The sequence below is a fragment of the Crocuta crocuta genome, unplaced genomic scaffold, assembly GCF_008692635.1.
Source record: "Crocuta crocuta isolate KB4526 unplaced genomic scaffold, BGI_CrCroc_1.0 scaffold364, whole genome shotgun sequence".
In the NCBI taxonomy this organism is placed as follows: Eukaryota; Metazoa; Chordata; class Mammalia; order Carnivora; family Hyaenidae; genus Crocuta; species Crocuta crocuta.
This window is the reverse complement of record NW_027532603.1, coordinates 182,542-254,630: the sequence shown is the minus strand read 5'-3', so window position 1 is coordinate 254,630 and position 72,089 is coordinate 182,542. Positions and strand designations below refer to the sequence as shown.

At 43.1% G+C, this 72,089-nt stretch overlaps 2 protein-coding genes across 2 annotated transcripts; both read right to left on the bottom strand.

The window, feature by feature from the left end:
• Positions 1-3,416: 3,416 nt before the first annotated feature.
• Positions 3,417-8,401, bottom strand: CIMAP3 (ciliary microtubule associated protein 3). The gene is made up of 6 exons (XM_077780152.1): positions 8,345-8,401; positions 7,980-8,122; positions 7,278-7,376; positions 6,389-6,519; positions 4,671-4,788; positions 3,417-3,652 (listed from the first exon to the last, which is right to left on the bottom strand). Exons 1-6 carry the CDS (start codon positions 8,361-8,363, stop codon positions 3,584-3,586), a joined length of 579 nt encoding a protein of 192 aa, XP_077636278.1. The 5' UTR covers positions 8,364-8,401; the 3' UTR covers positions 3,417-3,583.
• Positions 8,402-19,525: 11,124 nt separating this feature from the next.
• CHIA (chitinase acidic) lies at positions 19,526-30,131 on the bottom strand. The gene is given in 11 exon segments (XM_077780193.1): positions 19,526-19,812; positions 20,557-20,698; positions 20,786-20,905; positions 21,650-21,835; positions 22,118-22,241; positions 22,423-22,547; positions 25,273-25,438; positions 26,099-26,179; positions 28,154-28,355; positions 28,893-28,922; positions 30,107-30,131. Coding segments are annotated over 11 exon segments (1,488 nt in total).
• Positions 30,132-72,089: the final 41,958 nt, after the last annotated feature.

Below are 72,089 nucleotides of genomic sequence, written 5' to 3'. Positions count from 1 at the left end.
TCTTGAGTGTTAGGGAGGAAGAAACCTTAGTGAGCATTTCAAACTAATGTTGAATCAAGCAAATCTGATCAGACAACACAGTAGATTTTGTTGTTCTTGTTTTTGTTTGTAGGTTAGCAACACAGCTTTAATGCATGTTGACATTATCTGATTTTTTCACAAACCCCTACTCACTACTGGTGCTCTCAGGCTGCTCACATATGCACTTTACCTGCCTGGGCCTGACTGCTTTTGAGTTTAGAAGCCCAGTCTTATTGTATAGTGGAAGAAAGTGAGGTGTGGACAGGTTAGTGTTAAAATCAGATCCAGATTCAATGTATTAATTATTTAATGTATTTAATTATTTTTATTGTGCTGCCATGTGATAAAGTCTGAGGTGTGCCAGCCAGGGAGGCATGCAATTATAAATGAGGCATGGCGTCGGCTCCCTAGGAATTTTCTATCAAGTATAGTTTATGGATCTAGAGCAGTTTTCTGATTGAAGGAAGACCAGCAGCTGAACTTGCATTTTCCACAGTAGGTTAGGAGCCATCATCTGCAGGGGTGGGTTCTTCCAATGTGGTAATTAATGCTGCCTTTGGAGTTAAAAACTGGTATTGCTCTGGGACACAGAATTGTTTCAAGAAATGTAATTAGAAAGATATATCTGGAGAGAAGGCTGCAAAGGATTCTCAGACTGGATGTGCATGGGTGGTGGTGGTGGTGGATGTAGGTGTACCTTTTCCCACATCATTGCATCGATCCCCTCTACCAACACAGTGTGGTTGATCTTATGGAATTGAGTAATGTCTGGGCTTTGGTCAGTTCTTTTTCTTTCTTTTATGGGAGATACAGGCTTTTTTTTGGGGGGGGGCAATCCACAGATGCTTCCCACAGCTTGAGGTCTGGTTCACATTGTCTATCATTGTAGGATGGGGACAAGATTTATTAATATGTGTTTCCCACCTTCCAATATACCATCCTGTCCCCATCACACTAATAAAAATTTCGTCTATCTGATTCTTGTATCTTGGGTGATAGAGACTGGGGGACTGGGGAGATAAAAAAACAAAGAGCGAGAGAGTGTGTATGTGTGTGGAGAGAGGAGAGAATGCCCAGTGGGTCAAAAAAGGAAGAAGAAATGAGGTGTAATTGATATTTTTAAAAAGGGGAGAAGTTGGGGGGAAGAGAGAAGGGATAGAAGCTATGGGTGGGGGAGGTGAAAATAGAGACTTGGAATTTGGAGTTTCTTGGGAAGGTGTTTCACACATAGGATGAAGATTTTGAGAAATGTTGCCTGTGCTTACTACAAATTAGAGACTGTTTAATGTTCTGCAAGAGATAGGAAGAGTGGAATTCTTTAAATGTTTTCAGCAGCTATGTGCTTTTTAAATGTGAATCCATTCAGAAAGTGGCCACATGGGACTCCAGCCTATATTTGGGTTATAATTGTAAAACAGGCTCTAGAGTTTTCCTTCCATTTAACTATTTCTCATGGCATCATCACTGGTGAAGTATCATTAATTTATTCATAAAATATTAATCAAAATCTCAATTTGTGTAAGTAAGATCTTCCCTGATCCCTGACATCTTTCTGCTTGTCCACTGCCTACCAGCTGGGCCCTACTCCAATGGAGGTAATTACTCCCCCTCCCTCCTGCCATGGCATTCTGTCCCTCTGACAGTGCATTACCGAGTGCACTGTATTTTATCCATTGCATACCTGCCTCCCAAACTCGATTATGATCTAGAGGGAAGAGACTATTTTTCTCTTTAAATCCCCAGATCTGACACGTGTTGTGGTAACAAGTGCTTAGCAAATGCCTGTTATGCAACCAGATTCATGATAATACAAGTGAGAGAGCAAGGCTGTTACAGTGAATGGTGCCTGAGGGTGGCAGGAAAGGGGAAGGGATCTCAAAGGAAATCGTGTTAGATTTCTCCTTGAAGTGTGAGCAGGAACTCACTGGGTGGAGAGAGTGAGAAAAGGCATCTGGTGCAGAAGCTGGCATAAGGAGGGCACGGAGACTGGAGACAGCTTGTGGAGTTGTTAGCGTGGCAGGAAATGTGAACCGGCCGGACGCAGGTACCTGGTGAGGAGAGCAGGAAGTGAGGCTGCCGAGGCCGGTGGTGGTCGCCAGGCAGGGCCTTGCTAAAAGTCTGGAGCTGATTCTCTAGTCAAGGGGACCCGTACTGGGTTTTGGTGGAGGAGAGACCTAGGACGAGATATTTGAGGACCGGGCTCTGCTGGCAGAACCGCTGGCACCTCCACAGTCCCCAGCTGGGGCTCCCAGGTGCCACACCTGTAGAGGCTCAACCCCAGATAGATGCATAATCTTCGTTCCCGCTAGAGCTTCTGCTCTAGAACTCTGGCCATTTTCCTAGGCTCATAATCACGGCTGAAATATCTAAACAGAAATGGAAGACCTCATTATATCTGACTGGCTAACCCAGAATTAGCACCAGCCTACAGTAGTGAGCTCTTGGCTTCCTCCCTTCCTTAGTTTCACTCTGATCCTGTGCTTACAAGGCAAACCTCACCAGAAATGCCATAACTGCTCTCTGCACCATCCTAATGGAAGTTTTGATCGACGCCTCCTTCTTGGCACCATTCACCATCAAAGACGTGTTCAGAAGAATATTATCTTTTTGAGAAGATTTGATGCATAATGACTTCACTGAACTTGGCTGCAGCAGCTGGAGGCTCTGACAACACAATAGGCTGCCTGGGGGCCTTGGGAATGGGCAAATGCAGACCCAGAAGCAGGCCTTAGGTTGGATTTCTGCTACTCGCCTGTGCAGCTGCACCAGTTTCACAGACATAGGGAGGCCCCTGTAGGCTCAGATCTTATGTAGAGAGCTGGGAGGTGGGGGAAGGGGGGAGCCCGAGGCCTTTGAGCTGGACTGCAGCAGAGATGGGACAGTCACTGAGCTGTTCAGTCACAGAGACCCTGGCCCTTGCCCCTCTTCTCTGTATCTGGGGGTCCTCTCCAGCCAGGAGCAGGGAGCAAAGATCCAGTCCCCAGCTTCAACACGCCAAGGTTTGGTTTTGTAAAGGGAAGTGGGGAATTTTTGATTCAGTGAGTCTAATATCAGTCTGGGAAAGGCCACAAATCTGGACCTATCCACTCCATGGTAGGAACTCAGAAATTTGGAAGAGGTTCTAAATTATAAATGTTTTACCCTGCCTGTATACTTCCTCTGTATGTAGCATGGCCAAGTACAATCCCAAGGAAGGCATCTATTCCTTGATGTGTGGAGGCCAACAGCCCCTGTTCCCAGGGCTAGTAGTAGAATACAGAAGACTGGAATCTGGGAATGAGCATGATGACAGGGACCCATGAGTATGTCGGTAAGGTGGAGGCACCCCACTGAACACTCAGCGAAGACCCCAGGCCTGCATATGTACTCACAGGACAAACCAGCACACAGAGACGGAGCCTTGCAGTGGTCTTTCTGGTCTCACGTGGTACTTAGGAGCCCTCTCCCTCCCCAGACCCCATGCTGGCAGAGGAGAGGGCACAGCAGTGAGGGGGGAAAGGTAACTCTGTCCTGAGTCCTGGGTCTGTGGCCGAGAGGACCCCCTGAAGGCCGTCACAGCTCCTCAGTTGTAAAACAGGCTAAGGTAGGCCACGCGGTTCCGGTGCTTTCTGAACTCCTTGTCGGTGGACAGCTGCAAGGAAGGAGTATTGTCTATGTCAACTTTCGAATGAGAGCCCTCCGCCTCCGGTCTTCCCGGCTCGTCACCGCTGGTGGGGCCTGGCTGCAGCCCACCCCAGAGGAAACTCGTCTCAGGGGTGCTGTCAATGTCCGCATGTGCGGCTGCTCTCTTCCTCTGCTGTCGTCATCCTAGCAAATGTGTTCTACTCGGCAAATCTCTGAGTAGAGCTGGCAAACTTCTCCAAAACAAAGATGATATGTTTGATTCCTCAATGTTACTCATAGGTCTAGCTGCCATGATGTGGATACATTAGGCATTTAATACATTGTTGTAGAATTAATCCAAGGTTCCTCTAAAAAAACCCAAGCACCTCCTGAATCATGATAGCTCACATGGATTGAGAGTTTATTATGTTATAGATGCTGTGTTAGATGCTTTTCTACCTTGTCTAGATCTTTTCGACGGTCTATTATTATACCCATTTTATTTATTTTTGTTTTTAATTGCTTTATGATCCACTTGAAAGATATGAAAATGGAGGCTTAGAAAAATTGGCCGAGATCACACTGTCAGTAAATATGGGAGCTAGAATTTGAACCTAAGCAGTCTGTCCCCTGAATCCATGTTCTTACCAGACGCTCCACAGCCCCCCAATGATCTAATACTCCAGTGCTGTGATGGAAAGAGCCCTGGTTTAGGAGTTACATCTAGATTCAAGATGTCAACCTGAACAAGTCACTTAATCCATCAGAGCCTGGTTTTGCTCCTTGATCATCTAGGGATCCTTCTCCGGTCCCTACATCTGAAGAGTACTTGAAGATTAAGGAATAAAATGTGACTTTTGTTCAGTCATACACACCTTTAAAAATCTATTGAAACTGTGTAACTCTCCAAAATATAATATAATATGTGCATCTACTGTCCCGGGAGCAAGGACTTCCTATAGCTCATTCAGACACTTCTGGATAAGAACCCCTGATCCATAAGGAAGAACCAGAGAGAGGACTCCACACCAGTCCAGTCTAATTACCTCAGCTTTTAGGGTTCTTTTCTGTAAGCATGGAACCTGAGCCCAGTCTGGAGATCCGAATTTCATTGGCCAGGTGATTTTCTTGGGGGGCTTCCTCTCTGGGTTGTATGTGCCAGGTCTAGAAATAAAAATACAAGGCATCACAGAAAACGACTTCATGACCATATACAAACTCCATCATTACCACAGCCATCCCTGAATTGGCCTAACTCCTTGAGAAAAGGCAACAGCCCAATTAGCTTTTTTTTTCTTTTATAGTTTATTGTCAAGTTGGTTTCCATATAATACCCAGTGCTCATCCCAACAAGTGTCCTCCTCCATGCCAATCACCCCCTTCTCCTCTCCCCCACCCCCATCAGCCCTCAGTTCCAATTAGCTTTTTTAATGTGGGGCAAATGTGGGGTTTGCTTGCCTATTAATGTATTTCTGATTAGGTGTGAGTGTTAAAGGTATCTAGTCTTGACATCCAGTTGGGATTAACATTGACTCTAGTTTGAAAAATATTTCAACTATCCAGTTGAAAGCAACTCAGTATCCTTGGCTGAGAGATCAAAAGATCCCAGGGGTGGTGGGTGAGAAAAAGAGACTTACCACAGTCATGAATAAGTACTGCTCGTGATTTGAAACTGGTAGAAAAAGTGTAATGATAATTTAAACAGCAATCTCAGGATGAGAAGGCAGATTCAGTTATATTTTGATAGACATGGCATTATTTTTATCATTGCTTTTGACTTTGGTGTAGACTCTATGCTGTGTTAGAAATGGCATTTAGGATGGACATAGGGGCCAATAGTCAACATTTTCACTTCCTTCATGCAACCTTGAGGAAGTTCCACCCACTCGCTGATCCTTGGATTTCTCATGAGCCAGACAAAGACCTTGACCCTTTGCCCCACAGCTGCACACATGCCAAATGGCTTCCTGAAACACTTGGTCTACAAGGGCCCCATGCTCAGCCCTGGCTTTCCTCCTGCGTTCAATTCCTCCTTGCTCAGCACACCCTCACCACACCAGCCTCTCTCTTCATTCCGCCCACCAGTCCCTCCCCAGCTTACAGCCTTCCCGCTTGCTGCTCCTGCTGCCTGGGAAGCCTTGGGCCCAGATCTTCACAGGGCTGGCACCATCTTGTCACTTGGACTTGAGACCATGGCTCCTCTCCCCTAAAGACCTTTCTGGACATCCTTGCCAAAGCAGCACCATCCATCCAATCACCACCACCCTGGTTACTGTCTTCACAGCATATCACCAGGTCACCATGCTGCCTGGTGTGCCTGTGACAGTCCTAGCTGATGGCTACTATTTTGGTGCAATTAACACTTTCACTCTCAGAAGGGTCACTGTCTGACTACTCAATTGTATAGTAATCGTCCTAATTACCACTGATGTTTTCACTTTTATTTATTTCTCATCTGGCTGGACTGTAGAGGGTAGGGTCCAAGGAATGAGGAGCCTTGTGTGATGGGTTTAACGCAAAATCTCTGGAACCCTTAAAATTGCCTGGCACATTCATAAATACTGACTGAATGAACCACTGTGAATCAGAATTCCATATGCCAGATATCTGGAAGGTAAGGGGTTGGCTCCTTAAAGATGGATGGGTGTTTTCTTATATTCTTATTTCTTTCTTATTTAGCTGGCGTGGTTTGGATGGAGCCTCTCCTGTGTAGGTCCTTTCCTACTGCTGTTTGTTGAAGTGCTCTAGGAAAGAGGAGACATACCCAGGATAATAAGTGTCCTTTGAGTATGTCCTGAATCGAGGCAACAAGGTATTAAATGGAGCAAAATTTTGTTTGTGTCTATGCTCCTGAAGATCTGTAGACTGGTACATGCCAGGGTAAAGCATCACATCCTGTTTTTAGAAAAAGATAAACATGTTAGAGTGATGTGTGTGTGTGTGTGTGTGTGTGTGTGTATATACACACACACACACACATAAAGCCTCCAATTAAAGAAAACATACACATCATCTTTCTGTTAATGTATCACTATAGTTTCACTACCACACCTGTAGATTTAAGCCTACAGTAGGGAGAAAATCAAGATAGGGTTTCAGCTACCTAAAGACACATATGCTGAGCCTCTAGAAAGACACCTATAGGAGGAAAAAGACCAAGGTGACTCATTGCACCTGCTGTGCCTGTCATCCCACCCAGAGGTTTTTTTAGATCCAGTATCCCTCTCTTGGAGCTTGATTGTCAGAAAAATGTCCAACAACAGATTAGCATCCTATATTGAAGACATTTAGATTTGTAATCCAATTACACAAAAGGGCTAAAAAGTAGGAATTTGGTTTTTTTCTTACAAGATAATAGGATGCATATAAACAAAGCTTCTGTAACGTCATCTGTATCAGCCCTGAAGCCCTGTCTTGGCACCATTTCTTTCTAGAATTTTTTTCCACTCTCCCGGGACTCTCACACACATTTGAGATGCTTACACCCAAGCTTTTCAGATATACTTCTTCATAGCTTTGGTGTAAATATTCTTCTTGAATCGCAGGGGATATTTTTTGGGTAACCCCCCGTTCTCTCCGCTTTGCTCCCGGATGCAAATACATCCAGCAACATGGGTCACACTAAAATCAAAGCACATTCAGTCATTTCTAACCTTGTTGATTGTCTTAAACCTCACAGCTGTCCTGGCACCAAAAGTATATCCTTTTATACTGGTTGGGATCTTAGAGAGGTTGTATGCCAATCCATACATCTTCAGGTAGTGTATTAAAAAAAGAAAGGAAACACAATGAATATTAGAGTCATCAAAACAGAGTGAACTTAAAACGTTCTTATCTGAATCTTCTCTCCAAATTTGCTCTTTTTTGACTCCTGTGAGTGAGGACTATAGAAACAATGATATAAATTAAGGCAGACACCTCTGCAAAGAAATGTAGCTGGCTAGAGAGAGTAAAGGACTTGCGCATTCCAGCGAATCCAGTCCTGTGAGCCCCACAGAGCTGAATTTGCGCTAATTCCACCCTCGGTCTGATTCCATTATTTCACGAACTGACCTAGCAGCGCCGCAAGCTATCAAAGTTGGACTAATGGGAGGCATTGGTTCAGAGGCATTTGGAGGTGGGAATGGAGTGAGTACTACATGGCAGACTATATGAAGAAAGGCTTGTGGTTGGTGGGTGTTGGTAGTGAGAACAAGGGTCCTTTAATTGCGACATTGGATCTGACAGCGTGCTGTAGCCGATGAGAGTACCTTCTCATGTGGCCATCTCAAAGATCACATGGGCTTTTCTTCCACGGAACCTGAGTATCCTCAGATAGGGAACTGAGACCCACGCAAGGGGAGGTGAATACTCACATCTTCTGCTATGTAACGCCCGGGCCCTCTGTGGGGCGCTCCTCGAAGAGGGAGAAACTTGTTCCCCAACAAGTTTGGAGGGTGGTGTTGAGGAAAGAGCTTCCTCTGTTGACATGTTCCAAAGGAGTAGTTAACAAGCGTATCTGAAGATCAAGAAAGGGGAGAAACTCCACATGAGGAAGGCCCCTGGGTCTAAGTGGGCGCTTGGGAGGCGCGTGAAGTGTGTGGGGAGGCCGAGACCAGGACTGAGAACAAAAACCCAGACCGAACCCCGTGGAGGGGAAGAACTGCATCCCCTCGCCCGGCAGCCTCCCCACTCTTCCCTCCCGCCCTCAACCCTTGACTCCTCCATCGGCCCCGCGCACCCGGTTTGCCGAAGCACATCCCGTGTGCTACCAGGATAGCATTTATGTACCGCGTTGCTAAGGGAACGCGGGGGGCGCCGGGAATGCAAGGGGAGTGGCTCTGCGCGCGCCTGCGCAGCTGGGCGGGACCCTCCCTGGCGGGACCCTCCCCCGCCTTGCCCTTCCCCGCGCACCTCTGGGTCCCAGAGCAGTGGGAACTCTGCGTTGGGCGCGATTGGAGGGTTTGTAGGACTTGTGGCAGCAGGCGTTGTGCGGTGAGGGATTGAGAGGAACGTGCTGCTGAAGAGGGCTCCCAGGGCAATGCCTACCGCAGGGGAATGGAGGACTAAATGGAGTGTAGCCTAGACAATTCCCTATTAGGCCCCTCTGAGACCCATTTTTTCCCCCGCAGGTTGCCCCCCTTCGACCTCTAAGCGGGGCACGCACGAAGCTTTAAAAGTGTTGGCAGCCTTGAGTGAAGCAATGGGATTGCAGAGGAATCACAGAAGTGCCTAATGGTTTTAAAATCTTGGGCAGTCACTTCCGTGTTTAAGTCCCCGGTTTCTCATGTCCAAATAGGGGGTACTAATTCTTCTTTATAGGGCTGATGGCAGGCTTGGGAAAACAAGATGAAAATAATCAGGTCCTGGTACTTGGTAGGTGACAGTTGCAAGAGGTTATGAAGATAGTTTCCAGCCCTCTCATGAGCGTTCCCTTCCCAACACAAGAAGAAGCGTCAGGGCGCGTGTTGCCTTTACCTTTGTCCTGGTTATTAACACTAATCTGTTTTCTCTTGAGTTTTGGATAGCTTTAGGAGTTCTCATATGGGGCTGGTCCGTGCTACCCTTAGCCTCTAAAGATGACCCTGGGACCCACACATGTCCCAGGCTAGCACTGTCTGCAAGGATGATTTTATACATCTAACGCAGGGTTTCTTGGAAACTTGTGGAAGCATTTTGCTTGTTAAAAATTACTGCGGGCCTCTCCTGGTCACTGGGCCAGAGAGGATGGACACCTCTGCAGTGCATTGCCCAGTCACACAGTGAATTGTCACATGTCCTACATAATATTCAGATATCTTGCTAGACTTTACAGAAATAATTGGTTGTGCCTGACACATATAATAGCACTAAGAATTTTATTTTACAAGTAATTGTGCAGAAAGCCCAGTAATAGAGAAGGTTGTGTGAGAAACAAAGGTTATAAATGGAATAAAGATATGATCTCAAAATTATTGTATTACTCTAAGCATTCTGTCTACTAGAAATATAACTGCAGTAACACTGATGATAAATAAAATGTAAAAATATTGATATTGATTTGATTATTTTGCTTTCATTAATATTTTAGGTAATATTAATATTTAAAAACAATTTTTTATGTTTATTTGTTTTTGAGAGAGAAAAAGAGTGTGAGCAGGAGGGGCAGAGAGTGAAAGGGAGACACAGAATCCGAAGGAGGCTCCAGGCTCTGAGCTGTCAGCCCGATGCGGGGCTCAAACCCACAAACCATGAGATACGACCTAAGCTGAAGTTGGACACTCAACCAACTGAGCCACCTGGGCACCCATCAGGTAGTTTTAAAATTTTTAGGTACTCACAGTATTTTTGAAATTAGTGTTTACATTATTGGTGACATGAAACATGTCTTGCAAAGTACTTTGATATTATGGCTCATAGTTTCCTCACTGGAGACTCGGTTGCTTCAGACTAATCCTCCAGCTGAGAAGAGGTAGAAGAGCTGGACTAAATAAAATATATATATTTGGAGACATCTGAGACACACGAAGGAAGACAGAATATAGAGGGCCAAGACTGCAGAGAGAGGGGGAAGTCTAAAATGGTGAGCCACAGTTAGTTCCAATGTTCCCTCTTAACATTGGCCAAAGAGTGGCTGAGAAGCACAGGGTTTGAGTGCAAATTTGGACATGTGTGTCTCTGATGGGGACCAAAAATTAGGTTGGCCATGGAGGATGAGAGACTGGAAAACACCCTGGGCTTTTAGTTGGGACCCTCTAGAGATAAACAGGAATAAGGGTAAACAAGAAATAGACCAGCTCTCAAAAAATCCTGAAATCCAGCTTCGTATCCATATAGTCTCCAAAGTGCTTTAAGGTGGTCTGCTTGCACCTTTACTGCATACCAGGAAATAAACAAATAATCTCTGAATAAAAATCATCCAAATCTTCAACTAAAGTTTATGATTTTTCATGCAAAATGTTTGGCATTCAACATAAATCAGCCTCTCATACAAAAAAAAAAAAGTAGATATAAATCCAATAGAAATCCAGAGATTGGAGTTCTCAAACATGGACTTTATAATTTTTTTTAAGGTTTTATTTATTTCTAGGAGAGAGAGAGAGAGAGACAGCGTGAGCAGGGGAGGGTCAGAGAGAGAGGGAGTCACTGACTGAAACAGGCTCCAGGCTCTGAGCTGGCAGTCAGCACAGAGCCCGACGCGGGGCTCGAACCCACGAACCGTGAGATCCACGAACCGCGAGATCATGACCTAAGCTAAAGTCGGACGCTTAACTGACTAAGCCACCCAGGCGCCCCTCAAACATGGACTTTAAAGTAACTGTACCAGGCTGAGATTTTGGAGGAAGCCTCCAGACTGCAGGATGAACATAGGAAGTAAGAGAAAGTAAGGTAAGAGGCTAAAAGAGAAAGTTGATCAGACCCTAAAAACAAGGTCAGTAAAGATCTCTTTCTCAAGGAAGAGAAATTTCCCCCATCAATCTTCCTGTTCATATTACTAACATAACACACAATTGGGTTGATCTGATTGGTGCAAATTTATCAACATTTCATTATTGACAGTCTAAACACAGCACAATTAAAGATGACTGTCTAAGGGCACCTGGGTGGCTTAGTTGGTTGAGCATTTGATTCTTGATTTTAGCTCAGGGCATGATCCCAGGATCATGGGATTAAGCCCCACGTTGGGCTTCACACTGAACATGGAGCCTGCTTGAGATTCTCCTTCTCTCTCTTTCTCTCTCTATCCCTCACTCTGCTCCTCTTCCCCACTCTCTCTCTGTCTAAAAATAAATAAATAAATAACAAATAAATACATGATTGAATGAATTAAGATTACTGTCTATATGCTACATGTATCTTGCATATAAGCAATTGTGCAATGATAAACTTGAGAAGTTAAGGTAGAACTTCAGGCAGCTCTAAGGATTATCAAGGATTCAATAATCAGGCGCAAAGGAACCTCTGCTGGTGATTATTTAATACGATAGAATATTTAGAGGAAGTTTTGTATTGTGGCCACTTTTGATGAAGACTAAGTGAAAAATTCAGCAGTTCTCATTATACACAGGTCTAACTAACATCAAGAGGATGCCTGATGTTTATGCAGATTGTTATAGTTTTATGAGATGGTTTATCTGCTTTCCTTATTTGACTATGTATGAGGCCATTATAAGCATTATTTTTCTGGGAAACCACCTGCTCTGCTGCAGAGGTCTAATTGAGTGGGATAAATACATTTGATTCTTGGTATAATATTTTATTTTTATTTTTTTGGTATAATATTTTAAATAGATTTTTGTCTCATTTAAAAATTTATTGAATGAAGTAATAAATCAGTTCATCAAAGGGGCTAAAGCTGATTATATTCAAGAAATTAAATAATAAGTTGGAGAACTTTATTTTATTTTTTTAAATGTTTATTTCTTTATTTTTGAGACAGAAAGAAAGCAAGTGGGGGAAGGGAAGAGAGAGAGGGAGAGAGGGAGAGAATCCCGAGAGGCTCTGCACTGTCAGTGAAGAGCTGGCCACAGCGCTCAATCTTATGGATCGTGAGATCCATACCTGAGCCGATATCAGGAGTCAGAAGCATAACCAAGTAAGCCACCCAGGCGTCCCAGAGAATTTTAGAAGCAATAAAAGGAAATCAAATAAAAATTGTAGAAATAAAAAGTACCATCTCTGAAAGTACGAATTCAATGCATGAGTTTAAAAGCAGATTATAGGGACGCCTGGGTGGCTTAGTCGGTTGAGCGTCCGACTTTCGCTTAGGTCATGATCTCGCGGTTCATGGGTTCGAGCCTGTGCTGACTGCCAGCTCAGAGCCTGGAGCCTGTTTCAGAGTCTGTGACTCCCACTCTGACCCTCCCCTGCTCACGCTGTCTCTCTCTCTCCTAGAAATAAATAAAAATATTTTTTAAAAAAAGCAGATTATAAAAGCTGAAAAAAAGAATGAAAGAAATAGGAAAATGAATCAGAAAAACATATTCAGACTTGAAGCGTGGAGGTGGGTAGGGACAGAAAATACAGAAAAAAAGTGTAAGAGAAAGATGAGAAACAATGAAAAATTTCATTTGCATGCAGATTTTTTACAGTGTAACGCTGTAAATGTATCTTTTCTTCCTTATGATTTCCTTAATAATGCTTTATATTCTCTGGCTTACTTTATGGTAAGAATACATTGTATGATACATATAACATATAAAATACATGTTAATCAGCTCTTTATATTATTTGTAGGGCTTCTAGTCAACAGCAAGCTCTCAGTTACATTTTTGGGGAGTCAAAAGTTATATGTGGGTTTTCGGCTGTGCAGGGGGTGATCACTATTAACCTTATGTGTTCAAAGGTCAGCTGGATGTATACATATATATATGGAGAGAAAAAGAGAAGGTGGGCATGATAGAGAGAGAGAACATTTAACAATTGAAGAACTGAGGTAAAGAGGTAAGAGAATTCTTTGCACTGTCTTTGGAACTTTTCTTTAATTTTGAAACTGTTTCAAAATAATACTTTTTTAAAAAGATACCATTAGAAAGTGAGAAATTAAGCCAAGATATGGAGGGAGATAAAAGCACAAAAGCATCGAGACCTGCAGTGTCCATCCAACACCGTAGCCACTACCCGTGTTAATTAGCACTTGAAATGCAGTTAATTAATTTATTTATTTTTTCCCAAACACAATTGCTGANGTTGCTGTCCAGTTCTCCCAACACCATCTGTTAAAGAGGCTGTCTTTTTTCCATTGGATATTCTTTCTGAAATGCAGTTAATTTAAATTGAGATGTGCGTAAGTATAAAGTACACCTCGGGTTTTAATTTTTTTTTAATGTTTTTTTTTTTTTAATTTATTTGTGTGTGAGAGAGAGAAAGACAGCGTGAGCAGGGGAGGGGCAGAGAGAGAGGGAGACACAGAATCCGAAACAGGCTCCAGGCTCTGAGCTAGCTGTCAGCACAGAGCCCGACGTGGGGCTCGAACCCACAAACTGTGAGATCATGACCTGAGCCGAAGTCAGATGCTTAACCGACTGAGCCACCCAGGTGCCCCAGATTTTAAATATTTCGAGTGAAAAACAAAGTACAAAATATCTCATTAATAAATTGTATATTGGTTACTTGTTGAAATGATAGTATTTTGGATCTATCAGGTTAAATAAAACATAGGAAAATTAACTTTTCATGTTTCTTTTTACTCTTTTTTCCCTGTGGCTATTTGAAATGTAAAATTAAATACATTGCTCACATTATATTGCCACTGGGTTGTGCTGATCTGTGATACATTAAGACCAGATTAGGGATCAACGTGAAATTACAGATCATAAGAAGAAACAGCTTAATAAAAGTAGGTAAAATACTTGAATGGGAAGCTAAGAAAGAAGAATATACAAATTATCAGTAAACATATAACAAGTGTTCAACTTCAGTAGTCATAAAGGAATTACAAATTTAAACCATGATGTGCTACCCACAAGACAGGTAAAATTATAAAGACAGATAACACTTGGTGCTGCTAAGATATGAAACAACTGGAAATCATGAATACACTTTTAGTGTGACTAGAAATGGATACATTTGCCTTGGAACACTGTTCGGCAGTATTTACCAAAGCTGAAATAGACACCCCCGTGACCTACAGACTCTTGCCCCTTGGTATTTACTCAGCAGGAATGTATATGACTGCGCTCCAGAAGACAAGTAGAAGTACATTAAAAGCAACATGATCTAGAATAGCCCCAACTGAAATAACCAAAGGTCCATGAATGATAGAATGGAAAATTTAGTCGTGCAATACTCGTACGGAGGAATACTGTATGGCAATGAGAATGAACAGCATCCTGCACGTTCACAGTAGTGAATGAAGTAATTTAGACATGAAATTTACCTACTGTATGAGCACATTTACATAAATTCAAAAATAGGCAAAACTAATTTATGTGTTAGAAGTTAGGGCGGGGGTACCTTTTAAAGGAGGGTGGATGGAATAACAGAAAGGGGGTATGAAGAGGGCTTCTGGAGTGATAACAGTGTTCCATTTCTTCTTATTTATTTACTTATTTATTTATTTTAATGCTTATTTTTGAGAGAGAGAGAGAGACAGAGTGTGAGCAGGGGAGGGGCAGAGAAAGAGGGAGACACAGAATTGGAAGCAGGCTCCAGGCCCTGAGCTGTCAGCACAGAGCCTGACGCAGGGCTCGAACCCAGGAACTGTGAGATCATGACCTGAGCCCAAGTCAGAGGCTTAACTGACTGAGCCACTCAGGCGCCCCAGTGGTGTTCCCTTTCTGACCTGAGTACTGCTTACACTGAGGAGTTCACCCTGCATGTCTTGTGAATGTGTTCAGTTATGATTTGGGCCTTTTTTGGAATGCATGATAGACCAATAAAACTATATTTTAAAAAATCTGGCAATCCTAGAGGAAGCATGTGATGAACATTCCTTACTTACTTCTTTTCAAAAATAGCATAGTCATACCCTTTTTCCTTTTTTACTTCAGTAGTTTAATTTGTCAAGTATTATCCCTATGTTAACTAAAGCTGTTCACTTCTCACTATTATCAGGAACCAGTAAGTCTGGAGTGTTATTACTTTTCCTAACAAGTTTTTATTCTGGCCTCTACTTACAAATCTGCTTTATTTATTTTCCTAAACTGCTTATATGAATGGCATTTAGCCTTCTTTCCTAATTCTGGACTTATTCATTATTTATTAGATGGTGCAAAATCCTGACCACTTCATTGTCTTATAAAGTAGTTATATCTGGGCATTTATATATTGAAATGCATATTGTTTTATTAGAAATTATTTTTCTCCTCCATGATTATGGCATCGTGTTATTTATGAAATTACATGTGGTAAGTTGTGCTATTCATGAATTTAATTTGAGGATATTAAATGGGTGGTGTTATAAAATAATTTGTTACTCAAGGTGGGACTTGGGTCCAAATAGGATTGAAAACCCCTGATCCAGTGAATAGGGATTCTGCTGGAGAATGGATGGGTTTCCAGAAGGTAGAGGAGGAGAGGAAAATAGACTTTCTAAATCCACTTTCCAGACTTTCTTAAGCACCAGTCTTTCTCATCTGGTAGTAGAGGGATGAACATAGGCTTTGAGACTCTCAGAACTGGTTTCTGATAGGTACTAGTATATCATTTACTGGCTACATGACTTTGGGAAGTTACTTAGCCTTGGTTCGTCCATAAAATGGCACTAATCATTTCTTGCCTCTTAAGGCTGCCATGAGAATTTAAGAGATAACACAGGACACATCTTACACAGCAAATGACTGACCTATAATTGGCAGTTAACAGATGTTAATGCACTTCTAATTGACCACCTCCACACCCAGGGCTACAGCTACCTGTACCTTTGTGCAAATAAAAAAAAAAAAAAGTTGCCTTTTCATCTGAATGGGTGCCATCTTTTATCAAGGCTTAGGAGTCGGTGAGAGGAACACTGCCTCAACTGTGCCTGGATCAGGGCTTTTAGATCATGCCATGCATAAACCATCTCCTTCCAGTTAGATTCCCATAAGAACATGATTACCATCAGCAAAGTTCCAAAGAAATGACTGGGTGGTCCCTGACGTGATTTGGTTGTCTGTTATGTTCCCAAATGGATCAGATAGCATAGACTTTGAATACCTCCAAGAAGATCTGGGCCACATGTTCCCATCGGAGGGACTTTCAGCCAGCTTGCCACTCTCATTTATGGGCTCCATGAGTCACCACTCCCACAAATAGACTTTAACCAAGAACATGAAGGGTGTGACTAAGATTGCTGCTAAGCAGCAAGCCCCACTTGAAGCCCTCCAAAAGTCATTGTGACAGTGCTTTCTGAAGGGCAACCTTGTGGTGAGGAGGGAGCCATAAAGGCCATACTTTGAAAATCAGTTCTGCTACAGGCACCTGGGTGGCTCAGTCAGTTAAGTGTCCAATTTCGACTCAGGTCATAAACTTGAGTTATGTGAGTTCAAGCCCTGCATCAGGCTCTGTGCTGACAGCTCAGAGCCTGGAGCCTGCTTCAGATTCTGTGTCTCCCTCTCTCTCTGCTCCTCCCCTGCTCACACACTGTCTCTCTCTCTCTCTCTCTCTCTCTCTCTCTCTCTCTCTCGTTCTCTCTCTCAAAAATAAAGATTTTTTTTAATTTTAAAAAAATTAGTGGCACTGGAAAAAGATATTAATCTGGGAAACCACTCTGATCTAGCAGCTGGCCACTGTGTTGTTCAAAGATGCTTTCCCTCAGGGTCAGTGACTTCTTTCATGTCCTTCAAAAGTCCAGTTCCTTGCATCCTCCTGTGCCCTCCAAGTTATTTGCCATAGCACTGACCTAAATAGAAACTTCTTCCAAAAGGACCGCCCAAATTCCTATGTTCTATTTTGCTCTAGATTTTATTCTTTAGTTAGAGATGCAATTGCATTAATTCTTTAGTTAGAGATGTAGTTGCAATTTTACCTACTTTTGCTTTCACCTCCTTATGGAGGACACTCTCATATTTATGTTTTTGATCTCCAAAGCATGTCATGTAAGCACTCAGAAGTCAACATATCAGCTATCATTACCACGAGTGTGATTTTCCCACATTCTATAACCCTGTACCAGCTCTGTCTTCTCAGCGGTGAATTAGAGCATATCACCACCTCTCTATCCCTGCTATAAAGTTCCACTGGCTCCACAGCTCACTTAAAATAAAATCCAAACTTATAACCATGTCGCAAGACCTTGTGTGGTCTGACTCCTCCCTGTCTATTTCTTTCCTGTGCCCACTACCTTGGCTCAACCTTGGTCTTTCTTCTAATGGGCCATGTTCATTTCCACCTCAAGGACTTATTACTTTCTGCACCTCTGCCTGAAATGCCCTCTTCCCGGATCTCAAAATGCCTATCTCTTCTTGAATGTCAAGGCTCATCTCCTATGGGACTGCCGCACAGAGGCCTTCCTGGACTGTCCAAACTAAAGTACATTCTGCCCCTTGTCACTGTCTATCACTGTTACACTTTTTTTCCTAACATTATCAAAATATAATCCTCTTAGGGGTAGAGTCTCTATCTTGTTTATCACTATGTCCTTAGTACCTAGAACATTACCTCGCATATAATAATAAGTCTTGTGAGCTCATGAATATGTGGTCATTTCCCAGAAAGCTATGTGTTCCTCATCACTACCACCAAGGTGCCCACCAATTGTGTGAACACTGAGGCCTATATCAAGGGAAGCAGTAAAGTACAGTAGTTAGGACTCTGAGCTCCGGGGCCAGCCTGCCTGGCTTGGGATCTGGCTCTGCAACTTAGCTGTGATCTTGGGCAGGTGACCTTTCTGCCTCAGTTTCCTGGAATTAATGTTATCTTCCTCACAAGGTGGCTGGGAGAATTAAATAATAAAATACAGCCAAAACACTTAGAACAGAATGGCACCTGATTGGCTCAGTCGGTGAAGCACCTGACTTCAACTCAGGTGTTGATCTCGTAGTTTGTGGGTTAGAGCCCTGTGTCCAGGCTTTGTGCTGACAGCTTAGAGCCTGGAGCCTGCTTCAGATTCTGTGCCCCTCCCCTGCTCTCCCTCTCTTTCTCTTTCTCTCTCTCTCTCAAAAATAAATAAACATTTTAAAAATGTTTAAAACACTTAGAACACAGTTTGACACACAGTAAGCCTGTCAGAAAAAAACGGAGCCATTATATTGTGATTATAGATTCTTTCCATTGCAGTAAAAGAAAGAAGCCAGCTTAAGGAGCAAAGAGGAATTTATTATATAGTTACAGGGGTGCTTCACCAGAGTCTGAAGGCAGAAAGGCATCTAAATCTCAGGAAGGTTCCAGAATCAAAAGGTGGAAATCCATCTGTACGTGTTCTCCATCTGGCATGGTGGCTTTTCTCTGTAGCTTCCCTCTAGTTTTCTTTCTCTATACCCAGGGCAACCTCCCTTCTCTGCAGTCTCTCACTATAGCTCCTGAGTTTACACATCCCAGAACAAGCCACTCTCAGGGTGTGACAGCCATTCCTTGTCTGTTGCAGACTTCAAGTGTTGATAATCTGTTTGGCCCTCTTGAATCTGATGTCCATCCTAGCCAATCAGCCAAGCAGGGGGAGGAGACCATGCCGTGTAAGCACAGCAGTTGGTGACCACTGCTATGGTTTCAAAGAAGGAGACAATCTCCTGATCAAGGGACACTGCTATCCCATGGGCTAGGCAGACATTTTTTCCTTTCTTTTTTTTTAATAAAAAGAATTTTTTTTTTGAGACAGAGAGAGACAGAGCTTGAGACAGGGAAGGGCAGAGAGAGAGGGAGACAGAATCGGAAGCAGGCTCCAGGATCTGAGCCATCAGCACAGAACCCAATACAGGGATCGAACCCACGAACCTTGAGATCATGACCTGAGCCAAAGTGGACGTTTAACCAACTGTGCCACCCAGGTGCCCCTAGGCAGACATTTCAAAAGGAGTCTACCTCACAGATCTTCCCAAAGCTGCCAATCTAGGAGGTACTGGACCAGTTTTGGGATCTTAACAGTTGTGAACAGAATGCGCCCTGCTTCTGCTTTTTGAGCAAGCCACACAGGTCTGTGTGCCTTAGTCTCACAGTCACTTTGGCTTTTTCCTAAGGACAGTCACCAGGCTACAGAGCTATTTTCTTGTTTCATCCCATCCCAGCACCAAACATTCAAGCATTTCCTGTAATGACAGCCTCCAACCTTCTCTCAGATCAACTGAGGCAAACAGAAGACTGCGGGGTTATGGGTCCCCCACTTTCTTACACACTCTCTTCCACCACCCCCTTCCCCTATGCAGCCTTGTATTTTCACATCTAGAGAGGTTTCAACCCAAATCATTTAAAACCAAGGACACATGTTTTGACTGATTACTTTTATTGCAGAACCCTAGACAGAAGCAAGATGCACTAAGCAAAGGAGACTGTGCAGAACCCTCGGGAGTGGAGACGCAGGTCTGGTTTATGCCCAGTTGCAGCACTCACAGCTGGGGTCAAAGACAAGCCCCACCTGGCAATTCTGCTGGTACGTGACTCCATTCTGGCAGTGCCAGAAGGCATTTTTGTTATTCGCCACCGGGTAGAGGCCGTTCGCTTTGCCGGCACAGAATCCACTACCCCCAGAACTGCCTCCAGGGCTGCTTCCGGAGGAGCTGCTCCCGCTCCCACTTCCGGTCCCACTTCCGGTCCCACTTCCGCTGCTGGGAGGAGCCGTTATGGGCGCATTGGGTGTAGCAGGGGCTGTGCAACCTGAAAAAGCACAGAGCAGATTGGTGGACCTGGAAGCGGCCTCCAGAGCTGCCTTGAGGTGAGGAGACTAGGAACCCTGAGGGGAAGGTCTGGGGGTGGAGTGCTGTTAGCTCTGGATCCCTGCAAGCGAAGAGATCTCAAGATGACTCCATACTCAGGAGTGAGGAAGAGCTATAATTTCAAGCCACTCCAGTTTTAATTTTAAAACGTTCTCTCTTCCCTTACGAGGTCAAAATCATTTTAAAAAATTACTGAGCACCAGTATGTGCAAAATACTTTCCTAGGATCTGGGTTAAGCTCCAAGAGAAAAATCTGGGCGAAAAAGTTAGGGACATGATATTTCTCCTGAATTACGGACTAGAAACGTGAGCAGTGCTGAAGGCTTCTTGTTCAATCACCAGAAGGGATGAAAGACACCGTTAATGAGGGAGGCGTTCATAGAAAGTAAATGCTTACATATTGAAGGTCAGTCTAATTTCTTGAGGCTTTTCTACACCTTTAAGACCTAGTCAACCTGGAAAACTCACCCAGGGAGGCCTGGTTTGCCATGACAGTATAACATGCCTGACCTGGAAGTTCAAGGGTACGGAAAGAATGCAGCACCTGTGTTTCAGCTGGGCAGGAGCGGTGAGGTGAAATGGGAGGTGAGTCCCTGGACAGTGGGGGTGGGCAGATGTTAGAGCTGCCTTTTGAGCTGGAGAAGGAGCATTTGTCTACCCTGGGCATCCTCCTATTGTCACTTACTTGCACTCTGCAGCCCAAGGGATTTCTTCAGGGTGTTGATCAGGGGGAACTTGCCCTCGTTGCAGAAAGTGCCTGTGAAGTCATCAAGGTCAATGGCCCAGACCATGGCACCTCCAAAATTATTCTCCTTAAGCCACTGAGCCTGTTTAAGGATAGAGGACACCAGAGGTCATTTCATTTCTCTGGACTCAGGGCTGAGCCCACAGCATGGTAGAGGGGCTGACCTTACCTTGATGCCGAAGCTCTTGACATTATCATAGCCAACCCACTCGTTGCCCTGATAGGCGTAAGGAACGTCCTGAGGGGCATCCCAGACCTGAGTGGCTCCATTTTTCAGGAAGGTACAGATCTTTAAAAAATCAAGAGATTCAAATCTTTTAAATATGACTCCCATAAAAGAAAAAATAGTCACTTGTCTCTTTATTTTTTGTTTTTTGTTTTTCTCTCATGTCTCCAGTTGGTTGATTTTTCTGTTTTTTAATTATGGGTTATTTGCAGTAAATAAGATCAAATTGCTTTTGAAATAGTCCTGTTATCCCTACTCTGAATGCTTGGTTTTGGGAGCCCACATTAATATGAGACATATAGTTCTTTTATTCCCTTATGTGCTAATGTAAATGACTTTAAATCTGTAGTCTATTGCTTGAAGCAATATTGCACATTATAAGTGCTCTTGGGGGCACCTAGGTGGCTTGGTTGGTTAAGCGTCCAACTTCACCTCAGGTCATGATCTTGAAGTTAGTGAGTTGGAGCCCTCCATTGGGCCCTCTGCTGTCAGCATGGAACCCACTTCCAGTCCTCTGTCCCCCTCTCTCTCTGGCCCTCTCCCATCTGTGCATGCTTGCTCTCTCTCAAAAATAAACATTTTTTTAAAACTCTAAAAACAAAAAAATAAGTGCTCTTCATACTGGGTTAGGTAAATGGGCTGATTATGTAAACACTGGAAGCATTTAGAGTGATAGCTTTGTTTTAAGTTAGATAGTAGTAGACAGAATGAGCACTCAAGCTTTCTGCAGATTCTAGCCCTAAGACTACTGTTCAGCACAGGGCATGGAATTCACAGAATTTCCATTGTACAGCCCAGTCTGCCTACCTCATAGTAGGCCCAGAACCCAGACTGCCTGGTGTAGGGCCCAGCAGGACCAGCGCCCGAGGTGGGGGCACCAATGCCGGTGTTGGACGGGTCACTCAGGATGAAGGTGTGCCCATAGGCGGGGAATCCAACGATGAGCTTCTCGGCTGGGGCCCCATTTTCCTTCCAGTAGTTCATGACGTAATCCTGCAATGGCAGCGGGTTAGCTAGAGGCTCCACCCAGCTGATGACCCAATGCTTAGTGACTTTAGTCCACTGTTCTAACAGGCCAAATTGTACAAGGTTAATGACAGATAGGTAGTATTTTTTCAAAACATTTTGATGAAATCCTAGTTAATGGGATGTGATCAGCCATGAAGGAGGATAGTTATCCAAGTGAGACATTTGCAGAATTTTCTTTATCCCCACATCTCCATGTGATTTACAACCTCATCGCTGGTCTTCATGCACATGTGTGCAGAGACTTACCACATTGAGGTAGGCATTGCTGCCAGTGTTAGTAGGGTATTTGTACAAGGGGCTGTTCTCTCCAGTCTAGCCCTCCCAGGAGCCATGGAGGTCATAGGTCATGACGTGGATGTAGTCCAGGTACCTGGGGTGCGGTAAGGGATTTAAAACCATTTCTGACTGTCATTTCCCACACACATGCAGGCAAACGAGACCACTTCCAAAGCCTCCTAAACAGGGCCCCTGAAGAACAAGCCAGACTAAGGACAAGTCTATCTTGCAAAAGACAGAGCTACAGGAGTTTGAGGGCTGGGTGAGTCACTCACTGGGACAGCTGGGGGATCTCATAGCCAGACTGGATGTTGGAGATGCCGGCAGCTACTGCAGCAGTGACCATCAGCCTGGGCTTGTTTATCTGCTTGGCCTCCTGCTCGAAAGCTTCACGCATTTCCTATAGAAGAATCAATTACAGTAGGTCATCTCTGAATCTGATGTTAGCTCCCTAAATAATCATGATAAGTATGTTTGTATAATGCTTTTCTTTTTCAAAATATTTTCATGTATTTTATCTTACTTTTTAGTCTTTTGATATCCTTGTAAAGTAGATAGGGTTGATGGTATCCATTTTATAGGTATCTAATATGTATAGAAATTAGGCATTTTCACCAAAGTCCCACAGCAAGTTAGTAACCAGGTCATGACCAGAATGCACATCTCAGATGGTCAGTCAGAGCTCCACTTATATCACTATACTTTGAACTTAGAGTTGCTGCAGGAACTTATATCCAGCTTTTAGAAGTATAGATGTTGCTTCCCTTCATCCAGTAAATGAACTACTTTGTAGGACTGACATCCCATCAAATGCAATGCTGACTTGGCCAGTAAGGGAAGTAGCTATAGCCAGGTGATAGGTTCCCATTCAGCCCTAGCGCCTTTATTTTCTGTGACTCTAATCTCAGTGGGAGGACTGGGTTCAGTTTTTATAACTGTTATTAGGATGTGCCAGAGTGTGTTCCACTGAAGGGTGGGTCTGAAAATTGTCATGTGGTACTGGTTAGAGGAAGTAGGGTATTTAAACTAGAAGAAGAGGGTCACCTGTGTGGCTCAGTCGGTTAAGCATCCGACTTCGGCTCGGGTCATGATCTCATGGTTCATGGATTCGTGCCCCGTGTCAGGCTCTGTGCTGACAGCTAGCTCAGAGCCTGGAGCCTGCTTCAGATTCTATATCTCCCTCTCTTTCTGACCCTCCCCTGCTCACACTGTGTGTGTGTCTCTCTTTCAGAAATAAATAAAACATTAAAAAAAATAAACTGGAAGAAGAGAAATTATAGGCAGGATGTTATAGCTGTGTGCAAATATTGAACTGATAGATAACAAAGGTGTTTTGTCCTTTGTTACTTTAGTGGGCAGAATGAGAACCAGTGACTGGGAGTTTTAAATTATGACTGGAGATATGTTTCAGCTAAGAATAGAGATGTTCTTTCTGATCTCTAGAGCTGTTCAACAAATAAGTAGATTGACTTTTCAACTAGTGAGTTGGTTTCTATTGAAACCATTCCGAGGCTGGCGGATGATCTGGTATATGGAATGGTGTATAAAGAATCTCTGTGTGCCTAGGTGACTCAGTCAGTTGAACATCTGACTCTTGATTTTTGGCTCGAGTCATAACCCCAGGGTTGTGGGATCGAGCCCCACATTGGGGCTCCATGCTAGTGTGGAGTCTGCTTAAGATTCTTTCTCCCTGTGCCCTTCTTTTCTGCTTTCATGCTCGCTCTCTCTCTCTCTCTCTAAAATAAATAAAATAGAAAAAAAAAGTTAAAAAAAGAGATTATCTTGGGAGAGGGTAAATCTAAAAACTGTCCTTGGATTTTCTTACTCCATTCACTTTTCTTTGGTGATCTCTTAATTATCTGCCTTTGCTGATGACTTCAATACCGTATATCAAGTCAGGCTCTTTGTCCTGAGCTCTAGATTGGTATTCATTCAGTGACTACTGGGCATTCCTGTAGGAGGGCCTACAGACTCCTCTCAGTTTTCGTGTTCAAAGACAAATTCATGAGTCCTTCTTGTTTCAAATCTCCTCTTCTTGTAGTTACGTTTTAGTTACTAGGACAACAAACCAGTGCTTAAATTCAGAAACTGGAAGTCCTCTCTTTCTCACTTCTAGTTGGTGTCCTATTGATTGTACACTTGCATACTTGCCCTTTCTGCCCTCCCTGTTAGAACCTTTGTTTGGGCCCTCAGCATCTCTTGCTTGACTTACTGCAGCAGCCTAACTGTATCCCTGCCTTCCTACCTCCTCCTAATTCGTCCTCCATGGTTGAGCCAAGAGTTATCTTTCTAAAACACAAGTTTCATTCTCTCTTTCAAAGCTTTCAGAGCTGCCCCATGGCCTTGAGAGTTAAAGTCCAAATTCCTTAACATAATATACAAGCCCCACTTGGGATCTTATTCTTGCACATGTGCAGCCTCACAGTCATCATCCTTAAGTTACCATCTTCACTTCCTTGTCAACACTAGTTGCTTTCAAGACTGAGCTCAAGTGTCACTTTCTCTAGGAGACTCTTCTTGATCCTGCCCCAGAGCAGAATTAGGTTGCCTCTGTGCTGCTTTACCGAAGCATACTATAATTGTTGGTTATTTTTCGACCTTCTACCTCATCTCATATTCCTTAAAGCCAAGGGTTATCTTACTTTTATCTTCAATCTGACACCTAACCCAGTGTCTGGGACAGAGTAAGTGCTCAGTAATAACAGACGGTATAGTATAATGGTTAGAAGCCGTGGGCTCTGTAGCTGGACTGCACGGGTAGTTATGACACCTACTAGTTGTGTCATATTCAGCAAGTTACCTAAACCTTAGTTTCCTCTGTAAAATAAAGATGATGATACCTATATTACCTAGATAATAGAATAGATTTACAGGTGAAACAAGTCATAATTCTTAAAATAGAAGAGTAGAATAAAGCAGCATGGTGCCTGGCACATAGCACACATGTGTTTTTGTTGTCATTATGAAAAGCTTTGAATGAAGGCATGATATCTAAGAGTCTTTGTGATGTGAAGATTCTATAATCCTAAATTCCAGTTTAGTTGCACTAGGGAACCACCCGATTCTCCTTGGAAACAAAAGGCTTTGAATTTTTTTGGGCTAGAGATTGCCACTTCCCTCCTCACCTGCACCAGGACGGTGAAGAGATGCTTGTCCTGAGGAGGGCTCCCACGAGAACCAGGGTACTCCCAGTCAAAGTCCAGCCCATCAAACTCATACTGGCGCAGGAATTTGATGACTGAGGCAATGAAGGTCTGGCGGTTCTCAGGAGTGGAAACCATGGCAGTGAAGCTGAGGAAGACCCAAAGAACACAGGGTGAGGGAACGCCTTGGTGGTCCCAATACCTTGCAGTAAAATCGCACTTTTATATTTCTCCCTCAGAGCTCTTCACGGAGACCCACAGCCCAGATGTAAGTAGGCCTCTGGCTTCCTCCTGTCCTTTGTAATCAGTTCTCCACCAGCCACAGAATCTCAGCACTCCATTTATTCTGTGACTCACCCAACTCTGTCACCCAACTCTGATCTTTCACCTAAGTTGCACTTGTTGCTTTGAACACCTGGCTACCCCAGCACACTGTGCTGTCTCTCCAGATAGCCCCCCAAGTTCATATGCCTTCAGAGAGGTCTTCTTGTTTATTTGCATGGCTTTCTCTTCTCTTCCCCCAGAAAGTAACTAGAAATGCAATAACTCTCTCTGCAGGGGTTGTGCTTTTGAAATACTTTAAGAAGAGGTTGTTTTGAAATCTCAGTAATGAAACTTCTGTGGATGGAATCCCAGAATACCCACCTACATGTAAACGTATAAAATAAATTGTGTTCTACCTTAATATTGAGATTCTAGTAGACTAATTTATTCCAGTAGCCTGTTTGTTTAATGTGCATCCTTCATACCCTGTCTTAGATTGTGAAGTCTAAAGAAACATAGCTTGTTTTCAATAGCAAATGAGCACTAGGCTCTACCACAGAGGACTTATGGGGCAGTTCCAAAGTTCCAGCCTCCAATGGCCAGGAGAGTTTTCAGCTGGCTGTTCCTGTAAAGCAAAGGATGGAAAAGAGAAACTTCAAAATCTATGAATCCTTCTAATTAAAATAGCATTGCTTTTGTATTGAGCCTAGCCATATACTTTGACATTGCCTTGATAAGATATTCTATAAGGTAGTTTTCCTTCACTATTAAAGACTTTCTTTATAAAAACTGTTATTATTCAATACTTAGTATAAAACTAAGTGCAATAAGTCAGTCAGAGAATGACACCCTATGACTTCAAACATATGTAGTATTTAATAAACAAGACAAACAAACAGCAAAAAGAGACAAACAAAATTCCAGACTCATAACTATAGAGAATAAAATGGTAGTAGCCAGAAGGGATATAGGGGGCAGTGGGTGATATAGGTAAAGGACATCAAGGGTACACTTATCATGATAAGCACTGAGTAATGTATAGAGTTATTGAATCATATTGCACACATGAAACCAACATACTTATGTTAATTATACTTCAACGACAAAAAAAATTGTGTTATTATCATAAATGCACTCAACGGATGTCTGGGTGGCTCAGTTGGTTGAGCATCTGACTTTGGCTCAGGTCATGATCTCACAGTTCATGGGTTCAAGTCCTGCATTGGGCTCCTTGCTGACAGTGTCGAGCCTGCTTGGGATTCTTTCTCTCCCTCTCTTTTCACCCCTCATCTGCTCTCACTCTCTCTCCCAAAAATAAATACATTTAAAATACATTTAAAAAAATGCACTCGGAATTCTTTAGAGAAGTCCAAATTATGGGGCTGGATTTTGTAAAATTAGAAATCTATTAGCAGTAATATACATAAAACTTAAAAGCATAATTAAATCATATTCTATTCCATCAGATGAAATGGTAAATATTGCTTGAGCATAATTGCTTTCTCAGCCTCCAAGATGATGAATATAAATTAATTGCTTAAAATTATGTACATTTTCTGGAATAGCAGTGCTCAAACAGTTTATACTGGGATGGGAAAACATTAAAATTCTGGGTTTATAACCTCTTTCTCAGAGATTCTGATTTATTTGGAAATCTCTGATTTATTTGGATTGGGAGAGGGACTGGCATATTTATCAGGTACCTCGTGATTTTGATTCATAGTCAATGGATCATAGTTCAAGAAGTACCACTCTAAAGGAGTTTATTTCCTGTTTATCATGATTTAAATTCTAGTAGCTACATTCAAGATAGTACCACTACTAATGGTAGCAATGGCCTCTAGCCTTATTTCTCCTAGAAATAGCTAAATTGAGCAAATCAGAAATTAAAAGATACTAGGGTTATGGTTTCTTTGTTTTGCTTCATTTTTACACAAATGGAACTTTTAAAATATAGCAGACACTTTGATTTTTTTTTTTTAGTTCAGTGATATCTAATCTTCAGTATCTCCCACCTCCTGCTCTCTGATGTGAGTAGCTAAGATGGCTGGCAGTTTCTTAGGTCATAAAAAAAGATATTGACAGGGAATCGAAGAAACAGAGCTGATATATTTTGAATACCTTCTAGAGAAGGCAATATGTTATCTATATGCTTGCTGCTTAAAGTATAGCTCCTGGACCAGAAATATTAGCATCCTCTGGGAGCTTGTTTGAAATGCAGAATCTTGGTCTCCACCCCAGACTTGCTGTGCCTGAATTCATTTTAAGAAGATCCCAGGTGAGGGGCGCCTGGGTGGCTTAGTCGGTTAAGTGTCCGACTTTCGCTTAGGTGATGATCTCGTGGTTCATGGGTTCGAGCCCCGCGTCGGGCTCTGTGCTGACTGCCAGCTCAGAGCCTGGAGCTTGTTTCAGAGTCTGTGTCTCCCTCTCTCTCTGACCCTCCCCTGTTCACGCTGTCTCTCTCTCTCTCTCCTAGAAATAAATAAAAAAATATTTAAAAAAAAAAAAGAAGATCCCAGGTGATTTGTTTCCACATTAATGTTTGGGAAGCACCGACCTAGGAGATAGATACCAAATTATACATCTCCCCCGCTCTTACTTGTTTTTCAGGCCATTGAAAGCTTGATAGAAAGTCACATCATCCCATTCGATGGTGGTGATCTCGTTGTTCCGCATCCCAGCAAACGCATAGATCAGGTGAGTACAGAGGCAGGGGTCAATGTCATCAGGCTTGAAGCGCCCCAGGCCTGGCCGATACTGGGCCCAGTTAGTGAAGTAGCATGTCAGCTGGTAAGCAGAACCTGGAAGTAGTAAGAAGTGAAAACAATGACCTGATGTAGGTGCCCCTGAAATGCGCTGTGAATTTTGGTCTTACCTCTGTTTTCCTCCCTTTGCCTCAATGCCTGATCTCTGTGTGGTGGTGCCGAATATAAATACCCTTGTAGATGAGTTCAAAGATTCTAACTTGGGAACTAGTCACTGACTTGGAGTTGGCTATTTTCAACTTCTACAGATTCATTTGGGGATCTTAAGCCTAAGAACCACTTATGAAAAGATGTCCAGTAGTCCTGTGAAGCCCAGTGAATACCAGTTGATAACACCCAGTGGTCATGCTAAAGAGAATAGCAGTGACATCAGTTCAAAACAACAGTTTCTCCCAATGTCAACCCATCTATCTATGAAGTAGACAGTAGCTTCCTTTCCCTTATATGACTTATCTCTTGATTTACTTAAAAAATACATTAATCGACAATTGCATTATTACTAATTTATAAAGATTTGTGTTTTATGGTAGGAAAAGGTTGTCTCAGAGATAAAAGACAGAGTTCATGACTTACCTAGCTGAGCATTCAGCAGAAGGGCCAGACCTATAGTGAAAGAAAATACATATATTCTGAACCAATTGTCTGTATCCTGTAGAATCTAATTCTGAGGCCTGGGTGCCATCTTATTTGCCATAACTTGTTATAGCCCAGTGGCATTTATGGATTATGCTGAAGAGTAGGCTTTTCAGTGAAGGCACCAATAGATTGACACTTCCTTCCTCTTAGTCAGAAATGGCCGTGACACTCTCTTCTTCCACCTTCCATGTCAGCAATAAATGTTACTGAATGCAGAATTCAAAGTCTACTGTCTGTGGAAGATGTACTTACTAAAATTACTCAGAATGTACTCTACTCAATAAGTATGTACACGTCCATCCATGCTTCACTTCCCTGAACTGGGATGAGGACAGCCTTCCACAGACAAGACATCCTCTAAAGCAATAAATTCATTATCTCCTGGAGCTTGGATTTTTCTTTTCTTTTTTTTTTTTTGGAACCACCTTTTAGGAGCCCTTACGGTAGAAGAAAAGAATCATGAACTGTGAGGCAAGACTCCAGATGCCTCTCCCTGATTCCACCAGAGCACTTCTGACGTCATTGAGCTACAGTTTTCATTCAGAAAAGTTCTGAAACTATGAAAAGCTTGTAAACCACAGCTCTAGAACAACTAATAAACTATGGCTATAACATGGCTCTAAACAATTTACTCACTTAACCCCTTTAAATAACTGAATTTCTAGTGGACATTTTTATGATATATTAGCATCTCAGCAGGATAGTAGGGGATAAAAGAGAAGTAACCCTGAAAACAGTAGAACAAAGAAAACTTGCATAATTCTATCTCAGTTCCTACTAATTTTCATCCCTGGAAAAGTAAGACCTAGGATGCAAGCATGTAAATAAAAATAATAGCAATTAAAATGACGTGGTGCAGGAAAATGAATGGAGAACAAGAAACCATTGATAAGGGACAAGAGAGTAAGACAAGCATGAAGGAAACAAGCCTTTCTTTTAGGAACATGTCCATGGTATCAGTGAAGGTAGAAATGTTACTAGAGTCAACTGAAATTAAGAGACTATGATTTGTGTATGTCAGGATTCTCTTGGAAACTTGAAATGATGAACAAAGAATAGAAGAGCCTAAAGGCGTAATGCAAAGGCTGTCAGATCCAGAGAGAAAAAGGGATCAGGTAAGAGTAAGGCTCCATCTCTGACTGCAGACTCACCTGTGAGGAGAATAAGCTTTGCCATGGCTGTTGTTGGTACTGGTCTGGCAGAGAGAGCCTGGATTTGCTTTTTATACCATCCGAGTCCCAGGTATCATGAGGGCGTCCAAGTGGACAACGATGAACTCAGATGTGTATATAGCTAATCAGTAAATCAACAGATGTCCTCTCCTACAAACCTTAGACCTCCAACCTACACTCTCTCACTACCACCACTTTCTCTGCTCAGTAACAACAAAGTAATGCTATGACCCCTAATAAGGTGGTGGAGACCATCACAATGGAAACCACTGCTTAATGGCTTTAATGGCAGTTCCCAGGGCTGATAAGCATCTGTTTAAACATTCTGGTTACGTTTTTATGATGTGGACATTTTGTGCTTGGCATCAAAGTGTGTCTTTATTGAAAAGTAAATAATAAAAACCCTTAGAAGTTATTAGCTGCTTTAAAACCTTTTTTCCTCATGGAATTATTCATGTATAATTTGTACAATCAGTACAAACTTTCCATCTTTAGGTGCTACTTTCTGAACACGTTACCCACACCTGTTCTTAGGAATGACTTTAAGTCATGATTATATGATACTTTTATCTAAGAATGTGTGATTTCCAAAAGGTCCCCACTGAAGGTCAACAAGAACTCATTGGTGCTCCATAGTTCCAAATTACATCCAGAAGATGTTAAAAAATAGTTTGCATTGCCAATGGGTAGAGATGATGGTGATGGTATTGGAAGGAATCTCTTTTTATGTCTCTATTATGTCTAGAATTTTATGTTTAAAATTAATTTCAATCAATCTCTCTAAACATTATCCACACCATCATCCTGTCAAAAATTTCCATTTTAGCCAAAATGGTCTGTTTTGTTGTCCCCAAACATGTCTTGTGCACCTTTGCTTATACAGTCTCTCCACCTTCAAAGTCTTGTCTTTTCACTTTCCTTATGATGTCTTATGATTTTAAAAAGTTCTCAATTGTAAGGTAGTCAAATATATACAACTTTTCCTTTATGGCTTACTTTTGTGTATATGTGTATCTTATTTGAAAACAAAAAATCCCTCCCTACCCTGAGAATAGAAATATTCTTTTATATTTTCTTCTAAACTTCTTAATGTTGCCTTTAAATTGAAGTCCTTAATTCATCAAATTTGTTTTTGCATATAGTGTATGGATTAATTTTATTTTGTTCTGTAACTAGTCGTCCCAGTATCATTTATGAATAATCCATCTTTCTTTTTTTTAAATTTTTTTTTAATTTTTATTTATTTCTAGGAGAGAGAGAGAGACAGCGTGAGCAGGGGAGGGTCAGAGAGAGAGGGAGTCACAGACTCTGAAACAGGCTCCAGGCTCTGAGCTGGCAGTCAGCACAGAGCCCGACGCGGGGCTTGAACCCACGAACCGCGAGATCATGACCTAAGCGAAAGTCGGACGCTTAACCGACTAAGCCACCCAGGCACCCCGAATAATCCATCTTTCTTACACTTACCTAAAAAACCACTTCTATCATAACTCAGACCTGTCACATGTAATATTATCTGGTCACATCTCACACCACCAGTCCCACCTCCTATTACATACACTGCTCTTATATCCTCAGGAATGTCTTAGTCATCATGGCTCTTTATGTTCCTACTTCAATTTTATAATTCACTTGTCAAGTTTCATGAGAAACATCATTGGAATTTTGATCGGAATTACACGGAATAACATTGGGGAAAATGGAGATTTTCTGTCTTTCTATCCATGAATATGGGTTGCCTCTCAAATTATTTACATCTTTTGGGGTGCCTGGGTGGCTCAGTTGGTTAAGCATTTGATTCTTGATTTGGGCTCAGGTCATGATCTCTCACAGTTCAAGGATCGAGCCCCACATTGGGCTCTGTGCTGACAGTGCAGAGCCTGCTTGGGATTCTCTCTCTCCCTCTCTCTCTGCCCAGCAGCCCCCCCCACCCCTGCTTGCACACATACCCATTCTCTTTCTCTCTCAAAAGAAATAAACATTTAAAAATATTTACATCTTTTTAAACATCTGTTAATAAAGTAATTTTCTCCATAATGGTTTTTCACATCATTTGAAAAAGGTGTATTCCAAGGTACCATATATATTTTGTCTCTATTATAAATGGTATTATTTAAGCTGCATTTTCTGTTTATTGCTTGTGTATACAAATGCAATTAATTTTTATATAAACATTTGAGTCCAGCAACATTATTAAGCATGCTTATTAGTTTACATAATTTTCTATGCTTTTGTTTTATTTCCTATGTAGTGAATCATATCATCTGAGAACAATGGCAGGTTTATTTTTTCATTTCTAACATGCATAGCTAAAGAGCCACTACGTAAAAGAACAGTGAGAGACTGGCCCATGTGGTCAGTCTAGGTTAGAATGCCAGTTTATTCACAAAGAGGGACACAACTGGCAAAAATACTGCCAGTCAATTGCATAGAGCAATGTGGCATACAACCACACCTGCCTGGCATAGTGGTTCCGATGGGACAGAACAGAGGACCAAAGTGGGCTCCAGAACCGTAGATGTGGATTACAATCCTGGTTCTCCTTCTTACTAGATATGTACATTAAACAAGTTATTCTACCTGTTGGCTTCAGTTTCTTCACTCATAACCTCTGCATAATAATAGTTCTTATAGGGTCATTGTGAGGGTGAAATGACATCACCTGTGTAAAACACCTTGCACTGCACTTAGCACATTTTAGGTATTTAATACATTGTAGCCATTATTATTCTTCCAAAACTGAGGATCTGAAATCCTTGGATAGCTAAGGAAGAATCATGGGTGCTGGGGGAGTTTGCACACTAAACTTTGTGTGATTAATGACATGTTTCAAACACGATTTTGTTAGTTTTTTAATATAGATTTTAAATAAAATATCAATTTATTAGAAAATTCTAGTTGCTTTTTGCTTTATTTTCTCAGCTGGCAGAGCTACTACTGCTATTCTCTGTGTGTTTGTAGAGAAGAATATATAAATTAATTTTTGTTAATCAATTAAAGTAATTAACAAAATGGTTATCGTATCCGGAGAAATGGTCGCTCCTACATGAAAAAGACTATTGTTAGAATCTGGCAAAGAGGAAACAAAAGTCTTTCAAAATGGTGAATTTCCTGCTCTGGAGATGTTCAAGTATAGGCTGGAAGATATCTGAGGTCACTTCATAAAGGGCTTTGATGGTCAATAGACAATAGATTTGCTGACTGTTAGAGCCTCTTCTAGCCCATTTGATTCTTACTATTTCCCCAAGAAGGAGGCAAGCTAGACTTTTTGTTACTTTATACAGATGAGGAAATGGAGAATGAGAATTTGATGAAATTAAACAGTCAGATGTGTAGCCTGAACAGAGGCTCAGAGCTGCTGACTCCTAGTCCAGTATTTCCCTTTCTTCCTGCTGAATTCTATTTCTACTAATGCAACCTAAGACTGTATTATCTTTTGCAACAACTTCATTATGTGGTTGTTTGATATGGAGTTTCTTACACAAAATAGACTCAAATCTCACTCACTCAGTGCTTGGGAAATAGATTTTTTTTGTAACCCTATGCATATTTTCATTATATATATCATTGTTTTGTGTCACCTGTTTATAGTCTACATTTCCTACTAATAGGTAAGCTCCTTGGAGGCAGGTACTATTTTTTATGCATCTCCGTATCTCTATGACTTAAGTAGTTCTTGGAATTTCAAAGATGAGACTACAATGAAGTTGAGGAGGGCTATGACTCCTGCCCCATAGAAAGGTGACTCCTTTGTATCCAGAACAAATAATAGACACAGAGTCTTGGAAGGGAATACTGGAAAGCCAAATGGTTAGGTGAACTTTCTGCAGAGTGCGGGTGTCACTTTCTTGAGAATGGAGGCGAAAGATCCCCTCATGGGCACAGTATACTGGCCAGAATGTGTCACATATAGCCAGGGTTGAGCAGTCATTGACTGTCCTCCTTACTGATAAACATAAGCATTCTGTGGAGTTGAACAAGGCCATTACTGGGAGATGCAATACAAAGGTCAAATCATAACTGAGTAATGACTACAACATGGGTCCCAAGTCAGCTCTATTGACCATGGAGCCAGTAATATCCCAGAGGGAAGGAAATCTCCTGCATGGCCTACTGGCCTAGGACCTGCAATCCTTCCCTAACAGTGGGTTACATTGGCAGATACTGGGTGGTACAATGCAATAACATATTCTAAAAGGAGAGTGACATTAGGAGACACCAGAATGGCCCCTCGCTCTTCCCAGTTGTACCCATTTCTGGACTATTTCTAAATTCAATCAGAGAAAGACAAAAACCATATGATTTCACTCATGTGTGGAATTTAAGAAACAAAACCAATGAATATTGGGGAGAGAAAAACCAAGAAACAGACTCCTAACTATAGAGAACAAACTGATGGTTACTAGAGGGAATGTGGGAGGTGGGGCAGGGGTTCAATAGGCGATGAAACTTGAGGAGTGCACTTGTGGTAAGCACTGGGAGTTATATGTCAGTGTTGAATCACTAAATTCTACACCTGAAACTTATATTACACTGTATGTTTACTAACTGGAATTTAAATAAAAACCTTGGAAAAAATAAATTTGGTAGCATGAAGATTAGCAAAAGGGTCCACCATCTGTGAGAGTTGCATTTAAGAACTTGGGGCAACCTGATTGATAATTCTCCTCAGAGGATCTAGTGCAAGACAGTGAGAATGTATCACCACCCTCCACATCCAATGGTTTCAGAGGTTTCCTTCCTACCTTGCAAGGGATTTTTTTCTACCTCCATAAATTTCGATGGCATTTTCCTCATACCTGGGACCATCACCTAGGTGGGAATCCTGCACCAACACTTTCCCATTCCCATGGTCATGCAGTAGTTGGGGCACTTGATTTGCACCAGCACCAGGGTAAGAATGGCTTCTCAGTGCCCACGTGGTGGAGTATTGGGCCCTGAGTGGGGGAAAGGTAACGGCAAAGCTGCAATTGGGTAAACCCTCAACAGCCAGGTAAAGTTAGCAGTGCCCCAGGCTATTCTCCGCCTGTTCCTTAGTGCAGCAGTCCTGATTTCACAGTTGCTAAGACAGGGTTGAGGGAACAGAAAGAAAGAACTGTGGGAAGGGATATCTGGATTGGGTCCCCAAATCACAGTTGTTCAGCACCAGAAAACTTCCTGTCCTCAGACTCCTAGGTTCCTAACAGATGGCTGAGAACAGATGGGCTGTTGCTGGGAATGGCTCTATTTAGGATATTTATAGCATTGGGTGAGCAATCCAGTTAGCATACCATTTGGAGTGAACACTAGGCTTAAGCAGTTTGTCTTTGTCTTTGTGTTGACGTATCTGCATTCTCTCACTCTCATCCTCTGTGGGTAATAAGAAACATGAAATAGCCATCAGATTAGGTTTGGACATTGTCTTAATTTGCTTGGGCAACCATAACGAAATACCATAGATTGGATGACTTGAACAACAGAAATTTATTTTCTCATTGTTCTGGAGGTTGGAAAGTCTCAGATCAAGGTTCCGGCAGGATTCAGTTTCTTGTGAAAGCTCTCCTTCTGGCTTACAGATGGTCACCTTCGGGTTGTGTTCTCACACGAGAGAGAGGCAGAGACAGAGGCAGAGACAGATCTAGTGTCTCTTTTTTATAAGGGCACAGTTCCGTTGGATCAGGGCTTCATCTTTGTAAACTGGGTTAACCTTAATTACCTCCTTAAAGGCATACTGTCTTCAATACAATACCTCCAATGGATGATCCTCTCATGACCGTCTTATTCTCAGGCAGCCCACAACAATCTAACATACTATACATCTAGGTCTGAGAGAGAGAGATCCTGGGCCTTAGATGTTGGGGTATTTTAACTTCTTCATTATTAAAGAACCAACCTCTTTCTGGTGAGATTGGAACATAGGCTCTAACAGCAGAACCCCTTGGCTTTCAGCTCCACCCATTATCTCAGTATTGATCCATTGGGAGAACACTTGGCTTTCCCTGGTGTGATCTTAACCCTTGTGATTACAGCACTGCTACTAGGTGGAAACTGGCTAAGGTCCTGATTCACAGGTCAGTTCTCTGCTGGGCTGGACTGCATTAAACCCTAGGACATAGGGAATAGTTGGTGTCCAGAGGCAGCAGGCCAACTACCTGCTGGCCGGGAGGCCAGCCTACAGGGTGTCACTGAAGTTAATCATCACTCTTCAGCTATCTTCCAAGAAAAATTTATAAAAAACCATCATAACCAAGGCATATCTTGGTTAAATTATTGAGTTCTTCAGGCACCAAAAGAAAAAATTATCAAATAACTTAAAATATACGGGTTGATGAAGGGGTAGGAGATACCCGCTGGCCTCAAACATCCACACAACAATATTCAGTGTCCAAGAACAATGGAGCAATGCCTGCTATCTAAGGCTAAGTTTACCTGGAAGTAGTTCATGTGAGAGTAATTTAGTTTAGAAGTAGAATCCAGGAAGCAAGAATAAAAGATGGAGGAATGAAACAGGGGGAAAGGGGAAGACAAATACAAAAATATATTATTAAGTTGGCCATTGCTAGGGGCAACTGGATGTTCAGTCCCTTGGGACTGCCTTAGAAGTCTTATGAAATATGTTTCTAGACCATCCAGAGAAGAAAAGTGGAAAGATATCCCTCCCAGGGATGACATTAACTCTTCGGCTTGTGCCAGGTTGTCCATGCTTTTGTGGACACTTGTATCTGAGAAGCTCCAGGTGGGAAGCAAGAGTGCATGGCACACACATGTGTGAAGCGAAGTCCTACAGCTCTGTGAAGGTTATTGAAACTTATTCAGAGCTGGTTGCTGCAGCCTTGGTTGAAGTTAAAGGGTAAGGTGGAGGGAATTTGGAATGGTGCTAAGAGGTTTTGTCTACACCTACAGAGTTCTGAAGAAAAGAAAGTATTGACCTGTCTCATCAAACTCTGCCAAGGAATTTGGGAAATATGAAAAGAACAAGCAGATGTTCTCACATGTGAAGGGACCCAAGGACTGTAGCAGCCATGGCACTACTTACAAAAAGAGTTCAGCTGCAAAATCAGCCAACAACAACGATGACAAAAAGTACATGNGAACTAACACAAAATTTTGAGGAAAAGAGTGAGCCCAGAGTTTTATGTTTAACAAGCTATTGATCAAATATAAGGCAACAGTCAGGCATTTTCATACCTTTGGGAAAATGGAAGCCCACAGCTTCAGGCTTTTCTTGGCAAACAAAAATGAAACAAAGGAGGAAACGAATTAGAGAATCCAGCATTAGAAAAGCTGTTGTAAAAGTACTGGTCATGAGCATTTCATTAATTTAAACATAAGAGTTTCGTTCTATTATAAAATGAAGTGATATTAAAACTTCTGAGTAAATGAAAATAATAACATAAAATCTGGAGGTGACAAGTATTGGAAGACTGTTAAATGGTTAGTTTTCACACCTCTAACATTGAAACATGAGCTAAAACATGTAATTCCACCTCCTAGTTTCCACTGTCTTTTCATTCTTAACCCATTTCTTTGCTTTCCTTTGAGGCACACCAGACTGATTTGTGTGTTCTGTCTTCAGTTGTTTTCCTTCCATTGTTTCTTAAACCAACTCCACTCAGGCTTTAGCCACTAAGAACTCAGGGGTACTACCTCTGCTCTTGGTGATGACCCACATGGTGTTGAATCTAATGGTCAACTCACAGACTGCATTTTACCTGACCTATTGGGGGTATTGGACAGAGTTTATCACTTTCTTCTCTTCCCAGACACTTGACTTTCTTGGTGTTCTCCCTCATGCGTCCATCCTCCTTTCACCTTCATTACTTTTTGCTACTTTTCTCTGCAGCCTCTGGATATTAGAATGTGCAGAGCTCAGTCCTTGGACTCCTCGCTTTCCCTTTCCATCCTCACTCTCCTAAAGATTTCATCCAGTCTGTTGATTATTTTATTTTTAAAAATGTTTATTCATTTTTGAGAGACAGCATGAGCAGAAGGGCAAAGAGAGAGGGAGACACAGAATCTGAAGCAGGCTACAGGCTCTGAGCTGTCAGCACAGAGCCTGATGCAGGACTCTAACTCAACGACTGTGAGATCATGACCTGAGCCAAAGTCAGACACTTAATTTACTGAGCCATCCAGGTGCCCCTAGTCTATTGACTCTAAATACCAGCTACATTCCACACTCCAAAATGTTCATATCCAGCTGCCTTCTAAACATTTCCACCTAGAAAGCTAGTAGGAATCTTACTTCAACATGCCCAAAACTAAATTCATGACCTTCTCCCAGAGCCCACTCTGCCTTCAGCCTTCCTCATTTCAGTCAATGGCGACTCCGTATTTGCAGTTCTTCAGGCTAAAAAGTTGGAACTATCCTTGATAAAGATTCTGTTTTGCTAAACAAACAAATAAACAACAGCAACAACAAACCCATAATATTTGTCTTTTTGAGATAGAGAGAAGGCGCAAGTGAGCAAGGAGCAGAGAGAGAAAGGGGTGGTGAGGACAGAATCCCATGAGGGGATAGAGGGAGAAAGAGAGAAGTGGGTCTCACCTGGAGTGGGGCTCCTGTTCACCCAAAGCTTGAGCTCACCTTTTGCGGGACTCAAACTCACAAACCGTGAGATCGTGACCTGAGCTGAAGTCAGATGTTTAACCAACTGAGCCCCCCAGTTGCCTCCCCCGCTCCTCAAAAAAGGCTTTAAAACGCAACCTAAATTCAATTGCTTCTGACCACTGCCTACTGCTGTTACCCTCCCTTGTGCCATCTTTTCACTCCTGGATTATTCTAATAGCCTCCAAACTACATTCTCAGCAAAGCAGCCAAATTATTTTTTTTTAATATTTTTATTATTTCTAGGAGAGAGAGAGAGAGACAGCGTGAGCAGGGGAGGGCCAGAGAGAGAGGGAGATACAGACTCTGAAACAGGCTCCAGGCTCTGAGCTGGCAGTCAGCACAGAGCCCGACGCGGGGCTCGAACCCACGAACCGCGAGATCATGACCTAAGTGAAAGTCGGACGCTCAACCGACTAAGCCACCCAGGCGCCCCTCAGCCAAATTATTTTAAAATAGAAGTCAAATCATTTGTCTACTTAAAAGCCTTCAAAGGCGCCTCATTGCTTCACCGTATAGGCAGAAGTCTTTATAATGCTCTCTAAAGCCTTAAGCCAGGGGTCAGCAAGCCACTGACTTAGAGCCAAATGTGACTAATTGCTTATTTTTTTGTACAGTAGGCTGGGAGCTAAGAATGATTTTTACATTTTTAAATGTGTAGGAAAAAATAAAAAGAAAATTCAGTGACACATGGAAATGGTACGAAATTCCAATCTCAGTGTCCATAAATAACATTTTATTGGAACACAGCCATGCATATTTGTTTATGCGTTGTCTCCGGCTGCTGTCACCACTATTACGGCAGCAGGGTTGAGCAGTTGCGGTGAGGCCATATGGCCCACAAAGCCTAAAATATTTACTAACTGGCCCTTTACAGACAAAGTCTGCCAACCACTGCTTTAAACTAGCTGCTCTCTCCTGACCGCATCTCCTGTAACTTCCCCTATGACTCCTCCGCTTTTGCTCCCTCTTCTCCAACCAGACTGGTCTCCTTGCCGTTCATTGTTCCTTCAATATGTCAGGACTTTTTTCTTTGGGCCTTTGTACTGATCTTTCCCTCCACAGTCCTGTTCTGTTCCCCAGATAGACACAAGGCTAACAGTTTTGCTCCTTTATATATTTGCTCCGGTAATTTTATAAAATGAATATGTGCAATTCTGTGTCCAAAAGTGATTAAGGATCCAAGACGTTAACAACAGGGCATTAAAGCAAGCGCATGGGTCACAAGCCTAAGAAACTGACTAGCCGCCCTATTTGCAAAAGCCACCCCTCTCTGGAAGGCTGCAGGCCCTCTCCTCTCCTCTCCATTTTTATTACACTTTTCAGCATCCACCATACTATATGGTTTATGAATACATACATACTAATTAGATTTGTTATTTCGTATGTGTCTCCCAACTAAAATGTAAGCACCGTCTGGACAGGGGTCTTTCTCTCTTTCCTTTACTGCTATATTTCCAATACATAGAATTGTGCCCGGATTATAGCAGGTGCTCAGGAAGCAAGTGTAATAAGTTTTATTGAAGAAAGTGTATGAGATTCAGCAATTACCATGTTTTTATTTTATCTTATTCTTATTTTAAACTCAAATAAAATATTTTTTTTATTTAAAAAAAAAAAAGCATTTCTAGGGCACCTGAGTGGCACAGTGAGTTAAGCTCTACTCTTGATTTTGTCTCAGGTCGTGATCTTACAGTTTATTAGTTCGAGTTGCACGTTGGGCTCTGTGCTGACGGTGTGGAGCCTGCTTGGTATTCTCTCTCTCTTTCTCTCTCTCTCTCTCCCTCTCTCACCTTTTCTCTCTGCCCCCTGCCTGCTCTCTCTCTCAAATAAATAATCTTTTTTTAAAAGGAGCATTTCTACTTGGGATTTACAAAATTACTTCTGTCTGGCCAATTCTTCTTTCCCTTGTACAAATAATGGCTAATAGGTTCATAATATTAATAAGTACTAGGAAATATAGGTGATGGAATTAACCTTCTAGGGAACCATTATTTGTATTTTTAACTGGGGAGTATATTCAACTCCCAGGTTATGTACATGCATTATTTTAACCAAAACTAAAATTTAGATTTTAAAAAAGATAAAGGCTTAGAATTGAAAAATGTAGTATGAGTCCTCAGATTGAAAGTGAGCATTCAATATCAAACAGAAGGGGAAAAAAATAAAACCACACCTAAACATAAAAGTAAAAATAAACTAAAATAGTGGAACTGTGGAACTTTAACGAAGAGAAATGATACAGGTTTGGTAAGAAGGGGGAAAAGGTAGCATTGATGAAATTGACATAAACCTCAATGAATCCCTTTCTTACTTTCAAAACCCCTCACATAAAGCTCTTCAGAGCAGGCAGAACATTCTTCATCATCAGAGATGCGGTTTGGGTGGTAAACACGGGCAGAATTAGAAAAGACGCCTTCATCTATGATTCTGTCCTATTGATTTTATTCCAGTCTGCTGTGCTGATTTGTGCAAAACTTTGTTAGTGCTGAGGGGTCTCTGTCTCCCAGGTCTGCATCCTCCCAGTTGCTCTCACTGTTGTGAAGAGCTTTATTAACCAGACAGAATTTTCTTGAATTCTGCTAGAATAAGAAAGTGTGCTATTTATCTGTAAGATGCCTACTACCTCCAATCCTTTCTATAGTTGGTGTTTGTCATTTGTGATCACCCAACATCTTTGCACACTGTACCTACTGTTTCTTCCTTTTGATTCTCACTTTCCCACGTAGAAGTCAGCAACTCATGTTTCCTGTCTCACTGCTGGTGACCAAGCATGTGACCTAGAATCTGCCAGTCACTGTGAGTCCTGCATTTAAAAGTCAGCACTGTGAGAGGTGGCCATATTGAGAGAGAGTCCACCTTCTAGAAAGTGCAAGGTGGAGGTGACTTGTTCTCCCAGGGCAGCAATGGTAAGCTGCTACCACTCAGTCCTGCGTGTCAACACTTGAAGACAGTTGGACACTGATATCTCAACTAGAGCCACTCAGTAAACTATACAAGCACTGTTTCCATCTCTCTCTCTCTTCCAGAGATTCTGTGGGTCAAAATATATCTTTTAATAAGTTCCATTATTGCTTAGATTAGCCAGAGTATAATTTGTTACTAAAAACTAAGAACTCTGCCATGTATAAAAAGTCTACAGTTAACATTATACTCAATGGTGAAAAGCTGAAAGCTTTCCCTGTAGGATCAGAAATAAGAAAATGGGGGTGCCTGGATGGCTTAGTCGGTTAAGCATCCAACTTCGACTCAGGTCATGATCTCACCGTTCATGGGTTTGAGCCCTGCATCAGGCTCTGTGGTGACAGCTAGCTCAGAGCCTGGAGCCTGTTTCAGATTCTGTATCTTCCTCTCTCTCTCACCCTCCACTGTTCATGCTGTCTCTCTCTCTCAGAAATAAAAATAAATAAATAAGGCAATGATTCCCACTTTTGTCCCTTCTGTTCAACATAGTACTGGAAGTCCTAGCCAGCAACATTAGACAAGACAAAGAAGTAGGATACTTCACAGCAACAAAACAATAAGCAAAATGAAAAGCAAAACAAAATGGGATGGGGAAAAAATATTGGCACACCATAACATGGATAAGGGGTTAGTATCCAAAATATATAAACAACTCATACAACTCAATAACAGCAACAACAACTCAATTTAAACCCCAAACAATTCAATTTAAAAATAGAAAAAAATGTTCAAAGACTACATCTCAAAGGCCAAAAGGTGTGTGAAAAGATACTCAACATCACTAAACATCAGGGATATCCAAGTCAAAACCATAATGAGACATCACCTCACACCTGTAAGAATGGCTATCATCAAGAAGACAAAACAGAACATGTGCCGGTGAGGATGTGAAGAAATGGAAGCCCTTGTGCACTGTTGGTGTGAATGTAAATTGGTTCAGCCATGACAGAAAATAGTGTGAAGGTTCCTCAAAAAATTGAAAATAGAACCACCAGCAATCTCACTTCTGTGACTGTATTCAAAGGAAATGAATACAGGACATTGAAAAGATATCTGTACTCCTATGTTATTGCGGCGTTATTCACAATAACCAAGATAATGGAAACAAGTTAAGGTCCATCAATAGATGAATGGATGAAGATGTGGTGTATATATATACACAATGTACACTATATACACAAACACACACGCACACACACAATGGAACACTATTCAGCCGTGAGAAAGAAATCCTGCCATTTGTGACAGCGTGGATGGATCTTGAGAATATTATGCTAAATGAAATAAGTTAGTCACAAAAAGACAAATACTGCATGATTTCACATACATGAGGCACCTAAAGTAGTGGAACTCTCTGACACGGGAATCAGAATCGTGGTTGCTTGGGGCTAGGGGTGCGGGAAAGGGGGCGGTTGCTATTCATCGGGTATAGGCTTTCAATCTTTCATGATGAAAGAGATCCCTTGCACAATAACGTGATTAAGTTAAACCCTACAAACTATACACTTATGGTTAAGATGGTAAATTTTATGTTATGCACTTCAAAAAGAACACAAATTTTTAAAGATCCAATTAATACAACCTCCAGCTCTTAAGTTATTTAAACTCATATTTTAACTTTACTTGGGACAGCAAAGCTTTTTTTGTTTGGGTTCAGTTCAAGAAAGCCTTCTACACAAGGTCTCTGAACAACAAACAGACCAAGGTGAGTGTCTCCTGAACAAGTGACACATGGAGAAGATGGGGGAAAGTCATCACTCACCAGCACACCTAGGTGATCTCATAGTCAGACTGGATATTGGAGATGCCGGCAGCTACCGTGGTGGTGACCTGGGCTGGTTAATCTGCTTGGCCTCTTGTTCATAAGCTTCACATGTCTCCTATACATAGGAGAAAGTTTATGAATATCAACTGAGTTGATTTCCATGACCACTCTTTGAATTAAATTAACCTTTTCCATTTTTCATTCTTTAGCATCCTCCCTAGAATAGGATCCTTCATCTCCAACTGATATTGTAGAAAACCTAGGGAGCTCTAAGTACAGCCTCAGTGATCTTTCTTAGGAGACTGGTTGTATGCTTTCCAGTCAAAATGATATAGAACATGGCTTCACCCGCACTGGAATAGTAAAGAGATGCTTGTCCTGAGGAGGGCTCCCATGAGAGCCAGGGTACTCTCAGTCAAAGTCCAGCCCATCAAACTCATAGTGAATTTGGTGACTGAGGCAATGAATGTTTGGCGGTTCTCAGGAGTGGAAACCATGGCAGTGAAACTGAGGGAGACCCAAAGAACACAGGGTGAGGGAAGGCCTTGGTGGTCCCAATACCTGGTAGTAAAATCAGTGTAGGAAGTCATCTCAAAATACTCATGGAGCAGTTCTATAGTTTTAGCCACCAAAAGCCAGGAGAGTTTTCACTCAACTATTTCTGAGGAAAAAGAAGCAAAGATTTGCTGATCAGAACAAATGGAAAGATCATGCATTTCAACATTAGCTGTTAGAGGGATTGATGCAGCCTCTCATACTGGTTTTCTTCATTCTCATCGTTATTCCTAAATTGTGAGAGTGGTTGGAGTAGGTGGCCTGAGGTTGGGATATTTCAGTTCTAATTACTGCCCTTGGAGTGAAGCCCCTGACCAAGGACAACGAGTGCTTCATCAATACCAGCCTTGAACTGCTTCCAAGTGGAAGATTGTTTTCATCTGAGTCCACAAGTACTTGGATTTTCCTCAATTTCCTTGGCAACAGAGCTGGACTTTAATTGACAACCACCTCCTGTGAGCCAGCCATTCCCTTTAATGTGAGAATCACCACTGTATTGGAAATAATAAGAAAAAGCTCGAAACTTAACTGTGTGTTGCTTGTCGGCCTATTTGGAATTGCAGTCTAGAGGCTGCTATGGAGGGTTTTGCTCAAACTACTCCCAAAGATTAAAAGATTTTGATCTTTGGTCCTTTCATTATTTATCTCTTTTAGGTCATTGAAACCTTGGTAGAGCCACACCTCCACATTCACAGATAGTGATCTCATTCCACATCACAGCAAAGGCTTAGATCAGGTGAGTACAGGGTTCATACCCTCAGGTTTGAAGTCCCCCAGGCTCCCTGGGGTCATACATAGCTTCAGAAACCACAGACTTCCAGATAACTCTTCTGTTTAAGTCTCAAAGGGAGGGAGAAGGTCCGCATGAGAACCTTGTGTATTGCAACAAACCCATAATTAGCAGGCAATTCAGGAAGATACCTCTTAGAGGTAGCTCTGTCCCTCCAAGAGAATTAAAGAACCTTAATAATCAGTGCCTTAAGCCAGAAATGAAAGCTTATAGCTAGTAAACTTTGACTTAGATGTATTCTAGCTTCTTCTACATGCTAATAATAGCAATTACTAATGCTTACTCAGCACCTGTTATATACCAAGTGCTACTCTGAGTAATTTACTTAAATTCACTCATTAATCCTTACCAAAACCTTATGAGGTAAGTCCTATTATTACTTCCATTTTATTCATTTGGAAACTGAAACACAGAAAGGATAGTGGTAGAAGTGTGTTTAGCACTTAAAGCTATGTCCCTGAGTAATAATTTCACCCAGGGAGAAAGGAATCATCCACTAGCAGTCAGGAGTCCTGGCTTCTGGTTTAGATTCTGCCATGAACTCTCTATAACTCTAGGAAACATCATATGACCAATCTCTGTCTTAGTTAATTGGTCTGTGAGATGGTGTATTAATGCCTTTCCTGTCCATCTCTCAGAAAAGAGTTGTTTCAAAGACTCAGTAAGATGACAGGTTTGAAAATGCTTCAACAGATCCAAAGACACCACGTGCATAGCTTTGCCATATTATTTTTTATTGGTAACATTCATTTTTAAGGCCACTATCAGTTGGTTTCAGCTTTGGGATTTTCAGGTCAATGATCCCAATCCTGAAAATTTGAGTAGGTAATTTCAAACCCTCTAAAAAATGAATTACTATTCTTTGTTTGAAGTAGAAGGACAAATGCTGAATTTCCAAATTACAAAGACAAAAAAGGAACAATATGGTGGCCCATCCCAAGAATGCATACCTATCTCAGCTGTATGCACAAGAAACAGGTCTTCAAGACGCAGAGAGAATAAGAAGTCAGAGGAAAAGCAGCCTTCGTAAACTAGCGCTTCACTTGCAGTCGAAACTTTTTATGTTTTGCTCTTTGAGTCGTTTTAATACTCTCTGTAGACCCCCAACCTACTGAGACTGATAAAACCTCAGGGTTTTTCCTGGAAGCCCACTCCCCTTTGCTTCTACTCACAAGACCATTAAGGTGCATAGACTTGAGACTTTTGAGGTGGGGGAGACACCAGGGCAGTGGGAGGCCTGTCACTCTGGAAGGGTCTCTGTCCCTGTACTTCTGCCAAAGGCCATCATCTCAGATGATCCCTTGAAAGTTTTTAAAGGGATGAGAAAACAAGAGGGAGAAAGTGGCTCATAGGCACAGAGTTGTGGTGGTTCTTGCCAGTGAGGAGGGTGAGGTTGGTCATCTTGCCTCAGTGGTAGAGACTACCTCTTCTAACTTGCCTTTTAGACTCTCCTTCTCCTCTCCCAAGACTTATCAGATTCTTCTTTACTGTGACTGCCTCTAAAGTAAATGTTGATCTTGGTAGTGTTCACAAAGCTTAAACCCATTTAAGAACCCATTACTGGTTGGGAAACCATACTATCTTGATTTCACTTTATGAGAAAAGATTGGGCTCAATCCCAGGAACCCTACCGGTCAGGTACATTATGGAGTAGCTTACATAATTCAAAATGGTTTATGTACAGTGGACCATGCTCTGTTTGGATAGTGAAGCAACTAACTGACTCTTTTACACTTTCTTTGATAGGCAGAAGCATTGACTAAATTTACATTCACTCATTCATTGTTTGCAGTCATCCATTCATTCACTGTAGGAAGAAAGGTCGCTCCTTGAGCAAAGGGATAGAGGAGAGTAGCCTATTCTGTCTTTTTGCCTCCACATCTCCTTTCCTCCTATTTATTTGCCTCTTCCTATTTTTCCTACTTCATCCTAGACTTCTATTACTGACGTGGCCCTCACTTGGTTCCTCTTTGCTCAGGCTCCATCCCACAGCCTTGGCTGCCCCCACCATAACCTACCTGGCCACTGGACCCTGAGTCTAAGAGGTGACATTTCCCAGGTGGTTATTTTCCCCTAGGCCAACACTCTTCCTGTTGCCCACATTTTGTAAATGGTTCCAAATTTCTCCTGGTCGCTGAGGCTCTCACCACAGTAGTCTTTTTGGCTTATCCCTTTCCTGGACTCTCCACAACCCATTGGTCACAGAGATACAGTGCTCTTCTCCTTGGTGCCAGAGTGCCTCTTCTCAGGATGCTCTATTCAGCCCTCTACCACCACTGCTCTCAGAGCTTATCATCTGTGACAGTGTGCTGTGGACTCCCATTTCCTCATTTCCTTTTAAATCTAGTCTATATATGGCCCCAAGTCCCTGCAGGGGTGGTGGTGGTGGTAGGGACTTTAATGGCTCCACATTGCCACATAGTGAGAGCCCTTTCTCCTTTATCAGTCATCAAGACTCTCCATAATCTAGCCTCCATGTACCTTTCCAGCCTTGCCTCCTGCTATCTTTTCAGTATAAATCTTGCATATTAAATTATACCATTCTACATGACCCAAACCAGTCTCATATCCATGCCTTTGCTGAACCCATTCCCTCTGTATAGAACATAGACTATATTCCTCCCGTACCCAAGTGTTATCACCATCTCCCAAATGCTTTCCACTGTGACACCTTTCCCAATCATCACCTCTGAAAGTGATCACCTTCTTCATCTCTGAATCTCTGGCATTTTGTTTTACCACTCAGACAACTCACTGCTTATTCTTGTGGACCATTTGTAGGGAAGAAGTGTGGAATTAGTGGAAGGGCCATACAGGTTGAGGTTCAAATCCTATCCACTACTTCTTAGGTGTGAGAAATTGGGGAAGTTTCTTAATCTCAGTTTCTTAATTTGTAAAAGGGGTATACAAATGCATACTTTGCAAGGCAGTTCTAAGCATTAAACTAAATATATATAAAGAAATAAAGTACATAATAAGTACCTTAAATGATAATTATAATTATAGAATAGCACATATGTGTGTTATCTCCACTCTGCTGAAGAACACTAAGCAAACCAGTGTGGATTCTCATATCACACCTAAGTTCTATTTCCTGTGCAAAATAGGCCCCCAAATAAACACTGAACACCAAATGAATGAATTTTAGTAGGAGTAACCATTGTGAGTATTTTATATACAAGAGCAGGCCGGGACAAGGGCATCTTTTGGGGCAGGGATAGTCTGATCTCTTTCAAGTCACACCTTGTAGAAAACTGTCTAGACACTTCTGTCTGAGTGCAAGCACTAGGAATTGTGGGATGAATTTCAGTGTAGTTTAGTAGTTTGAGAAGGGCTGCTATAAAACTTGTAGCCATAAAAGTGAGGCACTGAGGCAGTGTGCACATCAGGTACACTTGGAGGAAAGGTAAGTGTGGTTTTTCTTCCATCATACTCCAGCTCTCCCAGCTCACCATCATCCTGCCCTGTGTTTCTCTAGCTGTGTTTCAGAATGTTCAAAGTGTTCCCCTCCCTTATAAATAAAATGAGTGAACTAGGGAGCACTAACAGTATAGCATATGCAGATCTCTGCTGGTGCCTGTGGATCTGGACTCAGCCCTACCTCTGATTTGTTTTGAATTCCCAATCTGTCGAATGGCATTGAGGTCCTGACCCTCCCAGATTTTATGGCTCTCAGAGAAGTTCAAGGAAATTCACAATCGTGAACTTTGTGCTAGTGGAGTTGCTTTCTTTGAAAGTTTCCTCATCCTGTTTTGGGCTCCTGGAAAGCCCTAAGGGGCTATTAGTATTCTTTTGTTCTGGGCTGTCTTTCAATGGTAAAGGCAGAACCCAGCCTATAATTCCAGGGCAATACTATTCATACCCCCTCAAAGGACTTTAAGAACTAGGATCAGAGCAGTGTTGGGGCAGGGTGAGGGAGGAGGGCAAGAGGCAGATTACAACCTTTAACCCAAGTACAATGTTCAATGGATGAGAAAGTGCACTTGACTTGGCAGTCAGGATATGTCTAGTGTGATCTCTGCCATTAACATGCTGAAGGCTTTAGGGAAAGTCACTTAATCACTTTGTCTTTCTATATCATGTATTTGTAACAAATTATTTCAATGATCCCTTCTAGAAACAAATTAACATACTCTCACCCTATCTCTCTCTTTCCTCTGTGCCTTTATATTTGATGCTAGTATACCTAACCCTTTTAAGTAGAATACAGGGGTGCCTGGGTGGCTCAGTCGATCAGCTCAGGTCATGATCTCACAGTTCAGTTTGTGGGTTTGAGCCCTATGTCAGGCTCTATGCTAACAGCTCAGAGCCTGGAACCTGCTTCAGATTCTGTGTCTCCCTCTCTCTCTGCTCCTCCCCATTCATGCTCTGTCTCTCAAAAATAAATGAACATTAAAAATTAAAAAAAAAATAGAATACATGTGCAGATTATCAAATTCCCTATGAATTTATTTGCCTGAAAATTAGTTTGCAATCTGAAGATTTTCCTACCTTTTGCTTTCCTTTTCACAGTCACTATTCTTTCCAAAGAGGAGAGAAAACAATATAAAATGTGGGTCTAAAAGGATTGTAGATTTAGCTCTTTTCAGTGATGCAATCAATCAGCAGATGTAGAGATGCAGATCTTTGTAAGACCCTGATGGGCAAGACCATACCCTTGAGGTTGAGGCCAGTGTCATCATCAAGAATGTCAAAGCCAAAATTCAAGACAAGGAAGGCTTCCCACTTAACCAACAGCATCTGATTTTTCTGAGTAAACAGTTGGAGAGAGACCACACTCAGACTGCCATATCCAGAAAAAAATCCACCCTGAACTCGGTGTTTCTCCTGTCAAGTGACATTATTGAACCTTCCCTCTACCAGCTTGCCCAGAAATACAACTTCAACAAGATGGTATGTCCTAAGTACTTTCATTGCCTGTACCTCCACACTGTCAAATGTTACAAGCCACGCCAACAACTTGTACCCACTAGGGTGACCTCCTGCACAAGCTCCATGGCCCTGGGTCCAAATAAGAGGGGGGGGGAGATTTGTAGATTTAAACCTAAATATACCAGTAATTACATTAAATGTAAATAAGCTAAATACTCTAGGTATAAATCAAAGATTGACCATCTACTTTCTCATTCTAAAAATGCTTACGTGATGCTGCTTTTAAGAGACCTACTGCAAAGATACAGCAAGGTTGAAGTAGAAGGATGGAAAAAGTATACCATGCAAACATTAACCAAAGAAAGTTGATGTAACATACTGCTGTCAGACAAAGCAGACTTTAAGATTAGAAGCATCCCTAGAAATAAAGAAGGACATTTCATAACAATAAGTTGCTCCAACAAGAATATATAGAAATTTGTAATCTTTATGATACATAAATTTACAGAACTGAAAGTTCACTATGATAGTGGGAGATTTAAAAAAAATCTCTCATAGTCACAGAACAAAGAAGAAAGTAAGTGTCTGGATCTGAGCACATGATTAATTTTAATTGGCATCCATAAAACACTGTACCCAAAGTTGCACAATCACATTCTTTTCAAGTGCACATGAGGGCGTAAAGGGGGTCAGAGAGAGCTCTCATCACAGAAAGCACATACATGTGAAGGAGAAATGGCCCAATGAAGAGACAGATTCCGGCAGGTGGGACTCATAGGTGCGTGGAGACCGAATGCCGAGAGTGTTACCATAGGAATTCACATATGGGGAACCAGGCATTCCTCCAGGAAAGGTGAGTCACAAACTGGGAGAAGAAATGGAGGAGGAGCAGTTCCCATCCCCTGTAAGCTTGTGGTTACATACTGTACTCACAATAAATCCCATGGGAATTTGTCTCAAACCTGTCATTCAATAATGTTCATTCACATATTTAATGATGATTTAGTGGTTGCCTACCTTGTATCAGGTACCATGTGGGTGCTGAGCTATATGAATAAACAAGACACAGGGCTCACTGTCATCCGTGCAGATACATAAGTAGAAAATTATGACCTGGTGAATTAAATGCTACCAGACAAATTAGTCCAGAGTAACTATTAGAGCCAATTAAAAAGGAGTCCAGCTTGAGGAGTAGGAAGCTATATATCTGGATATAAGGATCCACCCCTCCCCCACCTCAAAAGTGATCAGAGGTAGGTGGAGAAAATCAAGAAAACCTTTTTGGAGAACACTGCTCTTGGAATATCCATCATTTGGTATAGAGATACAGTAAAGAGAAAGAGAGATGGGGTGTGAAGGAAGCCCAGCAAAGTGGGCTTTGTAAAACTTCACCACTGAAAAGAATAACGTAGCTTTGTGATGCTGAGGAGATGGAGAGGTGTCTGGGAGAGTGAAGGAAAGTAAGGTGCAGAGGAGGATACTTCTGTACATACATAGCACAAGAGACAGATAATAATGGATTATTCTGGAAAATGGGACAATGGGCCAGTGTGGTGCATTGTAAAAATGGCCACAGTGCTTTTGAGCTCTTTGCCCCAGGAGGTAGAGATGTTCACACCACCCTTTGAATCGTAGCTGGCCTTGTTATTTGCTTCCATTAATCAAATGCAGCTGGAGTGGCACTGGTCTGTTCTAGACCTAGTCCTGAACAGGCCATGAAGCTTTGGCTCTCGTGGTCAAGGCTGCCATGTGAGAGGGAAGATGAGAACCATGTGGCCAATCATGCTAACGGCCCTAGCTGACAGCTGGGCAACTCCCGGAAGCCCTTTCTCCTAAGGGATGCTATAGGGAGGATCCACATATAAAAGAGCCTGGTGTTTACTATAAGGATGTTCATCCTAACATTATACAGTGTTCTCTCTGTAAATATCCTGGGGGAAGCATATTTCTGCTCCTGGAATCTAACGTAGTTTGGTTGTTGTTTTTCTAATTGTCTTGTTACCGGGTTTTGTTTTTTCTTTTTTCTGATTTTCTGAACATTATAAATTGTGTAACTCATTTCCTATTTTTCATTGGCTACCAAAAATACAGAATGGCCACATATAGCATTTCCCAAAATGTGTTTAGTCTATTACTAGCTTGCAAAACGCTAGTGTTATTTAGAACACACTTTGGGAAATGCTTCAGCTGATGGACAAGCAGATCCAAATGATAACTCTGATAGGGAGTGAAGGAGTGAGGAAATAGAGACAGCCGAACAAGAGGGGAGCAAGTGGCAGTGGGGTGGGCACCCGGTCCCACGGACTTGCCTGCCTTCCATCTAGGCACTGGGAACTTTTGGCCAGGAGGTTTTAAAAACCCAAGGCCCCACTTGCCCCATGTTGCTGGGGATGGTGGTGACTGCCGTTGGCTACACCGTGGCGGCCCACATGGCTGGCAGGTAGGGAACCCCAGGAGCCAGGCCAGTTGGCCTTCAGAGTCCTCAGAGACCTGGACACGGGGCGCCCGCGGAGGGTATCAGCACTCCCCCCGTTTTCTGAGCAGGTTTCCCGAGCAGGACCTGACGCTCCCTGCAGCCTGCGGAAGGTGCAGTATTTCCCTTGGATTCTGGCCAGCAGTTGTCTTGCGTAACAGCTCAAGCCACCTTAGGGGTGTTGGATAATCCTACAGAGGATTTAAGAAACTCTCGACAACCTTTAGCCATAGATCACCCAGTCAGTGGATGGATGAAGGGCGCAGGTAGCTGCGAGAATTGTGAAGCGCGTGAGGCGTTGGTCACGGACAGCTCCAGCGCACCAGTGTCACTTTACCGTTAAGTTCCTCTTTCCGTGGACAGAGATGGGGATTTCCTCACTGGGCCCACCCCACCCTGTCTCGTTTGGTCTCATTCCGCCTTGCCGGCAGGCCAGCTTCCCTGCGGCCACTTCAGCTCTGTAAGCGGAGAATTCGGCGCCAAGGCATCCCTCAGCCCAGCGCTCCTCCACTCAGACGTCCGTCGAGGGGGCGTGGGGCGGCGACCCCATCACCTGCGGCAGAGAAGGGATGGAGGAGGCCGGGAGGGGAGGGATGGGAGCGCTGAATGCCAGCAAGTGCGCTCTCCAGGCGCGCCGCTAGGGGCGCTCTGGCCGGGCTCCAGTCCAGCGGGGGACAAGGGATTGGCGTCTGGGAAGACCGCTGTCGCGGCCCAGCTCAGGGGCGAACAGTCAGCGCAGGCGGGGCGGGTGCGGAGGGCTGGCTCCACGCGAGATGGCACCGAGCGGGGTCGCCACTGGAGGGCGACACTCGATTCTCCCAGCGCCGCCTGCGAGGTCCGTGCCACGCGAAGAGGGCGACCAGACAGTCTAGAGCAGCATGATGGCTCCAGGTTCTGGGTGGAGTGTACTAAAGTCAGAGGAGGGGGTCCTAAAACACGTGGTGGTGCCACCGGACCTGGTCCACTTGACTTTTCCCTCAATTCTGAGTAAGATCCAAAGACTGGAGCCTGGGTTGGGAGTGAGGGGCGGACTCCTTGTATAGTTGGGCCAAAGGAAGGCACAGAGTGTGGGGCAAGGTCGGGCACACCCTGGCCAAACTGCAGCTTTGAAATGCATTTTCCTGCTGTATGACTTTAGGCAAGGCTCTCAGCCTCTCTGCGCCAGTTTCCTCTCTGTAAAATGGGATGATCACCTCAGCGGGTCCTTAGGAAGATTCAAGATGTTTCCTGAGTGTTGAGCACACGGTCTGCTTAAAGGGTGCTGTGTAAGTAAGTGTTGGTTAAATAAATAAAACAGCAGGAAGGGACTTGGAGCTGAGGACTGGGGAATACCAGGGTGACTTCCTTCCTGGCCTAGCCAGGACCATGAGATAAGGGGTGTGTGCACTCTCCAGATGGAGAGCAATCCAAACACATGTGCAGATGGCTGAAGTGCAAGCCACAGGGCTCACAGGGGATTGTGGGGAAACCCTGGGCCAGAGATGCTGGGCTGTGCGATATGTTCAATTTTTCTTTTTAAAATTTCTTAAATGTTTTATTTATTTTTGAGAGAGAGAGAGAGAGAGAGAGACAGCGTGAGCAGGGGAAGGTCAGAGAGAGAGGGAGACACAGAATCTGAAGCAGGCTCCAGGCTCTGAGCTAGCTATCAGCACAGAGCCCGACGATGCGGGGCTCGAACCCACCCACCTGAGATCATGACCTGAGCCACCCAGGCGCCCCAGTTGAGTTTTCTTTTTATAATTCACTTATAAAATAGCTGGCTCAGCACCTGGTGCAAATCTGGGGTCTTCTACTCTGCTGACCTAAGGAACATTCAGTGTATAATGGAATGTCTGGCCAACAATTCTGCTGCCTTCACATAATTCATCACCCAAACCCAGACGCATCCAAACCCAGAAATATTTAGTTTTGATTGTTTTGCTATACAAATAAACTTACCAAGTATTTCCATTAACACAGTTTTCAAAAATGTTTTTCTAAAAAATAATATATATCTGCACAGTTCTTGCTACATATTGCAGCCCCCCAAATTTAGATGCTGCAAGATTGTAGGCCTTTTATTAAGTTCCTTAATAATCTAATATAGTAATAAACATATCTAATTAAAAATAGTGGCTAAGAATAGTGGCTCCATAAAATATTGAAATAGTTCAAGTTTTAGAATTTCAAAATTGTATGTTATATAGCATGTGAGTACTTATTTGAGTTGTTCAATGCCATTTTCAGGGAAAAAAAAGATTTTTTAAAAAATATCACCTTACTAAAACCTCAGAAGTTCGAGTGTCTTGGAGCTTCACCCATTGAATACTTTGACACAATACTTATAACTGATTTGGAAAACAATGCAACCAAAATTTAGAGGATTTGTGTGTTGTTTTTTTTTTTTTAAGTTCAACATCACTGTGGAACACTTCAAAGTCGCTGAGAAGTAATTCTTCAATGGCCCAAACATTTCTAAAATCAAACAGGCAAAAGGCCGCGAAGAGCAAAAGGAGGTACTGCCACTCTGGTGGGTATTTTCTTGTATTTCAACATCAGTGTTGTTAAAAAAAAAAAAAAGCTATAGATCAAATAAAAATGTTTTAAAATCTGACAAGTTATTTTGCATGATAGAATGTCACAGTGGGTTTTTTTGGACACATTGATGAGTGATTTGTGGTCTATACCCAATCCCCAGGGCATTTGTGTTTTGTATTTTTTTTAATTTAGAAAAAATATTGTTTTTACATTATGTTGTGCTTCATTAACATTTGACTTTATTATTATTACCAAAAACATTCCATTTTCAGTGTTGAGCTTTTTGAGTTTACAATAGGATTTACAGTAACATCAGATGATTTATCTTTGACAAAATGAACCCCCAAAAGCTTTACCTTTATTTCAAGAACTAGGTGGAAAAAATTCAACCATTATTACAAGTAACTTATCTGATTTTCTACTTGAAGGATCTGATGACTTTGATATAAATTTGACATTACTTAAAAACTTGTGGATTTGTTCTGCTAGTAGAGCTTCACTTTTACACATGTATAAACACACACACGAAACATGGAATAGAAAAAAAAGAGAACTTAATTTGGCACATCTGTCATTAGATCTACTTAAATGAAAATTTATGCTTTATGGAGTAATACAAAAAACATATTTGAAGCTACCTTTATTAAGTCGTGGTCTTGAGCTTAAATCCTCTAAATAATTAGTACTTTTCAGGGTGCCTGGGTGGCTCAGTCAGTTAAGTGGCCAACTTTAGCTCAGGTCATGATCTCTCAGTTCAAGCCCCCTCCCCCGCCTCCCCCCGTTTTGGGCTCTGTGCTGACAGCTCAGAGCCTGTAGCCTGCTTCAGATTTTGTCTCCTGCTGTCTGTCCCTCCCCCACTTGCACTCTTTTTCTCTCTCTCTCAAAAATAAATAAAAATTTAAAAAAGAAAAAGAAAACAGTGCTGAGGATCTGGTAAGAAAATTACCTAGAAAAAAAAATGACAGCAACTGCCTATCCCGGGAAGCATGAGGCTGATAGCTCATCAGAATCAGCTGATAGCTGAAAACTGGGGCCCAGAGAGAGCAGATAGCTTGCCCCAGGTTGCACAGCCAGGAAGTTAGTGGCAAAGCCAAGATGCACAACGAGGCAGTCTGACTCCAGAGTGTGCTCTTAGTTATTCCACCCTTCTGCTTCCTGAGAACATGATGGTGACCAGAGGAACAAAAGCACTCAACCAGTTAGAAAACCAGAGAGGTTTTGTAATGTCTACCTTGTGGTAAGAAAATCTGAGCACTGGGACAGTGTTTAGGGACCTCGGGGGACTCAGTCTCCCTACCCCAGCCACGCTTGCCGCCCCTGTACCATGCACATCTGGTGTTTTCTCAGTCATGAGGGAATGAATATTCAAAGCCCCCTAGAAAGAAGTCCCCTAGCATCTGGCTCTCACTTCCCCTTAATCACATGGCCATCGCCAAGCCTCTCCTCCACAGAAATTCTGTTGCTGCCACCACTTAGAAACATGACCTGGGGCGCCTGGGCCTCTCAGTTGGTTAAGTGTCTGACTTCAGCTCAGGTCATGATCTCACGGTTTGTGGGTTTGAGCCCCGTGTTGGGCTCTGTGCTGACAGCTCAGAGCCTGGAGCCTGCTTCCAACTTTGTGTCTTCCTCTCTGTGCCCCTCCCCTGCTCATTCTCTGTTTCTCTGTCTCAAAAATAAACATTAAAAATTTTTTAAAAAGAAAGAAAGATGACCTTGCATTCCCTGCGCGCGCGCGCACACACACACACGCACACACACACACACACACACCGTAAGCTCCTTCTGCAAATCCGGCCATTATGACCTCCTTCGTGAGTTGCGATGATTAAATAGGCTTGTGAAAGTGTTGTTCAGAACTTAGGTTAAAAATCTATTTCTCGGGGCGCCTGAGTGGCTTAGTNAAAAAAAAATCTATTTCTCAAAAATAACAAAAGCAAATCGTTTTTCTAGAAGGAATGGATTAGAAGTGAGAGGATCAGGAGAAATTTATGGTGAAATTAGGTGTCTGAACCCAGAAACAGCCTCAGACCCAAACAGCCTTATTCCCAGCTTGGGGTATCGTGCTTTGAAGGAAGAATGGCAAACTTTTCCATAAAGGGCCAGATATTTTAGGCTTTGCAGGCCCTGCTCCTAGGTCGGTTGTAACTTCCCAACCCCGCCACTCTGGAGGGAGAGCAGTCGTAGGCAACGTGAAAACAAATCGGGTGTAGCTGTGTTCCAAAAAAATGTAACTACAAAAACAGGCATTGGGCTGGATTTGACCTGGGGGCCACAGCAGCCTGCCTCTCTGCTATTGGTGGCTCCACTCTGGTCCTCCTCCAGCTGCAGCCCTGACCGTGACATAAGACTCCAGGGCTAAGGGCACATCCACCTGGAATTCGGATCTCCCCTCTTCTACACCATGACCCAGATACTCAGGATTCCTGCCCAGATAGCCTGGTGCCCACTTTCAGGGCCTGGATAGGCCTTTTCCATGGTCCCAGCATCCTGAGTGTGGAATCCAAGGCTGATGTACACATGCCTGGCCCACAGGACCGTGTGTGTGTGTGTGTGNGTGGACGTAGGGTATAGAAGAGGCTTGGATGCAAAGACTGAGGTGCCCACAAGTGTGTGTGTAAGAGGCTCTGCTCTGTGAGAGGCTGAGGGAGAAGAGGAGGGTTGCCTGTGGGCTGAGGGCTGAGGACATACACTGCCCCATGCCGGGGCAGAATTCCCAGGAGCCTGAGAATTCTGAACTCAAGCCTGATCTTCTAGGTTGTTGTGAAATCCTATTTGTTAATGTAAGACTATAAATCATATTTTAACAGTTAGCTCTTTTAAATATTTAAACTTGCATAAAAATATGCAAGCCTCCATTTGTACCCTAGCTCTGGGCCCTACAAATAGTAGGGACAGGACAGCCTTACACCACAGGGTCAAGATTGCACAAATGAGGTCACGCTTGCTGAAGCAGAATGATTTTTTTCCCCCTGTGCCTCAGGGAACAAGTCAGCAGCCACAGGAGAGCAAAGCCAGTCCCAGTTCAAGGTCTGAGAGGAAGTCAAGGGAAAGCCTAGATGGGGAGATTTGGAGGGTCCCGGGGAGCCTCCCAGAATCCTACACAAGAATTCCTGGAGAAGAAGCACACAGTAAGGTCACCCTTCCTGCTCTGCTAGAAGTTAAGTCTGGAAACAAAAAGATATATCAAAGCCCAGGTTAGTAACATGAGGCCTGAATGGAGTCACTAAACCATAGATGCTCAGAGCTGGAAGGCAACTGCCCGCCTGGCTAGTCTAGGAGATCTCACACCGCTCCGGGCCTCAGTCCTCTGCAGGTGTCTGTCGGCAGGGACCCCCAGTCCTTTGCTCCTCCGCTCTGATCATCGTGGCCTGGCTGGTGGGTCAGCAACAGCTCCTACCTACGCAAGAGGCCATAGGATCCTCGGGACCCAGGGGTGACAGGGCATCCGAACCACCTGCCTCTAGGACAATAGGTAGGCTTGGGCAGGAGCATATCAACAATGATCATAGGGACTCCCGAATGTCTGAACTAAAGTAAGATCAGCTGTGGGTGGAGAGAGAGAGCATTGGTAATGAATGAGATTGGATATCTCATCAGTCCAGCGAGTTAAGGGCATAGGATCAGATTTATTCTGGTTTAGAAAATTAAAACAGACTGGTGTATTTTTAAGGAAGGATTGTGGTGGGAAACCCACCAAAAGTACAGAATCAGCAAAATTGGTAAGAAAACAAGGCAGAAGGTTGCAAAGGGACAGAAGAATGGAAAAGTCCCAGTATGTGAAGACAGCCTCCCCCAGTCTCCTGCGTCCTGCTCTTCCTAGCTCACTGCCCACTTCCATCCTGTCCTGAATTCTGTTACCTTCAAGGTCATGACAGTTGTTTGCAGACTTTCTTCTTTTTTTAAAAAAAATTTATTTATCTTGTGTGTGTGTGTGTGAGAGAGAGAGAGAGAGCACAAGTGGGAGAGGGCAGAGATTGACGGAGAGAGAGAACTCTAAACAGGCTGTGTACTGTCAGCAGTGAGCCCAATCCCATGAACCCTGAGATCATGACCTGAGCTGAAATCAAGAGTGAGATGGCCAACTGACTGAGCCACCAGGCGCCCCTGCAGACCTTCTTAAGCCAAGTCTCATTCTGGTTCCAAGCTGTGGATTCTATCCCAAGTCAGGTCTTCTGCTCCATTGTTATATTGTCTATTCAGACTCAGAGCCTAAATTGGAGACATTCCTTACTAGACTCTCACTCTTTCCCAGTCACACAGACATTAGTATGTTCTAAACTCAGAGCCCCGCCGAGGCAGAGGAAGAGAATGTGGGCGGATTGATCGCTTAGCCTTTTGGCTAAGATCAAGTGAGGATATGGGTGGAGGGGTTGGGGTCTAGAAAGGAAGTAAGACTTTGAATGACTCAGTACCCAACAAGTACTGCAGACTTCATGGAAAGTCCACACTTGGCAGTGAGCTGCTAGGAGTTTATAAGGGATGCATCTGATCTGCCTCAAGAAACTTGCACTCTACTTAGGGAGGCAAATATGTAAATTCGACAAAATATCATACTATAGGAAATGAAAGATATGCTACATGGAGCGTCAACCTTTAAAATGTGTAAAAGAAACTATTCAAAACATGTGAATGGAGTGTTTATGCCAGCCACTTTATAAATATAAATATGACTTGGTTCCAGCTTTCTAATGACTTATGTCCTTAGTCGGGGAGGCAAACACATAAACAAATTGTTCCTTTTTGCCCCATACTGGAAACATGGGGAAAAATATAACTGTAGCAAATGTGCATTGCAACCAAACCCTAAAGGACATGAAAGTATATAAAGCAGAAAATGAAAGTGGCTACTCATTCCCTAAAGAAATCACTGTTAAGGTTTAGTGTATGTCATTCCCAATTTTCTTCTTTCTCTCTGTCTCTGTACACACACACACACACACACACACACACATACACACACACACACATTCAACAATTTAAGATAAAGCATCGTATATGTCATAAATTTAGATACATCAGTTTATGTGCCCTATTAATGGCTACACTCTCCCACTGCCTTTAGCTGACTGTAAATTTCACAGTAACAGACAATACTGCAACAAGATGAGTTTGTATAAAAGAATGGGCCCTTACTATTTCTATATTACTCTTCAAAATTTATATTTGTTCCCTGGCAAAGATTGGAAAAGTTTATATTCCCTCCCACAGTATATGGAGTATGCTTAGTTCCCTGATTCTGACAAATAATGGGTTTTATAAGTCTTTTATATCTTTTATATCAAACAACATCTCCTTATTTGAACTTATATTAAAATTAAAGGTTGAGCAATTATTTGTTCATATATTTATTGACCAATGCTGTTGCTTCTCCCAGTTGCCTGCCCATTCCTATGGGGTTGTCCTTCTGTCTGCACTACATAAATTGATCTTTTCTCTCTCATCTTATTTTTAAATTTCCCCATAATTTTTATTCATATTTTGTTTATATTAGCTTGTGCAATTACAAAAATGTTTTTATGAAGTCCAATCTGTCAATCTTTTTTTTTTTTTTTTTGGGAGGGAGAGGGGGCGGTGAGAGAGGGGAAGAGAGAGAATCTCAAGTAGGCTGCATGCTCAGCATGGAGCCCAAAGCAGGGATTGATCCCACAAATTGTGAGTCATGGCCTGAACTGAAATAGAGTCAGGCACTTAACTGACTGAGCCACCCAGATGCCCCTCTGTCAATCTTCATTTATGGCTTCTGACGGAACCCCAGGAAGGGGAACATGGGCAGGACCTATGGAAGATGCAGGAGGAGGGAGCTGATTGAATCCGAGCAGCACCGCAGTATGAATGGCGAATGGAATGTGGGGGGGAGTGGAGGCAGGCACTCTGGCAGGGATCAGCCTGGCTTCCTCTGGACAGTGAGCTTTGACAAGTGAAATAAGACAAAGACAAATACCACATGATTTCACTCATATGTGGAATTTAAGAAACAAAACAAAAAAGCAAAGGGGAAAGAAAAGGGGGGGGGGCCTAGAAACAGACTCTTAACTATAGAGAACAAACTGATGGTCACCAGAGGGGAAGGGATGGGGGGTGGATTACATAGGTGGTGGGGATGAAGGAGGGTACTTGGGATGAGTACAGGGTGATGTATGAAGTCTTGAGTCACTATATTGCGCATCTGAAACTAATATTCTGTCTCAGTGAACTCGGAGGCAGAAACGGTCACCCTGGGCACACATGGGGAACAAGAATGACCGATGAGCCTTTAGGGGTGTCATAGCAACTGAGAATCGCCACATGGGTGGGGATGTGAGGACACCCATTTTTGGTTAATAAAGGCAGATTAAATCCCGGTCCTGGGTCACCTTGATTTACACAGGTCTGGGAAGGCAAGATGTAGCTCTGTTTTAAGCCCTAGGGAATATCTGAATCCCTCAAGGTGGGGAAAACTATAATTATTAACTCAAGACTTACTCAGAAACCATATGCTTTAGTGATTTGCTGGAGGAGAAAATTCAGCAGACTGTTCCGCTAAAGGGGGAAATAAAAATGAAAGATGTAGTGGAGGCACTGCCACCGTCTAGACAGAAATTTGGGTACAGACCTGTGCAGTGCCTCAGAAGCACCCCCTGCCTGGCTGGGGGGTGGGGGGGTGGTGGAGCCTGCACCGCAGGAGGCCAGGGGGAGCAGCGCCCTCTGGTGGTTATTGGCAGGAGGCTCAGCACCTGGTAGACTAGACTCCGGGGAGGGTTCTGTCTTCCCCCTCCTCTGTCTTTTCTTGGGATAAGGATTGTCCAGGGAGAGTTAGGTGGATGGGTAGGGAGAGAGGGGAATCTATAACCTAGCTCACTGCAGAAATAGGTAGGGACCCAAAAGAAGGAGGAAGCAGCGGGAGAACACCAGGGAAAGTCGAATGGAAACATGCAGAAAAAAGAGGAAGAAACACTCTAAGTATGGCAAGATAGATTTCCTTGCTTGCCCCCACACGCATGCATTCCTAAGTGCTGGCACCTCCCCACCTTGCTTTGTGGGACCCGGTTCAGGTCTTAACTTGGCTTAACAGAAAGGGGCTCTTTGTTCACGTGCCTCTAGGCAGAGGAGGGGGTGGGCTTTTTCAGCCTCTGTCAGCCTGGGAACACATAGGAGGCATGCTAAGGAAGGCCCATCTACAAGGCAGGGCCCTGGAAGCGAAGAAAGGAGAAAGCATGTTTGGAGAAATGCATTTGTTCCTTGGTGGGAAGAGTACACCGATGAGGCACCCAAAGAGCTTAAATGGAAAGACTCAGCCTGAAAGGAACTAGGAAGGAACCAACAGAATGAGATGCCCAGATGCACACCTCATCCAAGATCCCCATCTGCATCAGAAGTCACTCTCCAACCTGAACTAAAAATCTCTTGTATGTCCTTCCAGACTTTGTATGTGAGACTGGATTCTACAGTAAAGTAGGTGAAAGATGGACTCTAACCCTTCCCCCTTCCTATGGAATGCAAGGTCAAGACTGCTTCTTGCTCCCACCATGTCATCAGGATGTGTACTTCAGACAAAACAGAATCTCAGTAAGTCATTGTTAAATAAGCAAGTGCATGAATAAATGACGAGGTGGTTCATCTGTGTTCTTCCAGCCAGCCCTTGTAGCCAGCAGGTCCATCACTGGTAGTTCATTGTTGATAAGTGGATAAATGAATTAGTGACCTCTTGGGAGCCCAGATTTGGTGGTTACTAGACTGGTGGTAAGATGAAGGATATTGCATAAAGGTTTGCCTGGGTTGAACCACCTATGACAAATTTGCTCAGATACAGGATGTGGGCTGAGCACTTTTGTTCCTACTTTCAAGGGTGGGTTTTTGGCACGGAAAGTGCCTCTGCTTTGCTAGTGGGGCCAGTGCAGGGGCTGCCAGACCTGCAGAACTGAGAACTGGGGGAGGGAGGAGGACAGGAAGGAGGCAAGCACCAGCCAGAGAAGAGAAGGAAGCCACTGTCAGGGGCTCATGCTGTAGAAGTTGGGGCCAGGACCCTGGAGAGGGCACGAGATAGTCATGCATCACCTACCCCTAGACCTGCCCCAACTCTTCGCAGATAGAGGCTAGAGAAGGTCTTTAAAGAGCGGGAATAATAGGGTTACCTTTCCTATGGGATCGTTTGTGTAGATTAAGTGTGACTGTGTGTGTGAAAGCATGGTGTCTGGCTCAGAATGTACACTCAATAAATATCTGACATTATTTCCCAATACATTCTGGATGGTCACTTCAATTTTCTAAGACGGAAGGGAGGTGGAAAGTTGTAAGGAGCCCAAACCTGTCATATCAGGGTGACCGTCCTATGGAATCAGCACCCACTGCCTAACTTTGAGGCCCTGGCTGCAGGGAACCTGGGCTGTGTGGCCCCAGTGGTGGTTCCCTGAGTCACAGATTGGCTTCGGAACAGAGGTAGAGCCAGAAGTAGGTGCAGATCATTCGCCAGGAATCGTCACCTGTGAAAGGCCGGGGAGGAGGCAGGACTAGGGGAGGGGGCGGGGGGAACAGAGTCCGCATGCAGCCCTGACAAGGCTTCGGCCAACCTGGCCGGGAGCTCCAGATCTGTTCTGTCCACCAGAGTCATCCTGCTTCATTCAGACTAAAACACCTGGGCCTTTATCCTCCCACCTCATAGAGGCATGACTTCGGGAAAAAGCGCTCTCTACACAGGAACAGACTCTGAGAACCCCTGCGGCAGGAGCCTGCCTGCCTGAGGACCCCCTGCAACTGGGCAGCAAGTCCCCGGAACGAGTACTCATGGAGCAAAGAGGCCTTTTGCGACCCTCAGCCCCTTGTCGCCTGACACGCAGAAGCAGCTGTTTTCTACCTAAATTGTTTTTGGATGAATCCCATTTGCTTAAGTGTTGCTGTTCACAGCACAATTTCACCAGACACGGTCTCATCGTGCTGCAGGCTGGAGAGAGGGGCCTGTAGGGGAAATCTGAAGCAGATGTCAAAGTGGGCGGTGGAGAGAATCAGAACGCTCATCCCGCTGACTTGGGATGGAGTGGGTCTCAGTCCTTCTAAATGGTCTGATCCGCTGGGGCTTGAAAGACCTTTCCCAGCTAGTCTGGGGGAGGGTGTCAGAAGGGGTGCTGGCTGAAGAAGTCTGTATTCTAAGTGTGAGAAGACAGGAGCTGAGGGGGAGGGTGTGTTCAGAAGCGCTAAGCTCGGAAAAGGTGATACAGCTTGAGCATAAAGATCAGCCTAAGAGCCCAAAACACCTGGGCATCCCTCCTAGCTCCAGTGACAGCTTTGTCATAGGCAAATGATTTCCTCACTCTGAGTTTCAGTTCCTCAACCACATGCCAATGGACCCACACTCAACTTGGTACCCTGGAGCTCTCACAGAGGCTGAAATGCACTACACATTAAAGGAGTGTTCATGGCCACGTCCAGTGACGACTGAGTAACCTTCATGCCATAAACTAGAAATCTAGTGAAGTACATGGAATCACGTTTTCAGACAGTGAGCAACACAGAGTGCAGGACGGTAAACTCTGAGGGAAAGAAAACAGGTGAGGGGAACCCCACTGCTGCCCCGGACTTCTGCCTCGGGGCAACTCCGGATTGCAACATGAAGCAGGGAAACCTGTGAAGAGTGTGGACCATCTCACTAGGCTGAGAAGGTGAAGATCAGAGTGGGAAGAGGCTGAGATTTTTGAAATCATGCCAGAGAATACCGGAGCTAAGTGAGCAATACAGGAAAAGAACTTTGGAAACGTATATGGGGTTCCCTTGGATCTTCTGTTGAATGCAAAGCTGTCCATACATAGAAGAATAGACAAAGAGCAGTTACAAAAACACAGACAGACAGACAGACAGACAGACAGACAAGACCGCCACCAGAGAACTGGATACTGAACAAACACAAGAGCTTGCACAGGGCTGGGAGATACTTGATGTAAGACTGGCCAGGGTGGAAAGTGTTGGTTGAACAGCTAGGATATTAAATTGGTATCTCAGAAGGTTCAATGCTTAGTAAAGGGCACATTGGCCCTCAAAGAAAACTCTAGACCTTCCCTGACAAAGTTTAAACACAAGCTGTGAAATGCTCAGGTCAATGTAAATGTGCCGCCTGTTCACATAATCTAGAGATTCGACAACAGAACAGCTACAATGTTCCACGTCCAGTGATAATTATTAGATTTGCCCCAAAACAAAAGGAAATGTGACACAGAATCAGGGAAAAAAAAAATCTGTCAATAGAAACAGACCTGGAAGTGACAGAAATTAACATCCAAGGGCTTTGGGGCAGCTATTGTAACTATGCTCAAGGATTAAAGAAAAACATGAATACGATGAAGAGAGAAACCAAGAACAAAAGGAAACTCAAGAGCCAAAAAGTGAAAAGTACAAAATGAAATATGCACTGGGTGGGCATAAAAGTAGATTCAATTTTGAAGAAGAAAAGGTCAGTAAACTTCAAAGCAGTGTTATAGAAACAACACAAAATAACAAAAAAGCAGGAGCTGAGTCATGCAGGTCCCCTGTATGTCACTTTAAGGATTTTGGCTTCTACTCTGGGTACCATAGACACCACTGGAGGGTTTTGATCACAGAAGGGTTACCATCTGGTTTGCCTTTCAATGGAATCACTCTGGTCGCTGTGTTGAGAATAGACTACAGAGGAGAAAGGCTAGACACAGGTGGCCTGTTCAGTGAATGCTGCTATATTCTGAGTGAGATGATGGTGCTTAATCCAGGTTGGTATCAGGGCAATGAGAAATGTTTGAAATCTGAGATATATATACATATATATATATATCCTATATTATATGTATATATCTCATATGTATATATGAGATAAACATATATCTATATGTTCTTTTTAATGTAAGCTTTAAGCCCAATGTGGAGCTGGAGCTCATGACCCCAACATCAAGAGTTGCCTGCTTCCCTAACTGATCCAGTCAGGTACCCTGGGATGTATTTTGATAGTAGAGCAGACAGGGTTTTTTCATGCACTAGATACAGAATAAAGAGTGATATCGAGTTGTATACACTGAGCCATTACCCATCTCTTGAGAGAAAGAACTATGTATCAGTTAGGATTGCATTTAGGTATGTGTAACAAAAGACCCAGTGACCTAAACAAATGGAGCCTTATTCATTTTCACATGACTGCTGAGACCTCAGCTACTCGAGGTTACCATCAGTATCCCCAGGCTCTTGCTATCTTTCTATTAAGCCATACTTTAACAGATTATATCTTTGCCCTCTTCTTGAGCCTCATGGTCCCAAGGTGGCTGCTGTACTTCCAGGCGTATTATCAGTATTCTGGGAAAGACAACGTGACAAAGGTACAAAAAGGACCCTGCCTGCTGAGTTTGTCCTTTTTAACCCAAGACAGCAAAAGACACATCCAGCAAACTTCCCCTTATATTTCATTGGGTCATGTAGCCAACCCTAGGAGAATGAGATTACTAAGTGTGGTCTAGGTGAAATGCAATTCATTCTTTATGGCCAGAGTAGGAGGTCTTCTCTCCCTACAGCTGAAAGATTTCTGCTATTAGCTGAACAAATGAGGTTTGATTGGCAGAGTGGATGGGGCACACTTCAGGAAGAATGTTAGATTAGTGATGGCCAATTTCTACCATTGATGGATTGCTTTTTGTAATTTTGTTACAAAACAGCTCTCCCCCAACCCCGTGTTTGGTGGGTATATATAATAAACACTCCCGGCTACCATGTTGGCATGATGGCACAGTGGGTTTGTAAGAAAGACTGGAGAGACATGGAAGGGGAAGGGTGGGCATGGTTGGTCTTAGAGTCTTTAGAAAATGGCCTGTGAGGGGAGCGGTGCACTGGAGATTTGAGAAGTCTGTGGAAGAGGGTAGGCCAGTGTGGCTGTCGATTGGGCCATCTCATTCATTATAGGCTGTCTTGAGAAAAAAGGGAAGTGCAGAGGGAAGAGCCAGTATAGCCATGAAGGGAAAGAAATGCATGTTACATTGAAGCTGGGGGCAGAATTCCCTTCAGAGAACTTTTCTTATTGTTGTCAGCAAAACACTTGCCTGGCACTCAATTCTGAAAAGCTAGGTCCCAGGATCTGGTTTAGAGAGCAAGCCATGACACAAAGAAAGAAAAATTGCTTTGAAAAATGAAGAAGAATTTTCAGTTTGAGCTGGTCACACAAGAGGAGGGCTAGAGGGATTCCGGGGATCTGAAAAGAAAGGGGAAAATTAAGATGGATGGGAGAGAAAGTCCCATAACCCTCAGCCAGTGGACATTATACCCTGTCCTCCTTTTACAGGGAAGGAGTCCCATAGCTTTCGAATGAAAGAGCCAGGGCTTAAACACAGAAATCCAAAAGCCCAGGGATACCTGGATGGCTCAGTCAATTGAGCGTCCGACTTTGGCTCAGGTCATGATCTCACCATTCGTGAGTTCAAGCCCCGCGTCGGGCTCTGTGCTGACAGTTCAGAGCCTGGAGCTTGCTTCAGATTCTGTGTCTCCCTCTCTCTGTCCTTCCCCTGCTCTTGCTCTCTCTCTCTCTTTCTCTCTCTCTCACTCACTCAAAAATAAATAAACATTAAAAAATTTTTAATAAATTAAAAAAAAAAGAAATTCAAAAGCCTGAAAAAAACCAAAAACCAGAACCAAACAAAAGCCTGGTTCTCTGTCCACCTGTAGCCCCACTCCAGGCAGCACAGAGTTCAGTTCTGAGCGGGAAGCAGTTAGTTGGTCATTCACAAACCATCGGGTCTCCTTCTATAGAAAGGCTTTGCAGTGAAGGCCACTTCTGTCATGAACTCAGATGTTGGGTGCTTTGGCAGGAAGCTCTACCAACTATGACCTTGGGGAACAGCAGTTTCCTCTGGTTAGTGCTGTGGGGGATGGTTCTGCCTCCTTCCCCGGAGCAAGCTGGTAAACAGCCTTAGCCCCACCTTCCACCCCTCGGTCTCCAGCAGCCGGGCTTCTGTTACTAGGGCAACTGATAAGCAGGGAACTGGTGTCTGGGCCCCTGTAGAATAAGAACCAATCCGAATTTGGTTTCCTTTGGTTTTTTCCCCCTTGAATATGACAGAAAGAAAAGAAATAATGAAAAAAGTAAAAGCAAAACAATGCGGTTTTTAATTTCACCGTCCCATTCACCCTGGGAACCTGATGCTCATGATTTCCCACGTATTCACATCTTGATTGCCGCTCAGACCTCCCACCTCTCATGTGGTCCATCGGGTGCCGAGTACTGCACCTTCTGCTTCCTCTCGGCAGCAAGCTCACTAGTGAGTTCTGTTGTATACACCACTGTATACATGGTGTGATATTAGCTCACATACCCACCTATTTAGAGCATTTTCACAACTAGTCTCCCCTGGTCTTCGCAAGAAGCCTCCAGGTTACGTTGAGCGTGACAAGTCCTGAGAGCTGAGGTGGTGCCTCGTTCCTTGGATCCGAGTTCAGGTTTGCATGGCTCAACCTGCAGCAGCCAACAGCGTGTCTGGGATGCAGGAGACGCTCAGCAAAGGACAGCTGCAGGGAGAAGTGTTAGAATGACAGGTAAAGCGAGCTCAGAAGAGGAGAAGTAATGAAGTAGGCTGCGGGGCTTCTCAGCTCTTCACCTGGTCTGGAAAGGGCACCTGCCAAGGCTGAGGCTAACCCTTACCCTTGAGTCGGTATCTGATTTCAAGAGGTGCAAGCTCCCTGTGGGCACCCACTTTGAGTGGCTCTGTTCAGTCCAATCCAGTTTTGGACCAGGTGTCAATTTGGTATATATAGTTAAGTAGACCCATGAGCACCCATGTGAGTGTGTGTGTGCGTCCATACACACAACTATGTACATCATCTCTTTAAGTAGGACTGAGACATAAGACAATGATATTTTCTGCAGAAGCCAAAGGCAAGAGGAGAGAGCAGTCTCTGAGACCCAGGTGGGAGTCCGTGGTTGTGAGGGCAATGCTAGTCCTTCCCCCAGGCTCTCTACCCAGCTGCCTTTCTCTCTTCCTTCTAGGTCCCTGCCCACTGTGACCTTCCCCCTTTCTCTCCCCTTGCTTCACATGCTTGTCTTTCAAAGCCTTTCATCATTTCCTCACGACGGCCATGATCACAGTTGTTCAACTCCTTTCTGGGCTGGGCAGGGGCAGAGGAGGTTGAAACGTGGGCGCATGGAGGCCAGACCTTGCTGGCCTTTGTTATTTGGGGGAACATGGACGGCTAGGTGTTGATGTCATTAATCAGTTAATGAACACAATATTTTCTCATCTCCATTTTCTAGGGCTGTGCTAAGTGCTCACTGTTCTCTGTTCTCTCTGCTCATTAAGTGAATAAAAGGGGAAAAATAGAAGATGGTTCTTCATCAGATCCCTTCATTGGGCTGAAGACAGGGGCTTGGACAGAGCCATCTAGGGCTCTGATCCTGACAGCCACTAACTAGTTGTATGGTGACAAGACGTCACCCCCACCCCCACCCCTACACCCCAACCCTGCCCCTGCCAGGGAGGCCAGGGACTGTCAGGCCCTCATTCTGAAGGCAGGGATTTTCCTATTGCTAACACTGTGCCAACAGAGATGCCAGAGCGTGACAGGGACAGCCTGGGGCATAGGAATGCCTCGGATACAGACTCTTCCAACTTGACCTTCTATAATTCTAGGTTTGTTCTGTCAATAAATGGCCAGAATATGGTGGTTAATGAGACAAGTGGAATTCAAGCGGGCAGTAAAAATATTTCACCGCAATTCAGGCAAGGAGAAGAGAGTTTTGATTCAAATTAGTCAATTAAAATTCATGTGGGAGATGCCTGGCTGACTCAGCTGGTGGAGCACCTGATTCTTGATCTCAGGGTTGTGAGTTCAAGCCTCATGTTGGGTGTAGAGATTATATACAAATTTTAAAAATCTTAAAAAAATAGAAAGTAAAATTCATGTGGAAGATATCTTGGTAAAAGTGTTATAAAAGGTACCATTCAAAAACTCATAGCATTATATTCTGAGAAAGGTATAGGACTGAGAAGACTTTATTACTGTAAGCAGGATTCAGCTTATTAATGAAGGGTTCATCTAGAATGTTCTTGGAATTATTGTGCAAGCCTTGTTTCCCCATCCAGAGTCTCAGACCAAACCCTGATTCTGAAATGTCAGTCACTGCAGTCATGAGACTGAGGTGGTTTTTAAGTTTCCCTCGGTCAGATGAGAAAAACATGTAGCTCAAATTGCACAAAGAAATTGTACAAAGACGCAGCGTGACAGTAAAGGCATGAATCCAAGATCAGTACCTTGATAAACTGTGTTCATTCAGGTAAAGTAATTTGTCTTTGTGATGCTGCTTCAGTTATACTGTGAATGGTCACCACACTTTGCAGGCTGATGTGTTTGATGTGACAGGTTTACAAGACTTGTCCAGCTGCCTGAAATATTTTGCTTATTAGATTTGTAAGTCTTCCCTGACAGAATTTGGAAGCATGGGAGAAAATCAGGTATTTAACCTTTCTAATTGTAGGTAGAGATATCTAATAATCTTTGATGATTTATGAAGTCCTCCCTGATCTTGGAGTCTCCTTCTTTCCTCCTACAATGGTGAATGGTGGGCTCATTTCACCACCATTATAGAACTGTATGTCTGCCTTATCTCTGGACATATCATTTACATCTCACATTTACATCTCAGGACTTCCAGTACCTGTGACACCTATTATGACAAGGCTCTGTCCCATACAGGAAACAGTAAATGACCAAAACCCTCAGATATAGTTTGGGGAATTCCTCAGTAAGGAAGGTAAGGAATTTGGTGGCCAATGAGAAGACTGGCTTACTCTAACCACACAGGATTATCTGTTTGAGGGCCTTACAGAAGTACTGGACTTTTACAGAAGACTCCACAGAACTGCTGGCGTACTCACCAGCAGTGACCCCAGGAACCTGGAGATAAGATTCTCATCTGAATGTGAATGAAAGGTGAACTCTACCTGCTTTATGACTTTGGGCAAGTTTCTCAACATCTCTGAGCCTGTTTCTTCATCTATAAAGCAGGGATAGTAATACCTAGCTCAAATGATTATTGGTAAAGTTGGTTTAAGGTAATGTTTATAAAATGCTTAGCATAGTGCCTGCACCTATGAAGAGTTCAATCCATGAGAGTCGTGTGTTCCTATTATATGCATGGCTGAGGACTGGAAAATTCCTAAATGTAATCAAGGGGTTAAGACTGTAGTTCATGTCAACAAATACATGTTGACCACATGTTAATGTTGTAGTCGTACTGCTGGAGTTTATTCATATTTGCTCAACAAATATTATTAAGCAGATGCTTGTAAGAAAATTGGTTACACCTATCGATTGTTCAGAGCCCTAGTAGTGCCCCCCAGATACTTTCAAATTCTATTCTTTCTCTTCTGAATGTGTTCTGTATTTAGAAAGGTTTTTTTAAAAAGTCAGTAGACATGGGGCGCCTGGGTGGCTTAGTCGGTTAAGCGTCCGACTTTTGCTTAGGTCATGATCTCGTGGTTCGTGGGTTCGAGCCCCGCGTCGGGCTCTGTGCTGACTGCCAGCTCAGAGCCTGGAGCCTGTTTCAGAGTCTGTGACTCCCTCTCTCTCTGACCCTCCCCTGCCCATGCTGTCTCTCTCTCGCTCCTAGAAGTAAAATAAAACATTAAAAAAAATTTTGTTTAAAGTCAGTAGACATTGTCAAGTGAAAGAAGTCAATCCTAAAAAGTCTACCTACTGTATGATTCCAATTCTATGGAATTCTGGAAAAGGCAAAACTGTGGACACAATAAGAGGATCGGTCCCAGGGATTTCACAGGAGGGAGGAAGGGATGAATAAACAGGTGGGGGGGGGGGATTAGGGCAGTGAAACCATTGCATATGATACTATAATGATGAATACATGTTACTGTACATTTGCCCGAACCCACAGAATGTATGGGACAAAGAGTGAACCGTAATGTAAAGTGTGGCCCTCACTTAATAATAGTATCAGTATTGTCATATCAATTGTAACAAATGTACTACACAAATACAAGACGTTAATAATAGAGAAAATTGTGTGAGGGTGAAGGTGAGGGAATCTTCTCTGCATTGTACTTTCCTTTCGATTTTCGTATACCTGACATTGCTCTAAAGCTTAGTGTATTTTAGTTTTTAAGTAAATAGAATTTTCCGAATTTATTTTATCTCCCAGTCCTATCTCCTGGAGATTAGACTTTATTTTACCAGCTAAAATGCACGTTTCTCCTTCATGTTCCTAGATTGCTGTGTGTGTCTCTTCATCTCAGTACCTCTGCATTATAATATCTTTCCCATAGGAATGTAAACTCAGTGAGGGCAGGGACCATGCCTAATTCAGCTTTGGGAGACTCTGTCAGTTTCCTTCTCAGACCTCCCAATCGCTCTCCATTCCAAGCGCTTTGCATATATTAACTCATTTAATCCTTAGAACAACCCTAGGAAGTAGGCGCCATTCTTATTATTCCCACCGGATGAGAAGAAAACGGAATCACA

Bases quoted from the DNA above. Each gene is read 5' to 3' on its own strand.
- CIMAP3 (XM_077780152.1), bottom strand. The intron at 6,520-7,277 runs GTTAGAAATGAC...TTCTAAAAACAG, and splicing joins GGTTTAAGACAATCAACAAG to GATGTGATGCTTTACCCTGG. The intron at 4,789-6,388 runs GTATGTCTCCTC...TTTTATTTCTAG, and splicing joins AAGGACACTTATTATCCTGG to ACCTGGCACATACAACCCAG.